The sequence below is a fragment of the Gopherus evgoodei genome, chromosome 2, assembly GCF_007399415.2.
Source record: "Gopherus evgoodei ecotype Sinaloan lineage chromosome 2, rGopEvg1_v1.p, whole genome shotgun sequence".
NCBI lineage: Eukaryota > Metazoa > Chordata > Testudines > Testudinidae > Gopherus > Gopherus evgoodei.
This window is the reverse complement of record NC_044323.1, coordinates 225,789,496-225,861,584: the sequence shown is the minus strand read 5'-3', so window position 1 is coordinate 225,861,584 and position 72,089 is coordinate 225,789,496. Positions and strand designations below refer to the sequence as shown.

General features: G+C 39.7%; 1 long non-coding RNA gene across 1 annotated transcript; it reads left to right on the top strand.

The window, feature by feature from the left end:
* Nucleotides 1–45,804: 45,804 nt before the first annotated feature.
* LOC115646783 lies at nt 45,805–71,368 on the top strand. The gene is made up of 4 exons (XR_003999124.1): nt 45,805–46,658; nt 61,885–61,970; nt 65,901–66,117; nt 70,342–71,368. It is a non-coding gene; the product is annotated as an uncharacterized LOC115646783 (long non-coding RNA).
* The last annotated feature ends 721 nt before the right edge of the window (nt 71,369–72,089 follow it).

The window sequence follows — 72,089 nt, the reverse complement described above, 5'->3', positions numbered from 1 at the left end:
TTGGGTAGAATATAAAGGTAATGTAAATGTCAGCAGACAGGAACTCTCAAAAGCTATAGACAACAGTAAAAGTACAGCCCCAGGTAAAGAAAGCATGTAAAATGCAATGCTTAAGCACCTAACAGAAGGGAGTTTGAGAGCTTTATTGAAATTATATAATATATGGAGGGGGGAAAGGAACACTAGCTGCAAACGCTAGTTATACCAATAGGGAAACCTTGCAAATTACGCACTAAACCTGATTCACATAGGAACCTATAGTTCTAGTTTTTCATTGTGTTTCTTGTGGGAGTCTCTCAACCAAAAGTCACTTGAGCCCAGCTGCCTCCATATATGTGGTGTGGGCTAGCCATCCCATATGGTGGATGTCTGATGCCTGGGTATACTTTATGGAATTATGAAAAGCAGAAAATTCTAGTCAAGTATCACAGCTGGATCAGATGTAAATTCCCCTGCCTGCCTGACAAGACTTATTGCTAAATTATACAAAAGTGTGTGTGTGTGAGGAGGAGGGAACAGAGCTATAATCATAAAATACACTAATCTGCAGCTACAGCATTAGCGAATTTCAAGTCAATTGACATTAGGGTGACCAGATGTCCCGATTTTACAGGGACAGTCCTGATTTTGTGGGCTTTTTCTTATACAGGCACCGATTATCCCCCTCTGCCCCCTATTCCTGTCCTGATTTTTTACACTTTCTATCTAGTCACCCTAATTAACATAGACATGGGAAAGTTGAAAACAAAAATATCAGAATAAACAGTTGATGATTCAGTATAGCTGTACTTGTACATGGGGAAATAGGAAAAAAAATCTAAACTCCACTCTTCATAAACACAAATCTATTTTAAGTGTTTATGAAAGTAGCTTAAAACTCAGATTTGATGCAAATACAGATCAAAATATAACTGAAAATAGCATCTTACAGATAGAGATATTGGAAATAAAATGTTCATTCCCAGTGAAAAATGGTTTCAAAACTTATTACCTTCCCCTAAATAGGAGTAACTAATATTAAAATTGTGTCTTTAGGAATAATCCCTGAGCACCTGAGGAATAATCTCTGTCATGGTGTAACAGAGTGGCTTGCTTCTGGGCTAGAGAGCCTGAGGTTAAGCTACCTTAATTACAGGATAAGCCCCACCTGAGTCAGAAAATTCCCTATAAAGGTCTGCAGATTCCTGCAATGAGTGAGAGGATGCTCAGGAAAAAGAGGCTCAAGAAGCAGTAGCAATAGTACCACCATGACCACCACTGCCAATAACAAGACTAGTTCTCACAGAGACTTTTAATAGTTCCCAGTTCTGGAAAACAGGTTTGTGAACTCCCCAACTAAGGGGAGAGATGGCCAATGTATATAGAAAGAGTGACTAATTTAGACCCCACTTGGGGAATATGTTAATTTTCTTTGAATTGTTTTGAGTTTGGTTAAGGAACCCCGAGAAAGAGACAACAGGTGCAGAGCACTGCAGGGTGACATTTAGTCACAAGGGGGTGTATAGGTGGTGGCCAACCATGTTACACCCCAATTGGGCAAAATCCCATCTGCCCTCTTCTACAAGGGGGACACAAATTACAGAAAAGATGCAGCTATCTAATTGCTTCCACAACTCTGGCCAGGAAGTATGAGTGTGGCGCATTGGCTCTGCTCATTCACAGGGCCGGCTTTAGGCCGATTCAACCGATTCCCAGGAATCGAGCCCTGCGCCTAAGAGGGCCCCGCGCCGAGAGCCGGAGCTCCGGCCGGAGCGCAGCAAGCAGCCCCACTCTCCCGGCCGGAGAGCGGCAAGCCGCCCTGCTCTCCCGGCGGGAGAGCGGCAAGCTGCCCCGCAGCCCTGCTCTCCCTGCTGGAGCTCCGGGCCCTTTAAATAGCCCCCCATAGCCCTGGAATAGCGGGGGGCTCCGGGGACTATTTAAAGGGTAGGGGCTCCAGCTGCCTCTGACACCACGTCCTTTAAATAGCTGCCGGAGCCCCCCCACCCCCATGTATTCTCTAGGGCTCTCCCCCTATTTAAAAGGTCCGGGGCAGGGTAAAAGCAGGGAGGCCCTGGGCCCTTTAAATAACCCCCAGAGCCCTGGGATAGGGGAGGCTTGGGGGCCATTTAAAGGGCCGGGGCTCCAGCTGCCTCTGCTGCACCCGCTGCCCTGCCCCCAGCCAGCTCTGCACTCAGTGCCCACAGCCAGCCTCTGCCAAACCCCCTGCCCTGTCTCCAGCCACCCCCTGCCACACACCCCTGTGGCCCTGCCCAAAGCCAGCCAGTTCTCACACACCCCTGCCCGCACCAGCCCTGCACACCCTGCCCACACCCAGCCCCAAACCCCCTGCCCTATCTCCAGCCAACCCCGCTGCACTCCCCTGTCTGAAGCCAGCCAATTCTGCACTCCTCTGTCTCCAGCCCTCTCAATCCCTGCTGCATCCCCCTGCGGCCCTTCCTGAAGCCAGCCCACCCCACACCCCCGTCTCCAGCCAGCCCTGCACCCCTTGCCCTGCCTGCAGCTAGACCCTACCTCCAATCAGCCCCTGCTCTGCCTCCAGCCAGCCCCATGTCCACTACTCCCATGCAGTTCCCAGGGCAGTAACCCTGCATACCTGCTTCAATGAGGGGGACAGGAAGCAGCTGGGACCCACACGTGCACACCTGCAGGGAGTGGCAGGGACCCACACATGTGAAATAGCGGTCATTAATAAGCAATCAACAGCATATATGATGCAATGTACATAATATATAATTGTATGATTTATATAGTTATGGAACGTAAATAATACATGGAAGAAATGAAAGGCTGTTTTTTACATTTTTTTTTTTTTTTTTTTTAGTCATCCCTGCCAGGGCCCTGACGAAAATGTTCGAATTGGGCACTGCACTTCCTAAAGCCGGCCCTGCTCATTCACCACATCACCCTGCCCCCACGCTCACAGAGGGGAGTGTTTGGTAAGATGCTCTTCCCTAAACCTGGCCCCAAGATGTGGGGACATCCTACTTGGCCAAGCAGGAGTTTGAAGGTGGGACCTTATAGCTCTGATTGACTAAGTAAAACATGGATATAATCTAGCTCTAAACAGAGGGATGTTTTGCAGAGTACTTGTCACAAAAAAAAGATGTAAAATCAAGGTCTACTGATATCAGCCAAAGCCAGTTCCTTAGTTCACATCATGCTCCCCATGCCTGCAAAATGGCATAAATGTCACCAAACACTGTAAGACATTCAATTAAATTGTAGTGGACACATACACAGGGCCGTCCGGGGGGGAAAGGGGGGCAAGTGGGGAAATTTGCCCCAGGCCCCCACGAGAGTTTTTCAGGGTCCCTGAAGCTTCTTCCGCTCCAGGTCTTCAGTGGCAATTCATCGGCGGGTTCCAGAGCAGATGGACCCCCCATGCTGAATTGTCACCGAAGCGGGGCCCCCCCACCGCCGAAGGGCCCAGACTCCCTGAATTCTCTGGGCAGCCCTGTACATACATACCTATTGTACTGACAAATTTCAAGGCTCTCCTTATAGATGAAATACTGTTTTTTCATCGGAAAAGAAACATATAGCCACTAAATGGAAAATAAGATAAATACTCATGTCCTTTGCATGAATTTAGTGTAGCCTCAAAACCTGCCCCCAAAAGAAAGAAAAACCTAACAAACCTGAAACACCCTGTAATGGATAGATAATTCAATTGCATCTTTAAAAGCCATTCAGGAACCCCATCCTATGTATGATTGAGATATATATATATATATATATATATATATATATATATATATATATATATATATATATAATTTTCCCAGCCCTGGATCAATATTTGTTACCAGAATGTATTCATTTTGTCATTGTTTGTTCTTATTGTTTGGAATAGGGATTAATAAGAGTGCTTTTCACTTCAAAATCTGATTCTCACCACACCATTTATCCACATTAAGAGCAGTCAAAATTGTAGTATCCCTTACTTTTAGTGATTTATAGTGGCATTTGTTTTGCTGTATTTCTGATCACTTTTTAATATTTTGGAATTTGATTTACTGTCAACTTTTCATTTCCTATTTTCTTTATTATCTCTTAGTAATGCATTAAGGAAAGGAGTCAGAAGTCTCTATTCAGCAAAGGAAAGTAAACAATGGGGGAGACTTCTTGGCTTAGGCGCAGGTAATAGGTTTCCAAGCATAGCACTTGTTCAGATCCCACACAGAAATTTTTATCTTCTGACAGCTGCTTTATCCAATATATCTTTATATCTCATTGCCACTTTCAAAACTGTGTCTCAAGCATTAGACTTAACAATGCAGTTATATAGAATATATAGTTACAGAGCTAAAGAATAGCAGAGATAGGAGGAGATTTGGGGGGCATGCAGCAAGGGAGAATACATATATTTTCAGATGACATTTGAGAAGAATGGACACTTGGTGAGGGAAACGTACAGAAAGTCCTTTTCAAATTATAAGTGCTACAGAGAAGTAGAGTCTCGTGTCCTATACAGGGCAAGAATGGGGAAAAAGGAGGGAGAGGAAGCTGGGGATAAATGGGAAAACAGATCAGGAGAGAGAGTGTGAAGCTATGCTGGAAAAGGATCCGATCTTCAAAGATAAGAGGGCAATTTTGAACTGGATGCTGAAATTAACAATGAGTTAGTGGAGGTACTCAAGGATAGAATGATTATTTGGTCTGTAAACTCTTTGGGGCTGGCACTGTCTTTGTTCAATGTTGTGCATCACTTAGTACAATGAAATACTGGGTTTCTAGCTGGTACAGTAATATAAATTTTGCTTACTAGTATGTGCAAGGTAGGTCATAGCTTCAGTTATTTAGCGGCTTACATTAAATGTATAGGTAACTTTAGTTCAGTTCTTTTTACATACATGTCTGCATGATGAAACCAGCAATCACAGTGATCACCTTTGTGGGCAATGTCAGCAGCAAGACCAAGGACTGAATAAATTTAGGAACTATACTACCATCTCACTATAGAGATGGTCCCTCCATCGCAAGGGTGAGGCCCATTGCCATGAAAAGGTGGGAAAGCTTTCATTGTTTCTCCCTGCTGTATCCGTTCTATAACTAATGGGATGCCATCTCGATGGCTGTCACTTCCAGGATACTACATACTCTAGCACTCCCAAAGGACTATGTAGCACTAATGAACATTTAGGAGGAATTTTTCTTCATAGTTCTTCCATTTAAAATGTTTACAGAATAACCCTACTAGATCTACAAAAAACTTGCCTTTCCCTGTGCCTTCTGTTGGCATATTTTAAGATTAAAAGAGGTTCATGAATGAGGATTTTATATTTTTAAAGATTAGCAAACTGATTATGTCAAACTCTGAACCACTTTATACATTGATAGCTGTCAATAAACAGGTGCATCTTTTTGGAAGAACAAAAATCCAGATCCATTTAGGATCTGATTCAAAGCCCATAGTAGTTTATTGTATGGTGGTGTTATTACTTATTGGATATTAATTATTATTATTATTATTTTATTATTATTATTTATTATTATTTTGAATTGCAACTGTTTGTCAGGTATTCTAACTAAGTAAATTGGCCAGGGAACACTGGGTGAAATATGTCCCTTTACAGATGTTCCGCACAAGACCTATAACTTTTTAAATCCCACTCTTGTTGTCTGCACTGGATTGAATTTCACCTTTTTTTTTTAAATAAAATTATGAATTAGTACTATTATTCACACAAAACATACTGGCATTCACTTATCACTAACATTTATTGCACTGACTAACTTTTGACAATCATTCTACTTCAATCCTCTGTTGAAAATGTTGCTAGTAGAACTGTCAATTGCTAAAAATATATTAATCTTTATTCATCAGCACACATCTAGTAATGTTCACTGTAGGCTGGGAGAAATCTTTTGCTTTTAGTGTGATTAAACATCTGGAATGTATTTGTCACTTATTATTATGCAGTCTTCCATAAAACCACCTTTCATTTTTATTTTTTTTTAAATATTGAGCTTCCCAGCTTTGGAAAGGTCTTTCATGCCATGCATGTAAATCTGAGTTGTTAAATTTCTGGATAATGTCAAGGCTAGGTTCATTTCTTAATTGAAGTGTTCTTGTTTCTTATGATATTTGAAAGTAACCCTTTCCAAAGGAATAATATTCAGTTCTGCTGGCATGACTCAGCCAACCTTGGTCTTCAGCTCTGAGAGGCCAGTTGAAATGAGGAGCAACTAGTATAAGAAAGAAATATCATTTGTTGTGTTAGTCCTCATAAAAATGTTTGGGAGTTAAGTACTGAATGAATGGAAATGAGTGATTAAGAGAAGAGCGTTCAAAATGCAATAATCCTAACACTAATTTAGGGCCTGATCCTTATTGGGGTTTGGTAGCTGCAGCTCACATTAATTTCTGTGAAAGTTACAGGAGTTCAACAGCTCAAAAATTTAGGCCCTTAGATCCAGAACCCCCTCCCACTCAAGTTAACAAAATTCCAGTTGACATAAATGGAAGCAAAAAATTGCCCTGAACAATGCATATGAAAATATAAAACAAGGAGTTTCTAAAGGAGTTAAGAAAAGGAAGAGAGTATTAAACTGGCTAGATCCTAACATGTTCTGGCAGGGTGTGTGTGCATGTGTGTGGTAGACTTTCTAGTATCTAATTGGACAAGTTTGTAGTTTAATTTTACAAGCCCTAGAGCTATGTTGATTTGTTTCGGTTGAAGGTCTGGCCCAGACATTCAAATCTGTGGATGTGGAAGCAACAGGTGTGTTCCCCAAAACCACATGCACATGTCAAAACCTATTTTAGTGCATTCAAACTAAAATACAGTAATTTCGTATTTAGCAAAAGCAGATTTGTATGGGTGCAGCAGGTGCATTTTTGCCCAAGTTGTGCCTAAGTTGAACATTTGATTTCAACCGGCTAGCACAGGGACCAGACTGTCTGATGTGGATGACTTAATACAGCATTATGATTTCTCACTCATTTCTGCATCTCTTTAATCAACTATGTTTCAATTCATATTTTGGAGCAAGGATTGCCTGGTGGTTACACAGTGGATGGGGCTCAAGAGCTATTGGTTCAGTTCCCAGATCTGACATATTCTTTCTGTGTGTGGGTTTGGACAGGCCACTTATCTCTCTCTGCTTTGGTACCCCAGCTGTTTGCCTTGATTGTGAACTGTCTGGAACAGGGAATGCACAGGACCTTGAACAGCACAACTCGAATTTCATTTGGAACCTGTAAACACTATTGTAATACAAATAATGAGTAGCAAACAAAGAGTCCAATTACTCCCTTGGTCAGCATCCTGGTTTGTACTGAGAGTTTTGCAAACCATATCAGGAATTATGTGTACCTCTTAGTAACAGGATTGTCCATCTTTACAGTAATAATAATAGTGACATTATAAAAAACTAAGCCTAGTCTAACAATGAAATAATCACCAAATGATCAACAGAATTTAAAAATACAGGGTGAAGTCCTGACTAGGGTGAACAGATAGCAAGTGTGAAAAATCAGGATGGGGTAATAGGAGTCCATATTAAAAAAAAGCCCCAAATATAGGGACTGTCCCTATAAAATCGGGACATCTGGTAACTCTAGTCATGACCCCATTATAGTCAATGATGTTATCTGTAAACCTTGAAACAGTCATTTATTGCCACACACAGAACTAACCAATAGCCAGCCAAAACTGGCTGGGCTATCCCTTAATAATCTAACTCAGTTACCATAGCAACACAAGATTCTATTACCACGATAACCAATTACACAACAAATGGGAGTTCTGCCATAGACTTTAATGGGCCAGGATTTCACTCACAGCTTCTGGAGACTGAAGGAAAGGGTGTTTTTCAAGGGGCAAATCTCTAACAGATGGGTTGAACCTTTTGCTTCAAAGCATCTTATAAAAGCAGCATGAAGGAAAAGGGCAGGTAATCATGACAACTAGCATCAGTGTTTCTGAAGTGAGAATGGAAGCTGAAAGCAGGGGATGGTAAAGTACAATAATGAGTCTTTATATTTTGCCACTTATCATGTCTTATCTTGTCTAATGGCTAGATTTTAGTAAGAGCTGGGTTATAATTGCTTCCTAAACCTACTGAGTTAAATACATCCCTGGCATGACACTGTCTTTAGTGGAGTTACACCAGGGATCAATTTGTACTTAAAAACAAATTCATATACTACTAAATGTTTTACATACAGGTGGGTAAACTCACTTTGTGTCTAATCCAGTTTTAGCCAGTGACCCAATCTTGCCATGTGCTCACACAGGTGGAGAACGGATTGTCTGTACATGGAGTTGGTCCTGATTAATTAAATGTGTGGACACTGTTTTAGGGCTTATCTACATGGCAAGTTAGTGAGTGTCACATCAAGGTGATGTGAGTTAGTGAGTGTCACACCAGCATGCCACATTACTAACTCGCCATGTTGACAAGCCCCTATTCTGGAATTAAGGGAGGATGTGAATTTAAAGAGCAATAGCACATATTCTGGAATAAGTATTTCACACATGGAGTTATTCAAAACAACTATTGCATTTTAAATTCACACCCTAGCTTAATTCACATGAGTTTTCAAGTGTAAACAAGCCCTAAGAAATATCTGTTGAATCTGCATATTTTCCTCAGGCTGTTACCACAGAGACTATTAATGGTACCAGTCTAGGGCTAAATTCTAGCTCTTCTGCTCTGCTCCTTATAATATGAAACCAAAGCTCCTAGTACCACAGCAATATAAGTATCAAGAGTACACATATATCTCTGACCTATTAAGATTATACTTATACATAGATTATATGCTTATTTTATAAAAACATACCTCTGAAAAATGTAATGCTTCTTTGAGTGAGCTCCAGGTGCCTTCCTGCCCCATGATTAGTGTTTGTGCAACAAAGGTAATCTCATAAATCACTGCAAATATTTGGCATCTGGCCAATTTAGAGGACTTCTTCCCTTTGCCCTCCTACCACACAGAGAGGGAGAATTTCTCAGTGAAATAAAACTGGAACTAAGAAACAAATTCTTAACAGTGAGAGTAATTAACCTTTGGAACATATTGCCAAGGAATCTTAAACCACAGCTGGATCACTTCGAAAGGATATGTACTAATTAAATCACAATGTATTGGTTTAATGCAGAAATTATTGGATTCTGTGTCCTGCATTGTGCAAGAATTCAGAGTAGATGAGCATAATGGTCCCTTCCAGCCTTTAAAATCCTGAGATAATATAAATTAGTGTGGCTAATTTACCCCAACTGATGATCTGGCCTTCCAAACCTATGTGAATTCCTTCTGATTAAAATATATGCTGGCCATGTATTATACTGTGCTTTATAGTAGTTATGAAAAGTGGGAACTCTCTTTTTTTTCTGTGCACTGCACCTTCAAATTTCCAAGAACTCTGCCTATGTTCAGTGACAGCAGCCATTTTGTTCTGAGTCACTGCTGCATTGCCTTGTGAATTCAGAAGATGGAGAAACACTCTGGTCTCCTAGGAGTAAGGCTTCATTAGAACTAGAACAGGTTTACAAAAGCTAACGCCAAGCCAGGAGCTGCTAGCTTAATGTCTGGTGAAGCTGCAGCTGGGCTGCTTCCAACCAGTTCTTCTTAGCATGTGCTGTGCTTTTAAAGGCACAGTACATTCTCCTAACAGCTGCTCATAAAGAGACTAGAGCTGTTTGAAAAATGTGGACTAATTTTTGCCAAAAAATGCAGTTTCAGATTAGCTGAAACTATTCACAAATTCAACACTAATTCTGCAAATAGTTTCAGAGACATTGGGGAGGCCGGGGGTGATTAGCTTTGCAAGGGGATTTAGACATAATTCACAACACCAGAGGAGGAGGAGTGTCATCACAGGCCCCCATAAACTTTATCAGGGATTAGAGTACTCATCTGGGAGTGATGACACCTGGCTTTGAATCTCAGCTCTGGAACTCAGGCCTCCCTACTCCTAGGTGAGCATCCAAACCTCCAGGCTATGGGATATCTGACAGGGTTCTCTCTCAGTCTCTCCTGTTGTAGCTGTTTCACTTTGTGTAAATACTTAAATATGTATTAGAGCAGAGGCTTGAACTCAGGTCTCCCAACGGAATGCCCTAATCAGCAGGCTACAGAAGCATTCTCTTTCTGGCCTAATGACTTCACAATTATAATCTGCTGTGGAAGCCAATAGACTGTCTAGAGCACAATAGTTTAAACTGGAGATGGGAAAACTAAAAATCAAATAATACAATGCCTGACAAAGAATGATGACTATAGTGATAAACAAGAACTGCACTGAGTATTCGACTATAGAGAAACATCAACATTAGATTAAATGTGGATGTTTGAATTTAACAAATCTGCTGTCAAGTGTAAAAGACACAGGACACTAGATAGCAAAGAATGTTGTCAGTGGCTTCAAAAGTGTGACTCTGAAGTTAATGTCAACAATGGAGTAAATAGGACCATTAGAATATGACACATATGACATATGATACAATAGCGTAGGTTGCCCCCTAACAAATGCAAGCATATTGTTAAAGCATATTGTTAATTTCACATTAGTGCAGCTCAAATCGGTTATGAAATTAAAATGAATTTTCTCAAATTCCAGAATGGAAAATTAAAAAGCAGTATAGGTATGAGTTACGGATGTAGAGACAGTAACATCAGAAGTTTAGTGTGGAATCCCCCTGTGTAGCCTTAATAAAAGGATTCTGAAAAAAGTGAAACCCTAGGCACTCAATGTCAAAACTACCTCTTCTTTTAATTCCAAAATATTTTTGAATAATTTACTCCCCTACAAATTCCAACTGCATAGAAAATTGAGTTCTCCTATGCTCTGTTTGTCCACATGCACTTTGTCTTGCCAAAACAGTACTCCTAAATCACCATGTCTTTTCCATAAACAGCCAAGGTGATGCTTGAATAGCTGGTCTAGTATCAGTGACTCATGACCAGAGGCCTTCTGCTTTCCCCTCCCTAAGGGAATCTTTGTAGTATTCCCTGCCAGGGGAATGGATTTCCAGAATACTCTTTCCTTGCATATTAATTAGGGATCTCGGTTAATGTCAGTTAACTCACGCGATTAACTCAGAAAAATTAATTGCAATTAAAAAATTAATCATGATTAATTGCATTATTAAACAATAGCATGCCAACTGAAATTTATTAAATATTTTGGATGTTTTTCTGCATTTCCAAATATATTGATTTCAATTACAACACCAAATACAAAGTGTACAGTGCTCACTTTATATCATTTTTATTACAAATATTTGCACTGTAAATGATAAAAGAAACAGTATTTTTCAATTCATCTCATACTTGTACTCTAATGCAATATCTTTATCGTGAAAGTGCAACTTAAAAATATAATTTTTTTGTTACATAACTGCACTAAAAAACAAAATAATGCAAAACTTTAGAGCCTACAAGTTCACTCAGTCCTACTTCTCATTCAGCCAATAGCTAAGATAAACAAGTTTGTTTACATTTACAGGAGATAATTCTGACCACTTCTTATTTACAATGTCACCAGAAAGTGAGAACAGGCATTTGCATGGGACTTTTGTAGCTGGTATTGCATGGTATTTACAGGCCAGATATGCTAAACATTGGTATGCCCCTTCATACTTCGGCCATCATTCCAGAGGACATGCTTCCATGCTTCCAAAAAAATGTGCTAATTAAATTTGTGACTGAACTCTTTAGGAGAGAATTGTACGTCCTCTGCTCTGTTTTACCTGCATTTTGCCATATATTTCATGTTATAGCAGTCTCAGATGATGACCCATGTTGTTCATTTTAACACTCACTGCAGATTTGATAAAACGCAAAGAAGGTACCAATGTGAGATTTTGAAAAATAGCTACAGCACTCAACCCAAAGTGTAAAAATCTGAAGTGCCTTCCAAAATCTGAGAGAGATGAGGTATGGACCATGCTTTCGAAGATCTTAAAAGAGCAACACTCCAATGAGGAAACTACAGAACCCAAACAACCAAAAAAAGAAAATCAACCTTCTGCTGGTGACATATGACTCAGATGATGAAAATGAACATGCATCGGTCTGCACTGCTTTGGATTGTTATCGAACAGAACCCATCATCTGCATGGACGTATGTCCTCTGGAATGGTGGTTGAAGCATGAAGGGACATATGAATCTTTAGCGCATCTGGCATGTAAATATCTTGCTAAGCTGGCTACAAAAGTGCCATGAGAACACCTGTTCTCACTTTTAGGTGACATTGTGAACAAGATGTGGGCAGCATTTTCTCCTGCAAATGTAAATAAACTTGTTTGTCCGAGCAATTGGCTGAACAAGAAATAGGACTGAGTTGACTTGTAGGCTCTAAAGTTTCATATTGTTTTATTTTTGAAAGCAGTTATTTTTTGTACATAATTCTACATTTGTAAGTTCAACTTTCATGATAAAGAGATTTCAGTACAGTATTTGTATTAATGAAATTAATGAATTGAAAAATACTATTTTCTTTTTTACAGTGCAAATATTTGTAATAAAAATAAAGTGAGCACTGTACACTTTGTATTGTGTTATAATTGAAATCAATATATTTGAAAATGTAGAAAACATCCAAAAATATTTAAATAAATGGTATTCTATTATTGTTCAACAGTACAATTAATCACGTGATTAATGATGATTAATTTTTTTATTCGCTTGACAGCCCTATTAACTCTTCATTTAACATTGTCCCACTTAACATTGTTTAAATGTTACATCCCTGCTCAATTAGGGAACATGCTCATTTAAAGTTGTGCAGTGCTCCCTTATAATGTCATTTGGCTGCCTGGTTGTAAAATTCTGTGGAAGAGCAGAACTTTACAAGGGACTTAGGACTTTCTGGGAGGAAGGGGGATGAGCAGGGAAGCACAGCGTCTTCACTCCTCATCCTCCCTCCCTGTTTAGCAGCCCTTAGGATTTTCTGGGAGGGAGGGGCAAGAGTGGGGAAGCTGTTTGGCCACGCTTAGGACTTTGGGGGGGAAGGGATGTGGCATGTTCCAGAGAGGAGGTGGAGTGGGGGTGGGAAGAGGTGGGCCTGGAGTGGAACGGGGACTGGAAGAGGCTGGCCTGGAGCATTCCCGGCAAAATCCAAGCCTGTTCTCCAGGGAAGCTGCCTCTGCTGCTGCAAAGATGCTTCCTAGCATCCTTGCCTGCAGTGGGCTTTGCCTGTGTGTAGTAAGCCAGGGGGACTTCCCAACCACAGTACAGTACTGTACAGTATACAGTATAATGCCTTTTGTCTTCCCCTCCCCCCACAAATTTCCTTGGAACCTGACCCCCTGCATTTACATTAAATCTTATGGGACAATTGGATTTGTTTAACATTGTTTCACTTTAAAGTTGCATTTTTCAGAAACATAACTACAATATTAAGTATCTGAAAGCATCTAAGAGTAGATGTAAAAATGGGAAACTGTGCTAGTGCAATTTTTTTTGCTTGAATATTCAGAACAGTTGAAATAACCATCGTTTGTTACGAGCATAATCTCCTTGCCATGCAGGAAATTAAGGCACCCTTACTTGCCATGCAATTTAGGTGACCAACTGCACAATATAATAACAACAAATAGAACATCATCAAAATGAACAGTTGAAAATTATTTGTGAAAACTGTTACATGGATACAAATAGTTCATGAGAAAAAGAGTAGAATTGATAATTAATAGTTTTTGCTATAAACAGTTCAACAAGCTCTGTGTCATGTACTTCTGAGACACTTTTCTATATCCACTGGCAACATGCATTTATGAAAAATTTAAATTAAATCTCTGCTCCCTGAACACATTGCACTGCTATAGGGTCTGATCAAAAGGCCTTTGAAGCCAATAGGAGTCTTTCCATTGACTTCAGTGGGCTTTGGATCATTCTATACTGCTTGTGCCTCAGTGTTCTGTAAGTTTCTTCCATGGGGAAAAACAGGTGAATAGTCAGGATAACAGTTTTTTAACATTTCCCCTTGTCTGATTTCTTTCCTTTGCTAATAAATATAATCTAAAGGCATTAAAAGAAACAGTACACAACAGCAAGGTGATTAAAGGAAGTTTACACCTCTATCAACACATTATATACACATTGACAGCATTGATCTTAAACTTGAATTGCACTAGAATCAGCTTGAGGCTACTTTATTTAAGAAGTGGTTTAATTTTACCTTCTATATTTTTTTTTAGAGGGAAGACAGAATATGGAGAATAAAGGCTCTTATAAATGTATTGGAAGACTTTCCTGACAGCCTGTTGAAAACACAAATTTATGAAAGCCTTTTATTTGGGGATGGAGTGAGTATTGGTGGGGGAAGAGAAATTAAAGGTCGCCTGAAGTGAATGAATGTTATCTCCTCCGGCCTTGAAAGCAGAATAACAAGACAAGTAACTCCTCTTCAAAACAGTGAGTTGTCAGATCTAGGCTCTTCACTGTTGAGAATAAAATGAAGTTTTGTTCTCTGATTAAGAGTTGAGAATGAACATGATTTGCCAGGAATCAATCATTGTATTATCATATCAAATGTCAGAGCTTTAGAACTATGGAAATATGAGTCTCTAGCATTCTTTTTTTAACCAAAAAGCTGCACAAAGTATTGGAGGCTCTGTTTAAGACCTCAGGAAAAGATGGGGGCAGGTCTATAGAAATAAATGCAAGTACAATTACTGCCTCAAGCTCCAAGTGGTCTCAGATTGTAGGAAAGCCACAGAAGCCTAGAACTCATAAGTATGGGAATGGTGGGGAATCTAGCTCTGGACTTCAAAGTACTATCTGTTTTACTTATGAAAGAAAGCAAGATGAGGAAGTGTCAGGAAGTTTTAAACCTGGTCGGGTAAGGAAGGGAAATTCAGGTCAGTGCTATGTGAATGATGTTTAAGCTAGTGGAGCTAAGAGTGTAGTGCAAGACTCCACCTGTATAAAACCTAGTCACTATCCCTTACTACCCTTTTCAACTTCAAATACCTTTCCTGTTCCTCAAGGTCCACAAATGATAACCATAGTAGTAAAAAGATATTATTTTGTTAAGAAAGCCCTCCAAAGTGCCACTGTCAGGTGTTTTCTGTGTATATAGCCTAAGCTTTTCAGGACAGATAGACACTGTCTTCCTATGTGCTGGATGAGTATACTGGTAGATTAATAATCATAAAAGTAACCCATATTAGCTCCCTGCTACATTTAAGTCTTGATATTTTGTCTAGCAGTTTATGATTCAGTGTTGCCAACTCTTGCGATTATATTGTTACCTACCTCAAGAAAAATGTGACTGAAATCAATAGGACTGCTAGTGAAATAAGGTACTTCTTAGAGTGAATAAGGCTATCACAATCTAGCCATTAGTAAAATACTTTTAAAAAAGTTTCCTCTCATTGAAACTTTGATACTAGTTTGGAAAAATTAGATATGCACAGATTTTTCACCTTGATTTGGTGTTTTGAGAAACCAGAAATCACATTAAATGGAAGCAAGCCCAGGTAATTTAGGGAAACAGTGAAAGTTAAAAATTCCAGTTAAAGAATGTCGTTTATTACAATAAAATCTCCACTAAACTCTCCACTAAGTAATTCTCGGTAGAACAAGAGGTATGAACAAAGGCTGCAAAAATGTCATCTTATTACTCAATGGTAGGCACCAGAGGAGCCAATTAAGTTCTTCCTCAAGGGGAGTGGTCCTCCACAATCTTTATCAATCACTAATTGACATGAGTTATAGAATGACTCATATGCCATAGGGGAGTACAGTAATTGCTGGAGAAGATGATTCATAGTGGTGGTCATTTTTCTGATGATTCAAAGGGCCCAATTTTGCTCTCATAAGTGTGCAGATCTGGAGTAACTCTATTGAAGTAAATAGTCAGAACTGAGCTCAGAATTTGAAAGTGAGAATACTTCGGGTGCTTGTTTTCATGAGGGCCCAATTTACTAAACACTACATCCAGCTTTCAGACCTTGCAGATCAATTGGGAGGATGCTTGCATGATCTTGGAGGGCTGTGATAATGTAAGCTGGGGAGTTTTTATTGAATCTACTACTCAGACACTAGAAAAATGAACATATGAAAAAATAAGAGCCTGTCTGTTGTCCTGAAAGGCATGTTAATGTGTTCCCTTTTAATGCTCTCTTCACTGAACTTATGGCTAAAAAACCAACCCTTTCTTGATATTATAGCCAATTTCTCATGAAATACGACAAAAAGTCACTGAATTGTTTTATTATTCTTAGAGGAATAAAAAAATAGACCAGTCACTTAAATATTTCATGGGGTTTAATATGTCTGCCTGTCTCTCGGATGTAGTGAATGAAGATGACTTCTGAAAATATGTATGCAAACTATATTTGACTCTAAGGATTTGCCATGCAAATACAACATATTGCCAGGAATCACAAGGTAATTTCCTAATGGGACAAATATTGGAATGGGATTCTTGCAGTGTTTGCATTTAAAACTGTGGTGACCTTAGAAATGACTATCACCAGTAGACATGTGAAAACATATTTTATTGTATTCTATATAGATCCTTATACCACATTCATCACTGTAATATTTGAGCACTTTTCAGTAGTGCATTAAGCAATATGATTATACATCTGTCATATAGTGTTTGTTCTCTCATCCTCTTCTTGGGGGGAGAAGCATGTTCCGAAGCATGTTTTGGAATGATTTTGTTGAATTTAAATATACATGTAGATTACAAGGCTTTTTTGATCATCTAGACTGACCTCCTGTATATCACAAGCCATAGGCCTTCCCTGAATTAATTCCCATTTGAGTTAGAACATATCTTTTAGAAAAACATCCAATCTTGATTTAAAAATTTTCAGTGATGGAGAATCTATGACCGTCCTTGGTAAATTGCTCCAATGATTAACTACCCTTGTGTTTTTAAAAAAAGGGTGGGGGGGCTTATTTCAGCTTTCAGCTGATGGATCTTGTTATATGTTTGTCTGCTGGATTGAAAAGCCCTCTTTTATCAGATTTCTGTTCCCCATGTAGGTAATTATAGACTGTGATCAAGTCACCCCGTAACCTTTTCTCTGATAAGCTAAATAGAGCTCCTTGAATCTTTCACTATCAGGCATGTTTTCCAGTCCTTTAATCATTCTTATGGCTCTTCTCTGAACTCTTTCCAATTTATCAACACCCTTGTGAACTGTGGACACCAGAACTGGACATGTATTCCAGGTGTGGTCACACCAGTGCCAAATACTCAGTAGTCCCTTGTTTGTTCATTCACGGATCACATTAGCCCTTTTAGCCACAGCATTGCACTGGAAGCTCCTGTTCAGTTGATAATCCACCATGAACCCCAATTCTTTTCCAGAGCCACTACAATCAACACTATTACTTTTATCTACCAAATTTGTAATCTTATCAAAAATGATATCTGGTTTGACATCAGTTTTCCATATGCCTGTGTTATGAGTGTTCTGAGCCTAATGATTCATCCCTGAACATGAGTGTTCTGAGCCTGATGAATCATCTGAGATAATTCCCTATGAGTCCTAATGGGCCAGCCATTCTACAAGCAGGGGACTAAATAGGTGACTCCAAGGCAGGCCACTAATGAAAGCAGCCACTGCAGTCTGCTCAATGTTGCTACCTTGTTAGAGATACTCCCAGCTTCCTGGAAGTTCTAACAGACTGCCCATGCGCCCTGCCTCTGTCTGTTACTCCAACTCTACCCTGTCACCTGACTATCTTGAAAGTTTATTGCTATAAATTATATTATCCTTTTAAAATTCTTTTTTAATCGAGTCCTGAATCAAGCATTCCATTATTGTGCCCAGGATAGATGCCAGGCTGACTGCCTGTATTTCTCTGGAACATCCCAATTCCTCTTTTTTAAATATTGGCACATTAGCTTTCTCCCAGTTCTCTGGAACTTCCTTGTGTTCCAAGACTTGTTGGAAATCAACATTAATGATTCAGCAAGCTCCCCAGCCAATGCTATTAAAACTGCTGGATGCAAGTTTCCAGGCATGCTGATTTTAAAATGTCTAACTGTAGTAGCAGCTGTTTAATATCCTTCTGAGTTACTACTGGAATGGAAAGTGTTTCATCATCAGTATTTGATAGGAACACATCTGGCTTTTTCCCAGATACAGAACAGAAATATTTTTGAAGACTTTCAGCCATGTCTGCATTATTATTGACAGTTCTACCATTTTGATCTAGTAATGGACCAATACCATTGTTGGGGGGAAACAATCCTAGTATATTTTTAAAAAATCCTTATTCTCTTTAACTCTGTTGGTTCTACTTCTCTCCTTTTCCTTCCCTTACAAATTTTCTACAATTCCTATCTTCTAACATATTCATTGCTAAGCATAAGCAAGGGATCCCCAGCTGCTTAGCCTGGGTTAGCCCTAAAGGACATGTAGAACTTGCACATTACATCACCTTCTATTGCCTTTTGGAACCTAAGACTGTAACTAGTGTGTGTGTATGTTTACCTCCTTTAACCTTGTAAATAGCTCTTATTTCTTTTTCTTAGTTAATAAATCTTAGTTAATTTATTATAGGATTGGCCACAAGTTTTGTCTTTGGTATAAGATCTAGGGTGCAGTTGACCTGGGGTAAGTGACTGGTCCTTTGGCACTGGGAGTAACCTAAATATTGTTGTGATTTTTGGTGTGAGGGACCATCTGTCACAAGCTTACCTGCGTGGCAAGGTAGGTTGCCAGGATACTGTCTGTGACTCCATGTTGAGGCAGTTGAAAGTATAGAACTCTAAGTATAGAACTCACAACTATTTTGGGGGTTGTGCCCTCTTTCTTAACAGTCTGTCCTGAGGTTGGTACTTGCACTTATGAGCCACTCCAGACAGATTGACAGATGCAACGCTTTTTGAGTTAGGAAATTATCATCTATAACTTTTACAAATTCTGAGGATGTTTTAATACTGGCAGCATGAGGCATACAGCATATGTTGTAAGAGCAGGATTTTATAACCGTACTATGAGAATTAATGTATGATTTAATTTCATCCTGCCAGCCACTCTTTTTGAGTAGCAGAAAGAAATGGCCCCCTGGGACATTTGTAAAAATGCATCTGACAGACTGCCAGTGTCTCTACTGATGTTAAGGCAGGGATAGACCAGAACAGTTCTTATGGCTTATTATGGTCACTTTTTTGTTTTAGGATAAGATTTCATTACCGTATTTGCTATAAGGTCTTGGCAAACTAAGTTGTGTAAGGTTCTTTTGTAAACCCTTTAGTAACCACATAATCCTTTCCAAAATGTTATCCTATCTGAAGGCCTCTGTAAAAGACTGTTTGTGTGGATGAGGAATGTGTGCATCAGGAAAAGATAAGATGTGAAGGCTATTGTTATAGCCAGATGGTCAAGGAAGAAGAAGTGAGAGAACCATCAACACACATCCATAATGAAGGAAGGGCAGATTGATGACCCTGAGGTGCAAGCTGGCACCCCTAAGGACAAAACAATTAATTAAATGGAAACCAGAATAGGATGACCCTCTTGGAGGTGTATTGAAATGTTTACATCAAAAGATAACACAAGTAACCAGTTAGAAACTGACACAGAAAAAGCCATAGACTTCTACAGAGAAAAAAGACTATACAAACAGGGTGTTTGGTCATGGGGCTTTGGGTTCATCTCGCCACACTCCAGGAATATCGGATTGCAACTGACAGAGTCCGGCTCCCCTCTGTAACCAATCTGGCCACTAGATTGATCCAGACTCTGGACTGGTAACTATAAACATCAACTGGCAGGACTCTCTGTGTGTATATGTGTATGACTAAAAAGCATATGCTAACTGCTGTATTCTCAATAAATGCGGCATTTTTTACTTTTCCCTTATAAAGATGCTTCTTATAACAATGTCACTCAGACTGAAGTCCATCAGGATAATACAGCTTTTTTTCCTCTATGTTTGAGATAGTTGCTTCAAGAGCTGGTAATCCTTTTCTCTTATGTGATTTGGTGGTTTGCTTCAGACACCAACTAGTATCCCATCTTCTACTTTATCTGTTAGGATATTGGTCCATAAGCATTCTAGATAATTTGGTTCCAAGTTGCCAGTGATTCAGAAACAGGTAATGAAATTTTTGACATAGAGTGCAACTTCCCCTCCTCTTTTCCCATTAGATCTTTTCCAGCTAGGTTATGAACATTGATTTTAACATTCCAGTTACATGAATTGTCCCACTAGATTTCAGTAATACAAATTAGATCAAATATATGGACATAATCCAATTTTTATTTATAAACCAGGTTCTAAGCATTGGTGTAGAATTTATATTCTTCACGTTCTTTGTTGCCTTGATTAATTTTGTCTCAGCATCTTGATTTTGTGCTAAGGTGCTCATTTGTTCCCTCTTTCACCCTCCTTTTGTTAGTTTAGCACCGTCACTAATCTTTGGTTGCTGTTCACTTTTTTGATGGCAGCAAGAGTCATGTATTTTCATTGATAGTTTCCCGTCCCAGACATATTCTTTTCAAATGGACTTGAAGATTTGCCCGCTTGTCTCTTCTGCCTCTGCACTAAAGGGAGCCAGATCAGATACATCGAGGACTGGGGGGAAGGGAGAACAAAACAGTAGATTCACTGCATGCTTTTTTCCCTTTCCCTGATCTGATGGAAGAGCTTCCACAAGTTAACTGTGGATTAGAAGTGAAGATGTGGATTATCAAGATTCATCTTGTCCAAGACATGGGAGAGGCCAGGAACCTTACTCACCTGCTTGGCTGAAAAGAACAAGAGAATCTTTCTCTCTCTTTCTTTCTTTCTTCATTGAAGTGTCTACTCCAAGAGGGCCTGATGTTAGAACGCAGTAAGAAGAAACCGTAAACTGTATAGCTGTCATCCCTCTTCAACAAGCAGATAAAAAAAATCTTCCCTGCCTATTAAACTTCCTTTTCTAACTGTATGGAAAACAGCAGGGAATGTGACTGATGACTTGAGAATGTGTGAAATGGTACTATTAGCTGTATTATTCAAAGTTAGACAGCCATCTGATATATTTTGATGAATTTAGAGGTTAAATTATTTATATTTAATATTGTTGAGTTTTGAAAATAACCTAATTTGGACCTATTCTCTTCACACATTCACTGAAAATATTGATATTTTCCCACAATTTACACACTCATAATTTGAGAAATAATCCACTTGTTCAAAGAAGAACAAACTCCAACCCCTGGATATTTGTGCTTGCCTTAATCTAAGTTGTCCTGAACATTGTCCTCTTCTTAGGGGTTGCCACATGTGCTGGGGGTTGACCATATTTAACTAGGATATAGTCACATACCTGAAAATCTTTTCGGAAACCTTTATAGAGGCTTTTATAACAAAAGTGAAACCTGCTTTGCGTTGCTTGTAACTGCTAGAAAAAAGCAGGGCCCCCTAAATAGAAAAGTTGAACTTCAGGTGCAGAAATGGTTTAAGTTCCTTAGTACAGTGGAACCCAAACTGTGGTCCATCAAGGAATTTGGTGTTTCATAGAAAGCTGATTGGTCACATAGTGCTGGCTCCTTGCCTTTGTTTCTGGCTACTAAATCACACTGCAAGAAGATAAAATACATCAGTTACTTTCTTAGTATAGCTTTTCAATGTAAACAGTTGCTGGAGTAGCCAGAGGGATGAATTCTTATTACCAATAGGTGGTGGCCAATGAATTTATGTTTAGGAGGCAACGTATCCACAAGGCAATTTCACCAGCCCATACAAAATGTGGAAAACTATATCCTCTTGTGTAAAGAAAAATGAACCTTTTGATTGGTGAACCCACTTACTTTTTCTGCAGCCTGAGAGCGTAATTCGCTATTAAAGATTTCTGATTTATTTATAGTCTCTTTTTGTTCATTTAATAACTAGAAAGGAAAAAAATTGTTCTTCTATTCATCCCAACATATGCTTTGTTTTGTCATAAATGCACAGTAATTCTTATTGCTGCAGTAATTGTCAGTCTTATTGCTAAATGCCTCTTCCCAACAGATTGTTACTCATCAGCACCGATGGTCTTTTTATTATTAGAGTCATCTGGCAGCCTGGAAAGTGATTTTAACACAGGAATCTGATAGTTTTAATTAATTAATTAGGCTTTAATTATGATGGAGAGAGAGCAAGAAAAAATGTTTTCAATTAACCTTTAATCCTACGCTGTCACCAAATTACTCTAAATATTCCTTAAGGATAAGGGTTTATTAAATAACTGTCCTTAATTCTTAAAGGAAGAATATGCATTGGTGTAATATCACCTGAACACTCCCTTGTAAGTACATTTGAATGAGTTTTGAAGGACTAAATAAATATGTGATCCCTGTACACATGGGAAATCAGTAGTTCAGAATAAGCATTTAATTTTAGCTTGGATGTGAAAGAAGAGACTGTGGGTCACTAAGTTTCTCTATTTACTTTTAGTACAAGATTTACTTTGTTTCCCTAACTTGATAAGTGTTTTAGAAAAATTTAATCATTTGTCTACATTGCAAAGACTCTTGTACTTTCCTAGTCCTCAGTATAGCCAGGGATATAAACAAGGCTGCTAAACCATGTACTGAATCTGTGGGATTATGCACTTGTGCTGTACTGCTTAGTGCAATTTTTTATCAGTTAGCTGTTGTGGTTGAATGTTCTAGATGTTTGTGATAAATATTTAAGCTCGTTTCCCTTTAATGGCCTGAGCAACTCTCGTTGCAGTTAATAGAAGTCTACTATTGGCCTAAGTGAGAGTGGGATCAGGGTCCATAGGACCAGGGCCTTGTGGGGGTCTTTAAAGTTGAGAGTTCAAGCTTGCTGTCTGTACAGTTAGAGAAGCTGCCTATTGCTGAAATGGCACAGCCAAGGTTTTTTGCTGTGAATAGAGACTGCTTGAGTTTACACAAGAAATTTGCGTATAAAATAGATGTACCACCAAGATCCTCGGCTCAAAATATAAAGGCTACAAGAAGCTTACATATGGATGTTATTATGCACCTTTAAATTCTTAGGGCCTAGTTTAGTCTCTGGTATAAGCAGGGGTGCAGATAATTCAGTGTAGAACTTCACTTGATTTATACAAAGGCTAAATTTGCCTCCAGAGCTACAAACGTCATTAAAATGGGGTTATTGCTAACACCAATGCTTGTTTGCTTTCCCCTCGGTTCTGTTTAAGAAGGTTAAGTGAACTAACAAGCAGAAATGACTCAGTAGCTTTTCCACAATATATTTTAAAATGCTGCTGCTCATTAGTTAACACTAACGTTGAAACCTGAATACAGTTTCTGTAGCAGGTCCCTGTACAGTGCCCTCTCTTTAGGGCAGACTGTGGTAATCTTACTTCACAGGGAGTTGCACTGAGTTCAGTGGGATTCATGACAGAATTAGGGCCCACTAAATGTGAGCAAGGGTGGAAAAGTCTTATCCTTAGAGACAGGTTTTAAATTTACTGAGGAGAAAGACAATCAACCAGATTAAGAAACGACCTCCAGGAGCTTCAGCTTTTAAGAAAAACAACAAATATATCAACAAAACACAACACTAACAAACTATGACTCCCCTTGTTCTGACTCAGCTGTGCTGGTCAGAGCATGGAGGGATGGAGTCAAGCCTTAGCCCTCTTCCTGGCCATGTATTCTTTGCACTCATGTACTCCTGCATGCCTAGACCCCAAATTGGATTTCTTACTCCCCTATGTGGGTGTGCGGTCCCACTTACAATGCAGTTATAAAATCAAGATCTTCCATACTCTGCAACAAGAGGCACTTAACTTCTGCAGCTAAATCCCTAGATTCTGGAACAATCTGGTAGAAATTCTCAAAATTCTGTTACAGCTATTTTCTTCTTTTAAGGCATCTCCGTTACTGGAGATTTGCAATAATAGTCCTCCTCTAATCTCTTCATGGATGAATAGTGTGTTTGATCCCAGTATTCCGCATCATCCAGGCAAGATATTCCTTTTTCTGCCTTGTGTTCTTCTGCCATCAACTTTCCCTTCCAATGCCCATGAACATGCATTGCTTGCTGAACCCCTTAAAATGTGCCCTCAGATTGACTTTTTCTTTTAATAGGATATCTGACTAGAGTTTGCTGAATAATAGCTTCAATGAAATTTAAATAACAGATTGATTGTATTATTCATTTTTATATTTAATTCAACTCATTGAAGTATCCCCTATGTTATTTATTTTTGTACTGCATTTGTTATGCTATCCTTGCATTTTCAGTACGTCCCAGACTGTGATCTTTACTGTTTCTGACTCTTTGCAAACTTAGGATGACAACACTGCATCAGCTCAACTTTCAGAGGCTGTCTTCGCAATGATAAGAGCTAGAGACAGAATAATAAATAAAAACTGAAAATCTGTAACAAGAGTTGAATCCCTTAGTAAATTACATGGCTATGGAATTGCAAAATGACTGGGACTCTGCGCATGAGATAGATACCTTTGGTTAGATTCTGCTCAGTTAATACTGATGTGAGCCAAAGTAAATGGAGTTACTTTATAATCTACAGCATGTAAGCAGAGTCAGGATAAGCTCTACCCTGACATCTGGTGGAAATAATTTCAGAGAATGTATTTGCATAGGCACGCCTACCCTATCCCAGACTACCGAGCTGTGGGACTGCTTGGTGACAAATGACTTACCCTCAGTTGGGTGGTACTTGCTAGACAAGGGACATGGGTTCCAAAACCCAGTGAATTGAGAGAGGCTGGGGACAGGTATCTGTGCTTGGTGGTGCAGTCTTCTTGTGGAGCCAGAAGCACCATTTCCACCCCTCCTCTCTCCACTATGGAATGTCAGAGTTGATTTTTTTATTCCCTCAAGAATCTAAATACAGATTGCTGAGCTGAACTCACTTTGGGCTAATGGTGCACTAGCACTGGGGCTCCCCTACTAAGAGCTGAGATCACTGAGAGTTGAAATCACTAAAGAGCTGAAATTACTGAGCTGAGAGCACTGAGTACTGTGCTAACTAGTAGGGGAGCCTGAAGCTATACTGTGGAACAGAGCAGCTGGCAGAGTGGAGCAGTTGTTGGGACAGCTGGAGCAGATCACGGGACAGCTGGTGGCAGCGGAGCGGCTGGCAGAGCGGAGTAGCTGTGGGACGTGTGGAGCGGCCCACAGAGAGAACGGAGCTGAGCAGTTTGCAGGGAGAACTAGAGCAGCTCATGGAGCAGAGCAGCTGGTGGAGCAGAGCAGTTTCTGAGGACGGCTGGAGGAGCAGAGTGGAGCAGCTGGTAAAGTGGAGCAGTTTGTGGAGAAGGCAGAAGCAGAACCCACGGAGAGGCAGGGCAGTTGGCCCCGGACCACGTAAGGTGCCCCTTTCTACCCAGGCTGGGGGGAGGGACCTCTACAGATAAACTCTCGAACTCTGGGGTGGCATTGACCAGAGACTTTTGGGTTGTTGGACTTCAGGGTGATTGGACTTATAAACCCTAAGGGGAAAAAGAACAGTGCCAAACGTACTTGGAGGTGGGTTTTTGTTTATGGTTTGTGTTATAACCCTGTTTGTGGTATTTCTCCAATGGGATGCCGCATTGATTCCTTCCTTTATTAAAAAGATTTTGCTACACTCAGCCTCCGTGCTTGCGAGAAGGGAAGTATTGCCTCCTAGAGGTGCCCAGGAGGGTGTGGTATGTGAGTGTCCCAGGTCACTGGGTGGGGGCTCGAGCTGGTTATGCACTGTGTTACTGAAATGGAACCCCTGGATACTGAACCCGGCCCTTGTTGCTGCCAACTCAGAGGGGCAGAAGGGTTACATTTATTTTTGTACTGCATTTGTTATGCTATCCTTGCATTTTCAGTATGTCCCAGACTGTGATCTTTACTGTTTCTGACTCTTTGCAAACTTAGGATGACAACACTGCATCAGCTCAACTTTCAGAGGCTGTCTTCGCAACGATAAGAGCTAGAGACATAATAATAAATAAAAACTGAAAATCTGTAACGAGTTGAATCCCTTAGTAAATTATATGGCTATGGAATTGCAGAATGACTGCGACTCTGCACATGAGATAGATACCTTTGGTTAGATTCTGCTCAGTTAAAACTGATGTGAGCCAAAGTAAATGGAGTTACTTTATAATCTACAGCAGCACAACTGAGAATATATTTTGGCCCTCTAGTGTCAAAGGTGCTACATAAAAACGAATTTATATTCTGTTAACTTCTGTGACTTTTAATAATAGTAATTTTTTCAAGTGGAATACTGAAATGTTCATTTAGGACTAGTGGAGTTACTAGCCATATGGGCTCGTAACAAGTTCTTCACTGCTTGCAGCAGCATAGAAAATTGTTTTACAGTCACTTTGCACTAACAAAGTTAAAATCGGTAGATGTACATAACAAACATGCTGGATATGATACTACCACAGCTTGTGATGTTTTTAATGTGAAAGATATTGAAAGAAATGGAGAGGAGAAAAATATATACAACAATAGAACAAAGAAAGATGGTGAAGGCTAGAGAATATGAAACTGATTTTCTTTATTAACAAAAATGTAACACAATCATGTTAATTAATCAATAACTGACTAGCTTGAACCTTCACACAATTTTGATTGAAACACAAAAAGGAAAAAGCTTATTCAGTTATTTGCTGTTTATGACCTTGAAAATTTGACACAACTTTTAGCAAACACTTTGTAGAGGAACTCTAAATGTCAAAGGAAAAGCTTTTCTGAACCAACACCAGTAAATTTTCATAATCTAAACCAAATATAGGAGAGCTGCAGCCTGAAAATATTTTTAAAAAGCAACTGGTCGGATCCTGAGGTCCTTACTCAGGTTTTCCTTAGACACATGCCTCAGTAAGCACTGAGAGAGCCAGGTTTTAATCCTTGCATTATAGAAGACATCCCCCTTGCCCACCTGCATGTCTTGTGAAGGGGCCAGGGCCAAACACAGTTCCTCCTTGCACCCCTGAAGACACACATTGAGTCATAGAAAGCATGGAGAGGTGTGGACAAAGCAGAACCAGTGGGCTAGCTCCCCAGAGGCAAGGCAGTTCTTCATCACTCTCAATGTGGTTTTGTGGCTCAATGCCACAATCTAGTCCTAAGTAAGGACTACATGTGTTGGCTTTACATACTTTAAAAACAAGATATTTCAAGGAAGAATTTCATCTTTTTTTAATGAATTGGCCTGCATATGACTACAGTCTTGTCTATAATTTCAGAGCAGTCACCCATCACATCAAAGCAACCCAAAGTTAGATTCTCTGCTGGGCCTCAAGAGGTGCAATGCAGGATGCACAGCCCAGAAGAGGAGGGTTGGAGTGACTTATGCTACCTTGTCACTTTTGTCTCTCCCTAATTGTGACTACTTCAGAAGCCTATGTGACCCCAGGCCTAAATCAGGGCAGCTTTGCAGTGCTACTTAGGGGCTGCTCTGCAGCCCAGAATAAAGTACTCTCTAACCACTCCCCATCCTGCATCTGATCTATCTTCTCCCAGCATCTCCTGCAGCATGCACTTACGCTGAGGGCATCTTTTGTGGTTACTGGGTTCAGTGCATCTTGACCCCTTTTCAGTTTCTCCTGAGTACACTCTTTCTAGTGACATCCCTGATTTTGAAGACAGGTGCAATCTTCTCTGGGTATCCTGCCTGTCTCCCTGTCTCAGACCAGGTACCTGGACTGCAGCATCCCAGTCTGCATCTGTATTTCCTCAGAAGGTCCAACAGGGTTTGGCCTCTGAAAGGAACTTCTCTTTGGGAGCTGTGGCCAATAGGTAAATGCCATGACATAGAACAGCTTGTTCAAAACCACATATGATTTATTTATTAATAGAAATATGGAAATCAGAGAGGAAAGGGTTAAACGACAAAAAAGGCTACTCTCTTGTCAGTTTTCCCTAATGGTTTAAGTAGGTCAAGTTTAACTCAGACACCCCTGCCTCTGAGTAGGTCTGGAAGGAAGCAGACTGCTGCCTCTACCCCTCTGTTTCAAAGTTCTTTGTTTCAGGTTTCCTACCAGAAAGCCGCCTCCCAATCCATCCTAAGCCAGGAGCAGGTGAGTGCAGCTTGGTCAGAGGCAAAACTTCAGAGGCATTGACACTTGTATTGTCAGTTAAGTACCAGTGACTGGGTTCTCTAAAGCCACTGTCTGCCTTCCCGTAGAGGTGAGGAAGGCTCCTGCAGAAGTACACCAAATATCCATAAAAATAAGACAGATATCTTACACACTCTTCAGAGTGTCACAGAAAGGCACTCTGGGTCTGCCTACCTTAACTTTATGCTGCACCCTAGGGAAATTCCCCAAGAGGCCATTACAGCCTGTTTGTGACACTGAAGATGCAAAAGGAGGCTGCAGTGTGGGGCCAGAATTTGGCCAAGGGAGTTTATAATAATCGTGCTCCTTTCTCACAGGGAGTGAAGACTGGTTTAATCAGTAACAGTTAAGGATTTTAAAGGATTGTATAATCTGCCACTGTCATGAATCCAGTTTTCAAGATATTTATTATAGCCCTGATCCTGCAAAGGCTTATGCACCTGCTTAACTTTACATACTGGAGTAGTATCATGGCCTTCAAAGGGACTAGTCATAGTGTGTAAAGTTAAACACATAAGTAAATCTTTGTAGGACCATGACCTATATTTGTAATTTAATTGATATTCAAGGTGGGTTTTTTTAGAACATTAACCTCTACACCAAAGAAACTTAAAAGGACAGTTAGTGTCTGTGGTATTATGATCAAAGTAAACAGCAGGAATATTTTAGCATTTTTGGAAACACTAAGTCAGTCTGTGTCTCGATTTCCAACATTTTCACAAGTTTTTCAAGCCCAGCAAAATTTATGAACCATTAAATACTCTGCTTGTGCAGAGTTTGATTTTTTTTTAATTAAATTGATCACCCAAGGGCCTGAATTAGCTATTATGGTTATAGTTTTCTTCCTATGCTTGATTAAGGACACTCACCTTTATCACGATCTAGACAAAAGATTTGCTTCTGTTGTCTATTAAAGCTAAACAAGTATAACTGGTCCCTGAGGATCCTGAAGGCAGATTATTGATGTTTTTTTATTATACTGGAACGAATAAAGATACTTGGAATTTATTAAAAGTGTTGAATTCTACAAAAGGGTGAACTGGCAAGTAATATAGCAAGGGCCAATGTGTATGCAATATAAAATTCTCAGAAAAACTTCAGATTGTGACTTCAGCCACAAAGGAGAACGCAGGGGCTAATTGCCTGGGGCAGGATGGAAGGCACTCTGGCAGCTGTGCAATAAGTAAGGCTCAGATTTTTGTCATGGATATTTTTAGTAAAAATCACAGACAGGTCACAGACAATAAACAAATTCACGGCAGCCCGTGACCTGTCTGTGATTTTTTACTAAAAATAACCCTGACAAATGTGGAGAGAGGAGGGTCCAGCACCTAGAGCAGCTGCGGGCTCTGGGGTCCCTCCGTTGCCCACCATGTCTGGGCACCTGCGGGGGTGGGAGAGGACCAACCATGGGGAGTGTGAGCTCTGGGGTCCCTTCACTACCTGGAGCTGTGGGGTCCACCACCACCCACCGGGGGCCCACTGCCAGAAGTAGCTGAGAGCTTTGCTGCCAGCTCCAGCCCCAGGGCAGAAAATGTCTCAGAGGTCTCTGGAAGTCATGGAATCCCTGACTTCCATGACATAATCTTAGCCTTAGCAATAAGTAACCTATATAACTACAGAATCTTAACATCAGTTCCCTCCCTGTTCCTCCCCCTTTCCTCATATTGCATATTGAACTCACTACCTCTTTTCTGTATTCAATTAGTTTGTAAGCTCTTTAGGGCATAAACCATGTCTTCCTTGTTTATACTTATCCTTGCAGCACCAATCTTATTGTGCAATAGCTCCTAAAGGTCCAAACAATAATAGCAGCAATAATGTTTGATGACTAAGAGTATGTCTACACTTGCTACAGCTGCAGTGCTGCAGCTGCACTGATGTATTACTTCAGTGTAGACGCTACCTGCACCAATGGGAGGGCTTCTACCATCAGCATAGATAATCCACCTCCCCGGGAAGTGGTAGCTACATTGACCTAGCTGCGTCTTCTGACCTAGCACAGTGTGGATTTTTCATACCCATGAAAGACATAGTTATCCTGATGTAAGTTTCTAGTGTAGACCAGCCCTGAGTGAATGTTGCACTCTAGTGTTCACAGAGTGAATTCAAGGTTACAATCCAGGGATTGAGATATTTCACTTTTGCTGAAGAAAATGTAGTAAGACACTTTAGCATATGATTAGTGCACATATTTGAGCAATTAAAATTATAGAAGTAGACAAGCCATTATGCCCAGATTAATTATAGCACAAAATTGTGTAGGAAATAGCTGGGAAACTTTAACAGAAGTCTTGGCTAATACATTAGTGTCTAGCTTGTTCATACTGTTGAGCACTCACTCAAACAGGGAGTCCCGTTGGCTTCAGTAGCACAACTTGTGTGCTTGCCAACATAAGGGTTGGACAATCCTGCCTTCATTGAAGATTAATAAATCTCTCTGTCAAAAGAGGAATCCAGAACACAGAAATCTATAAAACAAATTTTAACTGAAGTGGATACATTACACACAAAAGGTCAAATTCTGATTCGCTTCTTCATGTTGAGTATCACCTTACCTCATTTACTTCAACAGGAGCACTCATGGAGTAAGGTGCTATTTCATCCTGACAGCCAAAACCTGGACAGAATGATAAAATATTTTAAGATATATGTAGCTGTGTCCAGGTTTGACAGTATGATGAATGGAAGTGAGATTATATCGGAGGAGTTTGCATGGTCTATATTAGCAAATTGGAAGACAAAAGGGAATCGACAGATGTACTTATATTATCTGGATTTTTAAAAGAAATTGTTTGAACTATATCACAATAATATAGATCTACAAAGTGAAAAAAATATATATACCCTGGTAAAGGTAATTACTCTCATTTTCCTAACTTTAGATCAATTTGTATCAGTTAAAGGTGACAAAGTTCCAGAATGGTAACAATTTGGGGCATAGCAAGGCTTAGCACTAGACTCACTTTAATTTGCCTCATATATAGTAGATGCTTAGAGAAATGTAGGTTTAAGACATCAGTAAATCACTGGGTCAGGGGCAACTTAATTTTGGGGAGACTGGCCTTGGATTAAAGTACTTCTGAAAAAACCCACTCTTGTCATTCTTATGTATAATAAATTTACCTGCTTGTAGGTGTATGAGCCCTTGCCTTGTGGTTCTAGGGCAGGAACAATAGGAGGAAGTGGGTTCAGCTCTAAAATAGGTGCACATTTGGGTAGCAAAGCGAGCTAGGTACAATCCTTATGTTTCTACTCTGTACAAGTGCACTAGACAAGAGTAAGTGTAGAGGCTTATGCACTTTTGGAAACTGAATTGTGCCCTTCACATACTGGGCCATTCTAGGGTCAGTATGAAGTGCAAAGTGCAAAGCTGGCAAAATGTGGGAGCATTGTGCTTCCCTTCTCAAACTTCCCAGTGCATAGGAGTAATGCACGGGCTGCATCATTCATTAGGATGCTACAGCCAGCATTCATCAGGACACTACACAGACCTGGTAGGGCCACAGTCCTCTCTCTCTTCTCTTGGGTCAATGGGTACCCCAGGGTACACAGTGTGGGTAATTCATAGAGATCTATGAATTCAGAAAGTGGACCAGGATGTGTTGTGGAGGGAATCTAGCGTAAGACTGGGTCAGAAGTCATTCTTGAGCTTTGCCCAAGCCATGTTGTGTTTGTCTGCTCTCCATCTGCCAATATAAAAAAAACAAACATAATTCTGTGATGTATTAGCAGGCATGTGGTAAGCACGAGAAGTAATTCTTCTGCTCTACCCTGCACTGCTTAAATCTCAACAGGATTATTGTGCCTGGTTCTGGGTGCCAAATTTCAGGAAAGATGTGTACAAATTGGAGAAAGTCCAGAGAAGGTTAAAGATCTAGAAAACATGACTGATGAGGGAAGATTGAAAAAGTTGGGTTTGTTTAGTCTGGAGAAAAGGAAACTGAGAGGGGACATGATAACAGTTTTCAAATACATAAAAGGTTGTTACAAGGAGGAGGGAGAAAAATAGTTCTCTTTAATCTCTGAGGATAGGATAAGAAGCAACGGGCTTAAATTGCAGGAAGGACAGTTTAGGTTGGACATTTGGAAAAACTTCCTGTCAAGGTGATTAAACATTGGAATAAATTGCCTAGGGAGGTTGTAGAATTTCCATCATTGGAGATTTTTATTGGCAGGTTAGACAAATCTGTCAGGGATGGTCTAGATAATACTTAATCCTGCCTTGAGTGCAGGGGACTGGACTAAATGACATCTCAAGGTCCCTTCTGGTCCTATGATTCTGTGAATTCATTTATCCTTTGCTCACAGAAGGCTAGATTTTCTGATACTCATTGGTAATGCCAGATCCATTACAGTTTCAGGTTGGAAAATCTACTTTATTGGCAAAAATAATTATTTTGTTTATATAAATAATGTTTACAACTGGCAAAGAAATCCCTAACTTTCCCTTAATTCATCTCACATTCTTACACAGACTATCATTAAAATGAATTGATTACATACTGTGTGTGCCTCTAAATCTTTCCACTGATATTTTCTAATAGAATAATAGAGAGAATATATTCAGTATACTGTATATGAAAGTTGGAGTTATTTTAAAAATGTAGGGCTTAACTGTTCAAGATGCTGGGAGCTCTTAATGCCCATCAAAGCAAGTGATAGTTGAAGAAGCTTAGCACTAGAGATAGTAAAAGCAAATAAGAAAAGAAAAAATAACTTTATTAAAAAATTGGAAGTGTTGACGTTGGTTCTCTTTCTCCAGATTTTAAACGCAGCAAATTTTTATTTTTTTTTTCATTAAACTGTTTTTTAAAATTTTTTGACTCTTTCAAGTTTCGGTTCCAATCTGCTCTCCACTGAGTGCAACAAAACACCACCCAGCGTCTTCTTCCTTTCCCTCCCTGTCCTGCCTTTTTTCTTCCTTTTTCCATTCTAATTTTTTTAAACTTCCTCAGCTTTTTAAAGAATTTCAGAGGGCAAGTTAGTAGTTTTTCATTTTTGCCACTCTAACCTTTCCCAAAGTAGAAGTTACGAATACTGAGAGAGGAAAAGGAAAAAAGAAATAAGACCCACTGGGCAATGTTCATTTTATTGTGCTTAGTGGTGAAAAAGGAAGAGTGGTGGACAAAAATAAAACCAGCATAACCATACCCCCAAATTGGAAATGTATATAACAAAAAATATTGCCTTCAGAATGAATGGAAAGTACAATTTACAATTAAATTAGGTTTTTTAGTTTGATATTAAAATCCCTCTAGGAAAAAAAATTTAAAACATTCTAAAAAAAAAGAAAAAACTGTTTGACAAAACTTTATTTTGGTAGGAATTGTTTTTCCCCCCAGTCACAAGCTACTAATCAGCTCTGTTCAGCACTGAAAGAGATCAAGCTCAAAAGGACCCTCAGCAAGTTAAAGTGGCAGAAAAGAGTAAACATTTGTAGCAGACTGCTACAACCTTTCCTAATTCTAACGACAAGAATATAGATTCTAGGGCCAGAACGGACCACTGTGATCACCAAGTTTGACCTCCGGTATAAAACACACCATAAAACCTCCTCAAAATAATTCCTAGAACCAGGGCCGGCTCCAGGCAGCAGCATTCCAAGCTCGTGCTTGGGGCGGCAATCTTCAAGGGGCAACAGTCCCTGTTGTTTTGCCCCCAGCAGGGCGGCAGGCGTGTTTTGGCGGCAGCGGCAATTCGGCAACAGCTTCTCTGTTTAGCTGCAGCTTCAGCTAAACATAGAAGCTGCCGCCAAATTGCCACCGCCGCGGAAATGCGCCTGCCGCCCTAAGGGCATACGGACTGCCCCTGCTGTCCATGGCGGCAATTCGGTGCGCTGCTTGGGGCGGCAAAAACAGTAGAGCCCGTTGTGCCTAGAACATGTCTTTTGGCAAAACATCCAGTCTTGATTTTAAAACTGTCAATTATGGAGATTCCATAATGAACCTTGGGTCAGTTGTTCCAATTGTTAGTTACTTCCACTATTAAAAATTTAGACCATATTTCCAGTCTGAATTTGTCTAGCTTTATCGTCCAATATGTCAGCATTAACATGGGTACCTATAGCATCAAAATTGATTTTTTATTGTTGCCAACTTTACTGACAGTATTGTGTGTATGAATTATTAGCCTAAGGTACTGTATGGTATTTTGTATACTTGTATTTTGCCTCCGGTAGGAAAATACCTTCTAATATTACATGAATGTATTGGTAATGGCATCTGAAGGCAGAAACCAAACTCAGTTATTGCACAATGTTGCAATGTCACTAAACTAGATTTACCTGAGCTATTGTAATAAAAGGCTGCTTAGATATCATCCATTCAGATGATCACAGTAGGAAAGATTTTCCTTCAAGCTTAATTTTTGATTGTTTATTCTGAATTATCCTTATATAAATGCAACAATATTTGATTAGATGCAGAGGCTCCTATATTTATTATCCACATATTTCATCCACTCTTAGCTGACAAGGTGTCAGCTTCTTGTTAACTGGTGCTTTTCTACTGAGCTGTGAGTAAAGAAACTATAGTGAGCCATTGGATGTTATTAGTCACCAAACTATACAAACTTTATCCGTTCCTGTATCTTATTGCTAGGTGTAATTAGAGTGTAGCCATGTCATATATTTAGTTTTTATAGGAAAATGATCTTAAAGAATCTGCCTATTTCTACTCTTTCCTTGCCCAACACTAGATATAGTTGTTGTAGTGAATGTTTCTTAATTCTGAGTTAAAAGATATTTTTTATGCAAGTGAGGACAAAAAGAACACAAGTTGTATGCCCCGCAGCTTTGTCCACCTGAAATAAAGAAAAGCCTATGATTAAAAAAAATGCTGGGTGTCTGCCACAAATTTAAAAATAAGACACATTTCCCCTAAGCAACAATTAATTCAGTTCTGCAGAGAAAATTCACCATTTTTGCAGTACCAAAGTTGAACAAATGTATGCAATACATAGGAAACCAGCCAATTGACCACTGCTATCCATGTTAATTAGGAATCAACATAAGACTGGTTAGCTTTGTTTTTGTGTTGTAACATAGTTATCACAACTTAAGCCATACTAACTGGGATCTTTACTGAAGATGAAACAGGAAAGAAAATATGTTTCCAACTTTTACAGCCAAAGTTGTTTCATATAGGACTTTCTCCACTTGTTCTCACTTTCTGATAACCACTCTGATATATTTTCTTCAAAATTATTGCCTCCTTCCTCCCAGATAAAAAAAAAAGTTTTTAATAGCTGCTTTAAATTCAGGAAAAGCAAACATCTTCACAACTTCTAGTGTTTTTTCTGTAGTGTTTGCTGCCCCATGCTTAGATCTTTCTGGAACATTTGTGGACTAGCCACCTAGGAAAACCTGTTGATGAAAAAAAAATATAACAGTACCAGTACTAGTACCTAGCTTTATAGAAATTTTCCTTAAAATACAGATAATTCCCAATAAGTCACTTTGTAAATTATTTATAGATAGACTTGGCAGAATTCAATTCTTTTAAATAGTTTTGATTAAGTCAATGCTTATTTTGAAGCACTTTTTTCTATTTTGTCTATTTATGTTTTCACAGTTGCACAAAATGGTGTGTTTTAAGCCTTTTTAAAAATTTAATTGTTCGCAGTTGCAAGGGTTAGAACAATAATTATTTAATGAAGTTGCTGAGATTCAAGAAGTTCAAGCTTTATAAGCCTTAACACAAATTGTCAATCTCATAGGTCAAAATATATAAAGTAAATATCCTCCAATCAAACTAATAACTTCTCAAGCAGCATTTCCCTCCTTTGTGTATCTGTAATTTTTTTCATTGTTGATGGGAATATTTTTTGGTGGTTTGTGGCTGTATGGTGAAATTGACATTTATCAACATTTACTGATAAAAATCTAATTCTACCAAGCCTATGTATAGAGCTAGGAAAATCAAATTGTTTGATTTTCTGGGCATTTTGGATGGATTAAGTAAGTTCTTGTAAGTCTGAATCTATATTCAAACTTTGAGAGACTGATAAACACAATTATCTATTATGTTTGCATTTGTTATAAAAGCTTTTTGATACTAGGTAATTGACCCCTATGGAGACATTCTTCTCCAAGAGATATTCCTTTCCCGTATGTTTTACTCAGATAAATGAAGTCCAATGGGAATGATCTGTTGTCTTTTGACATTACATTTTTACTTTAATGGCCCCACTGGTTCCTCTAAAAAAAAGGGCTGATCCACTTAATCTTCAGACAACTTAATCTGTTGGATAACCATAAATGACCCATAACAAATTAGCTTGCTGAAACCATATTTCCTGTTTTTTTCTAATGTCCTTCAACAGTTTTATGCCCCTTAAAACAGAAGATGACTCTGATGGAGGTTAAAACTTCGCTTATAAGGCCTCCCTTTAATGAGTAAATACACATACAGAGTTTAAGTGTGATGTTGTTATCTAATAGCTGGCCCAAAGAGAAGATAGAGAATCTATTGTTATCAGATATGGAAGATCTCCTTTAAGTTCTTTCAAATTTAGATTTGTAAAGCTGAGGAAAGACATTGTTTTCCTAGTGAGTGCTGTACTTTTTGGTTTTAGTGCCTGAAGTCTGAAGATGTGTGTCTATGACATCAGTACACTGTGAACAAAGGATATTTATGGCTTGCATACACTATTCAAAAAGGGATTGACTGAAAGGGCAGAGGAGCAGGTGAACTGGGTATTCAGGCAAGAGTTAAATGGCTAGAATTTTTATCTTCATTCAACAGATTGTGCTGCTGCAAACCTTCTCCTGAAGGCATTTCAATTTTAGCTAAGATTTATTGTTTCATGGAATGAATCCACTAACTACACTTTCTTATTTATCCCCATGTGTCTAAAATATTAAGTTCTAACCCTCAAGGCTGAATTAAAACATATGGTAATAATAGCTGGAAGCAACAATAAAATTGTATATTAAGTTAGAATGCTAATGTGAATGCTAGAGTATCCTAGATATCAAACAAACATTTTTGCATTATTTCTGTATACATTGAAGTATTGTTGGATTAAAGAGTGATCTTTTAATAAATGCTTTACATCACCTGTCACAATACTAAATGGCCCAAACTATGTTGTTTTATAATTGGGAATCTTTGCTACATAAACATTTTTTCACATTGAAGATTAGGTGTGGGGGGGGCGCGAGGGGTTAAACAAAATATATGTATCTAAAATGCTCTGACACTATATTAACCCTGCAGCTCCTTTCTTTCTATCACATGATAGTGTAGGTGTCTCAGAGCAAGAGACACAGTGCAGGGCTACTTACAGATATTATGCAAAAACTTCTTAATCATTCAGCCTGAAAACAATGACAGTATTGCAAGCACATCAAGCAGGTCCTCCAGTAATATGCACCACACATATAGGATAATGCATCAGAACTGAAGTTTGTGTTTTTGGAATTATAATCCTCCATGAATGGCAGATAATGTTGGCAAACATGGAAGATGGGAATACATAGCAGTTAGCACATGGCAGGGATAATTGATTTTGTTTCTATATAGTACTGTGCTGTTTCCCTCTCTCCAGCTGTTTACATTCATGTATATGGTATCAGTCAAGATCCTGAAAGGTACAGAAGCGTTAACTTCCAGTAGTAAATGTGATAGCTTATACCATCAGTTTGATATAAACTCTTGACTATAGTGTAACGATCTTGGGGTTCATTAAATAACAAAGTAGTGAATGAGAAAGGAATAAAACTTTAGTAAAACAAACTGGAGAGCATCTCTGGTGAACTGCTGCACATAGCCATGTGGTGCTCCCAACCTCCTCCTCCAAGGCATATTTCCAAATTCACACACATTCTCAAAACAATGTCTTACAAGGGAGCATTTCCAAATCACAATCTTTCATAAAGATATCGATATCTCTACCTATAGATTGCAGTTTCGATTATTCCACCACATACAACCTGTACTCAGAGCTCTTTGAAACGGTAACACTAACTAGATCATTCACGTGCCAGGAATTTGTGATACCTTGTGTTTCGATTGCAGTTCATTCAGCTGCTAAAAATATTTAGTACCACCCTGCACAAAGGAAAATCAAAACTCATTTACAACAAACAACCCCACTCCCCTTTTAATCAGGGACAGCAGGATATTGAGTGAAACTGCAACCATAAAACTTTTGGAAAGAGATTGAGTGAACACATCCATTGTGATCCAGTGAAGAGGATACTGGACTGGGAGACCTGACTGCTATGTGACGTATGGGAAATCACTTCATCTCTTATGCCTCAGTCTCCCCACCTGAGTTCCTTTATAAGGCACTTTGAGTTGAATGGATGAAATACATTCTATAAGAGCTAAGCATTATTATGCCACTTTAAAGTATATTTTAAGTGAACATTTATCAGTATTTGGGCTTTTTATATGGTTTGTGGTGAATATAAAAGTCATTTGCCACAATGGTTGCAAGCTGCTTCCCAAGAGCCTGAAATGATGAAGGGAGGAATATTAAAATGTAGTTAAAACAGGATACTATAATAGCATGGAGTTTTCTCTTCTGCAGTTCTGTACTGTGGATGTTGATTAAGAGACCACTACCAGGGAAGTTTTGATAGGAACTAGATGACCACCATAACAGATATACCAAAAGAGCAAACTTTCAAGAGTTCTGGTGCTCAATCCTATTCCCTTCACCAAGGGCTGCCAAACTGACTAGAGAGGTTGTCTCATGGACCTCTTTCCCAATCACAGTTGTATAGGGCACTTTGCATATTGTTTGCAATCAAACAACCCAGTGACAACAGCAGCAATTAAAAACACACAAACAGAAAGTATAACTAGCGACCACTTTAGCAAGTGGAAACAAGGAGGAAAGCCAGCACCATGTGATCCACCATTTTCCCAAAGACCATGAACAAGAATTCCATAGACAAGAGCTTGAGAGTCACTGTCCTGCATGATACAGTGGAGCTCAGGAAAGAGAGAACAAGAAAAGTGATCTGACCTGTATGTGGTGCAATACCACTGATTAGGGGAAGCAGGCCCAATTTCCTCCTGCCTCCCTCCCTAAGTTGGTCATTTCTGGGCTAGGGGGAAGCTTAATGGACAGTTTGGAGACTGAGGTGTTTACCAACAGTAGAAAAGAGTTAGACATGTAATTGTTCTATAAATATATTGTTTTCTTCAAGTGACATCTGTTATGGAGGATGTTGAACACTACCTTCCGTCTTTCACTGTCATGACAGTTGTAAAACTTCCATTTTCCTTTGGAAACCAGTAGACTGGGTGATGTTTGCAACATAGCTGGCTCATTCTGTTTCTCTTGGTTTGCCTGCAGTCTTGCCTGATAGTATGAGTGCTTGAATCAAGTTCCTCTGTAATCAGTGAGTGATGTTCCTACTGAGAGGTGCTATTCTTGAGTAAATCTACTCTTAAAATTCATCCTTCTCATCACCTCATTGTTTATAGTTTTGGGTATTCAGTTAATTTTTAATGTTCTTCTGTAAAACATCAAAACGTGAATGTTCTGAGTCACTCACAGCCCTTTTAAAGTGTCCAGCTCTCATTTCCATACAGAAGGCTTGACCATATGTAACACTTAAGCATTCTAGTGCTGATGTGTAGTTTTAACTTTTAACAACTTTGGGGACTTTGGAAGTTGCCAAATGCAATGAAGAAATCAAAAGAAGGATATTAAAAAAATGCATCTTCCATCTGATGTTGTTAGACTCCCTAAATAGGGGAGACTATTCACTCATTTCAGCACTTGACCATCAAGAAATAAGTGTTGCCTACCTTAAGCATTTCTGTGTTTACCTACTATATTTTTGTCTTCCTAACATTAACCATTTCTTATTTCTTGCTGGCATTATTCATAACAGTACGCATGTTCTGAAGTTCTTACTTAGTCAAAGCAATGCAAACTAGGTTATAAGCATCTTATGTTGTTGATATCAACATCTTTTCAAAATCCACAAAGAACATAAGTTTGCTGTTGTACTTCTATTTCACACTCACATAAGATCCTCAACACAAAAATAACCTCCTTCATGCCTATTCATGGGCAGAAACCCAACCGACTTCTGCTAATACTTGACGTGATGTTGCTGTACTGACAATTTTTAACATGTATACAAGTCTTTGAGTGCATTGTTTAATCAGGCTTAGTCTGATGTTGTTCATTCTCTATCATTAGAAACCTTTGGTTGATGAAAGAAAATTGACCTCTTGAAGTTCTCCTTGTGTATATATCTGATTGAAGATTTTTAGCAGGAAATGTTTGCCTCTTCATTCAGGGATTGTAGCATTTATTCCACATCTAGTCATCCTCCCAGTAGCTTTTCACTTTTTAGTACTCCTTCTAGCTCCCACATTGTAATATGTAAAACATGAAAAATTGTTTACTTAAAACTACAAAGAAGCTTCACAATCCAATATGCAATCAATGCTACCTTGTACCCAATGTTAAATGGACTATTAGGTGCAATCATCCTATATAAAAATCTACTGCTGGAAAATTGAAAAAAACCAACAACTTGGGAGTGATTAAAGTAGCAACATGAATGTAAGAATACTATTCAAACATATTAGAAGAAGCTAAGTGTTTGAAATTTTATGTCCTCAGAATTATTGAAGTGAGGTGGGTAGGTATTGGCCATATGCAGTTACAGGATGGGTATGACCTGATTTATTCAGGTGGCAAGAGGTACAAAAAGGGTTGCAAAAATATTAAAGAAAAACCTAGCCAATAGTACAAATTTGGCTGTTATCTATGGTGGGTGAGAATGCCTCACCAATCAATATTTTCATGCTAACGTTTACACCCCCACGACAAGTGGTAGAGAAGATATGTTGGACACTTTTAATGATGAATTGAAAAAAAATTTTTTTTTAAAGCAGAGATATGTTGATAGTGATGGGTGACTTCAACACAAAGATAGGAAAAGGTTGAGTAGCTGACATAGCTGGAGACCATGAATTAGGATGTAGGAATGAAAGAGGAGACAGATGGATTGAATTTGCAAACAGGAATTATCTAGTCATCTGAAATATGTGGTTTCAGCATCGCCTGAAAAGGTTATATACAAATGTGAAGGGATGTACAAACCCCCCATCGTGGAGATGAATGGGTTAAAGAGCTACTTTGGTCCACGTAGCACCACCCCACCACACTTGCAAGTCATACATGATTTGAGGAGACGCCTAGACAGGAGTAGAGGTGGTCAGAAGCAGGCATCCAGTGAAGTGAACAGATGTAGGCTTTTAGCTCTTTAGGAGGATGCATTACTGGAGGTCCAGCTACCTGGGGCACCTACCTGACTTCCAAAGGGAAGACTGATTCTAGACACTTATGAGGTCTGGGATTCATTATTTTTTATTTTGTTTATTATATCTTGCTTTGCTTTGAGTAAGGAGACTTGTAGGAAGCAATCCAGGGGAGCAGGTACAGAGCACAGGACCCTGAATTAGAACCAGGGGAGAGCTCTGGATTGGAACCAAAGGAGAGGGTGGGCCTGAGTTCCCCGACCATTCCCTGGTGGGAGCAGAAAGTGAAGAGACTACCCCAGATACAAGGGAATATGGACTAGGAAGACCCTATAACTCAGGCCACGTCCAGACTACCCGCCGTATCAGCGGGTTAAAATCAATTGCTCGGGGATCGATATATCGCGTCTAATCCCCGAGCGTGCTTATATCGATTCCGGAATTTCATCAACCCCAACGGAGTTCCGGAATCGACAGGGAGAGCCACGAACATCGATCCCGCGTGGTGAGGATGGGTGAGTAATCCGATCTTAGATATTCGACTTCAGCTACGTTATTCACATAGCTGAAGTTGCGTATCTAAGATCAATTTCCCCCCCGTAGTGTGGACCAGCTCTCAGAGTCATGAGTCTGGGACCTTGGTCTAGTGAGGTCTGGAATCCCTTGCCTGACAATGAAGATATCCCTTGTGGGAATCTTTCTATGTCCTAAGAAAGGAGAACACAATTAATAGCCTGGCCGCAGGATCAAGTCACACAAGGGGCAGACCACTACAGTATCAGAACTACCAGGGTTCATCAGACAGAGAGATTTGCTATGTCAGCCCTAAACACAAGGAGGGCCTCTTGTGGCATGTGAACCCCTTCACAAAATGGTGAAGCCCTGGAAACAAATTGGGACACTAAGGAATCAGATTATATTTTAATTTTAAATTGATTTCATGAAGCCATTTTTGATGCTAGAATGTTCCCAGCAATAGACTGTAATAGTGGTAAACTGTTTGCCATACAGCTGAGTCTGCAGTTTAAAAAGAACTACTTACACTACCTAAAAAAGACGACAGACTGATGTGGACAAACTATGCATGAAATATACTTCCAACGTCTTAATATCTCCCATGAGTACAACAATGGAGACATCTTAGAGGAAAACTGGAGTTTAAGACAACAATACATATAGCCACTATGTCGATATGAAGAGAGAGAGGATGTGATCACAAGCAGCCCATGGATGACTGATGACATTGTAAGCTAAATGCAACATGAGAATGTAAAGAGAGAAGCGATAATGAAAGTAACACAAATTCAAAAAGCATGCAAAGAGGTTAAAAAAGGCTAGAACAAACACAGGGCCGGCTCTGGTTTTTTTGCCGCCCCAAGCAAAAAAACAAAAAAAATTGGGGGGGGGGCTGGAGTGGCGAAGCAAAAAAAAAAAAAAACACAACAGCCACCACCTGCTGGGTGGCCGGACTAGCAAAGTGCACGCGCGCGCACAGACACAGACACAGACACACACACACACACAAACCAACCCTGCAGCGTGGCTGGAGCAGCAAAGCAGAAAAAAAAAATCAACCTGCAGGGCGGTTGGAGCCAGGGTGCAGAGGGACTCCCTGTGCTGCAGACGTGCAGCTGAGTGCACGCCCGGTATAGTTGGGGGAAGAGGAGGGGAAGGGAGCGGGGGGAGAGAGGAAGGGGGTGGCCAGAGCTTCAGCGGGGCACTCGCCACGTGGCCCCTCCTGCTGCGCCGCCTGCTCGGAAGGCTCTGCGCTGCTCCAGTCGGCTGGGAGGGAAGGACGTGGGCTGCCCTGCCAAGTTTGCTGCATGGGGCTCCCCTCCTCCGCACCACTGCCCTTTACAGGGCGGCCAGAGTGGCCAACCAAAAAGAAAAAGGAAAAAAAAGGGGGGGGCCAGAATGCCACCCCTTGGAATCTGGCACCCCAAGCACAGAGCTTGCTCGGCTGATGCCTGGAGCCAGCCCTGAACAAACAGTAACTGGGTGGTGGAAGCCATGACATGACCTGCATGCTTGTCTGCTGGCTGTCCCTGTCCAGGCTGTGAGCCACAGCAGCATAGCATTTAAGTCACGCAGAGTTGCAGGTCAGTAGCAGCCATGATCCAGCCCTTACTGGTTTGTGCTGAAGCCCAAAACATCACATGGGAAACTTGCAGAAAGACATGAGGAAAGATGAAGCATCTATATTGTGCATAACTAGCACAGAGACATGGCAAAACTACAGTATTATTTTAACTTGTGCAGCTGTCCAGATGGACATACATATACTTTTAAAAACAGCAGATATTTACCTTTAAGTTCTAATACTGTAATTCCAACCAGCAGGGCAACCTTCCTGTTTGCTAAGTGATTCCAAGCCTTCGGCAATAAAAGTTACTTCTAGCTTAATAGGTACAATGCAGTGTATGTGTGTTATGAAGCTGTTGTCTCCCTCAGTTCAACCAGGCCCACTTTCAATAAACCACAAGTTAAATGAACAAGTCATGTCATTGCAGCATCAACAGGATGCTTGGAGCTCTGCTTTGGAGCTGCTCCCAGGAGCTTCCTGCTTGCTGGGGGAGGAGCAGAGAGTGGTGCTGATATCAGCATGTCCTCCTGCTCCTGCCCCTTCCCCTCCCACTCTGTACCCCCTCTCCACAAAGCGGAGGAGAGGGACAGAAAGGAGGGAGCTTGCTGGAAGCTGTTGCTTCCTGTCTGAACTAGGGTGACCAGACAGCAAGTGTGAAAAATCGAGATGGGGATGGAGAAGCCTGTATAAGAAAAAGACTCAAAAATCGGGACTGTCCCTATAAAATCGGGAATCTGGTTGCCCTATGTCTGAACTGGCTGATCTGCTTAAAAGGGCAACATACGCAAAGTGAAGTCAGCATACTTAAAGGGGCAATGCACATCTCTCTCTCACACTCATGAATGCACTTTAGAAAGCCACATCTGTGTATCCGTGCATGTGCTGTCAGAAGGAGGAAGTGGTGCGCTCCAGCTGGAAAATGTGAACTCATCATCATGTTCAATTTTTTACAGGGAAGTGTTTGCAGCTACTGCCCTGCATCTATGCAGGGGTTAGCAATCTCTGGCACGCGGCTCGCCAGGGTAAGCACCCTGGTGGGCTAGACCAGTTTGTTTACCTGCTGCGGCTCCCACTGGCCATGGTTTGCCGTCCCAGGCCAATGGGGGCGGCGAGAAGCTGCAGCCAGCACATCCCTCACCCATGCTGCTTCCCACTGCCCCCATTGGCCTGGGACAGCGAACCGTGGCCAGTGGGAGCCATGATCGGCCAAACCTGCTGACGCGGCAGGTAAACAAACTGGCCTGGCCCGCCAAGGTGCTTACCCTGGTGAGCTGCATGCCAGAGGTTGCTGACCCCTGGTCTATTGTGTTTCCTCCCTCCTGCCTCAGTCCATGCTGCCTTGTAGAGTGTGAGGCTACATTAACAACAGTGTATTAACCCTTGAGGGCTCAGTTGAGTGCTAGTTCATCATTTAGCAGCAAGGCATTCCCTGGGAAATATCCCACCCTCTGATTACACCACCTCAACCAAGCTTCACAATCATTCATTGCTGAGTACAATATTAAAATGTTTAAAATTGTTTAAAACTTATACTGTATATGCATATAATGTCTTTTGTCTGGCAAAAAAAATTTCACTGGATCTTAACCCCCCTATTTACATTAATTCTTATGGGAAAATTGTATTAGCTTAACATGGTTTCGCATAAAGTCGCATTTTTCAGGAACATCGTTAAGAGAGGAGTTACCATATAATTACACACAACATGAGGTGAGAGAGGAATGGATATGCCTCTACTCTAGGAAACAAATTGCTGCAAAGTTTATCTCAATTTCATTTTATCAAGTTGTTTATTGACACCACCACTCTTCCTCGGAGGGACCTGTGGACCCCTCCTCCCAACCTGATTTTAGGGTACAATTGAAAAATGATATATCGTGTTCTAAAACATATTAAAATAAATGAAGATAGTAAAGCAATTAGACCTGTAGGTCTAGCAATATGCTGAAGTCTAGCAGCCATGTTAATAATTTTGATAGTTAACATGACTGCTTAACTTAAGGTTGTAAGATTTTGGTAAGGATGCAATATGTAGCATGTAACAAATACATCACAGAAGCTTGAAATAAATTTCTAGGCTATTTTGGAGGGTACATGCAACTATGGAGAAAAAACATATATGCATTGCAATTATTGGGAAATGCAGTGATACACTTAGCTTATGCTTGCAAGCAGAACTTTATTTATGGTCCCCTGGAATGACAAACATGGGCTGAGTCATAAATTAAATCTGGTCCGGATGTGTGTAGGACATAAGGAAAAAGGGTATAAGAGGATGGTCAGACCAGTCCCTACTGGGGATACCAGGAATGATTGAATGGTGGAAGCCTGAAAACAAACAAGCCCTCTTGTGGTGATCTCCACTTACTTTTTCTTGTATCTTTGCTGCTACCTATCTCTATGAGGATGTAAGTATACACGACCCAGGGGGATATTTTGCTATACTTTTTTACCATCTTATTTTCTATGTCAATTATACTAAATTGTCTGTACTTGCCCTTCTCCCAGCACGCCTAGATCTTGCTCCCTGAACTTCAGAAATCTTTTAAGCAGAAGATGGGCTATCCTGATGCCATTCAGTGGGAGCAAAGCATCCTGCAGCCTCAGGATTTGTGGTCAGAGGGAGAATGGGTTCCCCTTCGTGGTGGACTGGCTGGTCAGATGGGGTTTGGGTCGGCGTTAATTCTCGAAGTGGGACAGTCTCTTCCAATTACTAATAGGCTCTCCTAGTTCATGTATGGATGAGGTAACAGGCTGGTGTTTCCAGCCAATTACATCCAGGTTACAGGATTTTATTATGCACCAGAGGAACCATTTTCTTTCAATAATGCATAAACCTATTTGACTGTAATATCAGAAGGCGTGATCCCTAGTACTCACTGCACAAGGCCTGGGCATAAGTGCTATCTTTGTATTCTCCCAGGTCAAGGACTGCTCCTTTCTGGTGTCCTTTAGTTCTTTCTGGTAGAAGCCTCTCCAAAGGGGGTGGGGCCATGATTATGCCCTCCCCCCTACACCAGTCTGCAGGTGCCCACTCCACCTTCTTAAGGGATGATACTGTGAGTGCACTTCCCCTGCAGATCTAGGAGCTGTGACATGCAATCCCTCCTAGTACTTAGCATAGGTCAGGGCAGCTTTGCAGAACCTCTCTGCAGAACAGTTAGCAACTGCCAAAATTGAGCACTTAAGTTCTCTGTGTTGCTATCAAACCATCTTTTAAATGGGAATAATAATGTCCTTACCTCACAGGAATACCGAGAGGCAAAGTCACTTAAAAGTTGAAAAGACATTGAAATCTCGGCTGTAACATCCTATAAAAGTGCAACAAAAATACTTACTATTGCAACACTTCTTCACTGAAATGGTAATGTTGTATTATGGTAGAACCTAAACACTCCATCCAAGTCTGGGGCCCCATAGTGCTAGATGCTGTACAGATGTACCATCTAAATGGACAAGACAGACAAAGGATGGTAGAGGAAAGGGGGGGCACTGAAGTGAAATCGCTTGCTGCACTGTGTTTCAGTCCCAGGAACAGAATGCAGGCCCTAGAAGTCCCCGTCCAGTGCCCTACACATTGGACCCTACTGCCTCTCCGTTGGGCTATTCTTTGGGCATTTTTTGTAATTTGCACATAGTATGTTGGTACTGCAGTTTCCAGTGCTGTCTGCTTAAAACATCTTGGACCCCTGATATGCATAGAGCCAGGAAGGTATGGAAGTTGTGAAAAGACTTTGGCAATGTCTGTAGAACTTACGTATACTGTAACAACAAAGAAATAAGAGTTGTTGTTGCTGAACTACTTTGAAGATGAGACACCGTGAAACCTCTATTGTTCATGTTACCAATTTGCCAACTTTTAACTGTATCTTTAACATTTTTCTCTGTACTGGACATATTGTCAACATGAATCACAGATATTAGAGCTAGCACAGATCCATTAGATAATCTGCATGCCATCTTCCGCTACTGTAGACTTGTTCCCAATGGTACATTTCTAATTGATTTGTCCAGCCTACTTTAAATAGATCAGATGAGGAAGCTTTCATTACTCTTCTTGGTGATCAGTTCCAAAGACTTCTAGCTTTTGCTATTAAGTAATTTGTTCTGATATTCACCCTAAATTGCTTTTTGTTTAATTTCATCCCGTCACTCCTAGTTATACTCCCTTTTACCAATATAACCATTTCTCTCCCTCATCTGTATTTATAGCCTTCATATACTTGCACACAATCAGAGTATCCTCTCTGTCAACAATCTGCCAGGCTAAGCTTACTGGGTCAAATTCATTCCTGCTTAAACACAATTCAGTTCATTTCCCCTTATGTAATCCAGTGTAATGGAGTCAAGCCAAAGATGAATTTGCTCAAACTCAGATGAACTAATTTGGAATAAGGTATTACACAGCATAACTAGAATCAATCTGTAATTATTGGAATGCTGTAGATATCAATGAGGGAAAGAAACTGTTGGTAAAAAGGAATACAGTTAGGAGTGATGAGATGAAACTAACCAAAGGGCAATTCAGGCTGAATAATGGAATAAACTATTTTATGGTAAGGTCTATCAGCCTTTGGAATTGCTCACAAAAAGAAGTACTGAAAGCACCACCATATGAATCATTTAAATAGGCTGGATAAGTTATTAGAAAATGTACTGTAGGGAACAATTCTACAATGATGCATAGGATGGTGCCATTTTGGGTTACATTGGCAAAATCCATCTTTTTGAGCAGTCTTGTTCAGTAGGTTGTACATGTAGGTTTATGTATTTGGTACAAAGCATGAAGACTTTGTGTTGTGAAATGTAGGTGAGAGAAGCATGCAGTCACAATAAGTAAATTAAAAAACCTAATGTTGTGTGTGCAAAATAACTGAATCTTTATCGTTCACATTTCAGGAAGGATAATAAACAGGGGAGGGGAAAGAATTTTCTGAAGGACGCTTGAGAATGTTAGGACCTGGCCTAATATTTGCAGGATGAGGTTTTGCTGTTAAAACAAGATTATACACAGAGGGGAAAATGCAGAAGTCCAAAGTATGAGAATGTGATTAGAAAATAACTATAACATAGGGAAGCACCAAGAGAAAAAGCGGGGAAGGAAACTAGGGCATGATCTCATTGTGCCACTTTCAGGGAGCCCAACAGGAGGAGAGAACAATACACTCAGATATATTAATAGGTATATTAGAACATGGAAGAAGAGAATGTAATATGGCCTCCTATTAATAACCACATTGGCCTCAGACTGATTTTGACTGTTACAACAGCTCCTAGGGTGTATCTACACTGCAACTGGGACCCTGCACACCAGCATGGGAAGACAGATCTGCACTAGCAGGGCTCAGGCTAGTATGCTAAAAATAGCAACATGAACTTTCTAGTTCAGGCTGGAGCTTGGACTTTGAACCAAGGGGATAAGCCAAACTTTTGCTCCAACCAGAACATCCACATTGTTATTTTTAGCATGCTAGCTTGAGCCCTGCTAGTGTGAGTCTGTCTATCCATGCTGGGAGACTTGCTCCCAGCACAGTGTAGACACACACACAGAGATCCTGATCAAGGTCCCATGGTGCTAGGTGCTGTGCAAATACATCTAAAACAATAGTCCTTGCCCTGTAGAGCTCAGAGTTTACAATAACAGTGCCATGCAACAGTGGCAAACAGCAGGGGAAAGGGTAAGGTGGAATGATGGGAGGATGAAGTAACAGTAAAATGAATGTTTATGCATAATAGACAACTATCCCAGGTTACCACCAGCCTACAACACCATATGTTATGGAGACAATACTATGTCCATGGCCACATATTGCACTGTGGAAAAATATGTGACATAAAATAAGAAGGTAAGTTGTCAGAACTACAATAGTCACTTCCAATTATCTTAAATAAAATTACCTCAGTATTTGCACTATTCCCTGGAATGCAACAAATGCTGAAGTAACCTTGTCTTGTTACCTAAGGCAAAGTTGACATGATTATTAAGAACCTACAGTATATAAGCAAAGATGCTCAAGGCCTGCACTTTGCACAAAGGGCTGTAAAGCTCTTCTCACCAAATCTATCTAACGTTCTCCTCAGCATAGAAGGTAAACCAGAGGGACAGGGTTCAGCATGGAATGAGAAGCTTCTACACCCATTGTTTCACTTTTCCAAGAGTTTTTTTTTAAATTCAAACTCTGTTCTCTTTTGTTTGGATGCCAAACTCCACATGATGCTTCAGCAGCAGGAAAGGGAAATTTGAAACACCTGTTGAGTAGGACTCAGTTGTGGGTTGTTGCTTAGCAACCCTCAACAGGAAAATACTTGGCTAATATGTTCAGAACTTAGGGGAAGATGGAGTTTTGCCTAGAAGCGTTGTTTACATTAGAAAGTGAGGACAAAAGTGCTTTCTGAAAATTATTTTTGTTATACAGTGATTAGAGAGTAACGTTTGATTCATGCTAATGTGAACATTCCTGGATATGCTGTGTGTATGTGCTTCCAAGGATGGTACAGACCCTTTAGGACAAGTGGTCCTAAATCCCCTTTCCTCAGTTTCTCTGGTAAAGTTAAGCTATGTTCATGTGGAAGTGGGGAGCTTGGAAATGGAGAAAGCCTTTAAATAGGTCAGTAGGAAGAAGGCTGCATCCAGTCAACAGAGGCTTGGGTGGCTAGTGCAGTGAAAAGTGTCAACTTTGCTCCCCTGGGGTAAGATTAACTGTTCATTCCTGTGAAAGACTTCCTTCAGCATCGACATCTTTTGTTTCACTCCTTTTTGGAGTGAGACTTTTCTTCACCAAACAGCTAAAAGCTGAGAATCTTGTTTTGAAGTTTGTTATGCTGCTTGTCTAAATATAAGTCAGCGGATTTCTTTAGTATGAAAAGCTAGGTTTTGGAGTCTTGAGCTGTGTTTGCTTGTTTTGGGAGAATACAAGAAAACGTAGACAATACAGACAGAAACAAAAAAGGGTACAAGGTTAGAAGGTGAAACTTATGAAAGATGACTGAAAAGGTTAAATGGAAGTCGGCTGAGTTCACACAGATGGGGGGTAAAAAGAGGAATGATGTTTTAAAGCTTAATAATAACCCCCAAAACTATTTGATGTGCATTACAAAAAATAAATTAACAATAAGAGGAATCTGTCAGTGGAAGAGACTTCCAAATGAAGGTACCATCAATGCAGATATTTGGGAACAGATCAGAAAAGCCATTTATGAGTGGTATTGCATCAATGTAGGGGCATCAGCTTAGACTTTTTTGAGTATGGGGTGAGGGATTATGCTCCTACTTTCTGTCTCTATCTTTGATCAAAAGAGAAATAGTGTCAGAAATATAAAATGAGGGATTCACTTCTATGGCATAAAAAACTTTGCCTATAAACTCTATATTCAGATCCAACATTTCTAATAAAAATCTACAATAGCGGTGATTAGAGATTTATGAGGGACAGAGGTATTTTTCATTATTAATGTGAGACAGCCATGGGCATCCAAAATATTAAAGGATAATTTAGATCTCCGGGGCTCTAAATGTAGTTTGCATCACTGAGTTGAGGACTTGATGTTGCCAAACAGATTGCTAGATGCCTTTCTAATTTATGAAGCCTAGAGGACTGAACAATGAATAATACAGCCATATGGTTTTTAGGCCAGTTTTGCAAGGCCATTTGTTTATATGCAAATTGTATTGGCATCTGTTGAGTAAAACTTTATGAATCAACTAGAATCTGAATACTATAGGAACGTTATTGATTTTGACTACCATGTTTCGTGGGTCATTTGTAAAGCAGCAAAGCTACAAAATGAGGAGGATAATCAGGTAGTGAGTGATATTTCTTGTGCCTCGCATTTGGAGTGGCAACTGGGATAGTAAAGAATTCTCTTTTTGAGATGGGTCACTACCAATCACTTTACATATAAATTAGTGCAGTCTGTCTCATTTTGAGATATCCTCAATGTCAGCTACCATATTTAGTGTGTTATTTGAATTCTACAAGCATTTTCAAAAGAATGAGGAATATTCTTCTCCCTTATGAATGACTTGTGCTTTGCATCAGAAAAAGTCGACAAAAAAAATCCAAAATATCCCAACTACATGTATAAGCCCCTAAATATAGCAAAAATTAGGTAAGATGGCACATTGTCCACACTCAGCTTGGATAGGCAATGTCAGCCAGGAAAGAAACCTTCCTTCTGTAGCAGCTGATAATTTAACAGAGGGATGGTATAAATCCTATTGCCCTAATAATGTCCAGATTCTAGAGAAGAACTGTGAGAAATGAAGATATTTAGGCCCAAATCATATGGACACAGATATTCTGTGATCCTCCTGTGAGGAGCTATGCATCAAGCTGACTCCTGCTCCAGACAGTTGGAGACTATAAGATTGTGCTGTGGAGTAGCTGCTTAGTAGTCATGTAGTTTGGGCCCACGGTGACTCAGTGAAGGGCTCAGACAGAACTTTTTCCAAACAATATTAGGTGGCTGGAGGAGTTGGAGTAGGACGACTGAGTGGCCATGAGCTCTCTCCTTAGACCCTGAATGCTCAGTGGGATAGCTCTTTGGTCCGATGAGACCAATTGCTGCGTTAAAGTTCCTACTACTACTACAAGAAGGCCACTCAGGTCTCTGACTGTGTTCCCAATTCTTATTCAAGTGGGGAGATCTCATCAGCTATGTGGCCATGTTGAAGGAGGCATCACTCCCCAGATATTTCATTGCTATATATGGCTAACTGGCTGCAAAAACTCTGTGGCCATTCCCTGAGGTTGAGGCAGCCTCAAGATTCCATTTCTACTTCCCTGAGCAGTGGGATGGTGGCTGGGATTCATGCTCATGAAGTCAGAGAGTCAGAAATTGACCCCTCTTTTGAACCTCACAAAAGGAGGAAGTATTGAAATCCACTAGAGTGAAAGGAGGCTGTGGGACCTATTGTGGTAACTGGGCCTACAAATTTACCCTAATTGTGACCACAGCTATAAAAAAGTATGTGAAAATTCATAGGATATTAGAATAATCTATAACAACAAATGTTGGTGAGGAAAAGTACAAAGGGGAGACAGACTGAATTAGTCCAAACAAAAAAGGCCAACTGGTATAACTCAAGGATTATGGTAAGATAAAACTTGGTAAACAAGGAAATGTGGGACTGGAAATTTAAGAACCAAAATTGATATTAGGTCAGATATTAGGCCTAACTGAAAGATAAAATAATGAGGGCATAATAATAATTAATAATGGGTTCCACCCATCACTCCCTTTCATCTTTAAAGAAAGAGACTTAGAGTGGGGAGGGGGGTGGGAAATGGCTATAAGAATGAGCTTCACCATACAAGAATGAGCTTCACCATCATGGCAGCCACCCCCAGCATCTCCTGGGATCTCCTGCCATCTTCATCTTAATCCTGAGAGATATACTGCCCAGACTGGGCCAGAGTGGGGGACCAAGATGATATCACCACCTTTATTAGCTGCAGATGAATCCCAAACAACAGCTGAGTTATGAGACTGTCTTTCTCTCCCCTCCCACCATGTGTCCTTTCTTACCCCATCCTTATTTCTTTTCTTTTCTCTCTCTCTCTCTCTCTCTCCTTTTTACCCTCTGTCTGATAAGAGCTGGTTAACTGGCCAAGACTGCATATTTTGCAACGTTGCTGTAAGACTGTGAACAGAAAGAGGCAACTAAAACCAACACCCTGAACAGCCCAGTGCTGGCATGAATTTGCCTGGTCTGACAGTGGCTGATTGGACAATGTGTTGGGCCTGTGTTTCTCCAGAAGTAAGTTTGTGGGTAAGAGTGAACATCAGAGATATACGCAGCATCTTGTGTCTTTGCTGTTTTTTTCCTCTCTCTTTTTGTGTTGCCTTGTTTTGTCACCTTAGGAAATGGGATCAGATCTTAACAGCAACAAAAACAGCTCCAGCCCATCTCAACAAACTTCTCTTTCCCACAAAAGGACTGCTATTACTATCTTTAAGAGCATCTAAGAGACTGTCAAACAAGGGACTTTTGCTTTTAAAAATTATCTCCAGCTAAAGGGAAAAGGAACAAGGAGTGTTGTTAAAATGAATGACTTATGTAATATGTTGCACTTTAACTATTATTCTTCTTTTCTGACTCTTTAATAAAAAGTCAAAAAAGGGATTTTAATGGTGTGTTTGCCATGGCACAAAGCAGGCTGAGGTCTCTGTGCACCAGACCCCAAACCTCATTGAACACTGTTTAATGTTGGACGGAGACTGGGTTATGTTAACAGCTTTTGCCCATATAGTCTATTTAAATTAATACAACAGATCCTAAAAGACTCAATCAAGATTCAACAGATTACAATTCTTCCAAAAAAGAAGTATACAAGAAAAAGATCACGTGGCTTAATGAAAGACTGTTTAAAGATTTTGATTTAAAAACAAATAAAAAAGCCCCAAAATCCTAAGCCACAAAGAGAAAAGGAAGGAAGCAACCGAAAAAGAATAAAGAGTTAGTTAAGAAAAAGACAATCACAGTAAGCAGGGAGAAATGAGCAGGTTGTTAATGCTAGCCAAAGGGCTTAAAGAAAATAGCAAGAGCTCTTATATCAGTGGAAATAAGTCCTAGAGAGAATGGACTGTAGATCTGTTAGGTTCACTCTCTCTGGGGAACCTGGCATTGGCCACTGTTGGTAGACAGGATACTGGGCTGGATGGACCTTTGGTCTGACCTAGTTCTTATGTTCCTATAAGTAAGATAAATTGAATTAAATCAAGGACTCAAAAATAGTTGAGGTAAATAGCTCTTAATAATCTTTCCTTAAAAAAAAGTCTGAGCAATTATCTTTTTTATTATATCATCCTCACTTTCTCTTGATTAAAAAGCAAGTGTGAGAATACTTGGAAAAACTAAATATGTTCATAACAATTTCAGAAAATATAGACCCTAGGGCATGGATGTACCACTGATATTATTTTTGAAAAGTCATTGACCAGAAGAAAAGCCAGATGATCGAGTTTTAGAATTGTAGGATCATTTAGAGATACTGTGGAAATTTTTCAGCTTGTGTTTTCTTATATCGGAGGTGCAGTTTTCCCAGTAACTGTGATGTCATGCCCAGAAGTTACTCTGTGCACTGCAATCAGGTGATGTGGGCCATGGCTATTATAAAACTAAAACTACCTGTACTGATAAAAACTACTTCTAATTCAGAGAAGATTTAAGTAAAAATGCAGCTAGAAATGACGTATTTTCCTGTCTTCTCTCTCCCTAAGATGGGGTTTGATTTATATATGGCAAGGTGTACTATATACATATTACTGTAAAGGCTGAGATATAAAAGCACTCTAAAAATCAAGAAAGATAAAGTTAAGGCAAAAGCTGCATCATATTCACTCCATTCCCTTGTGCTTATACCAAGGTCCTTTCAGATGGAAAAACTATTTACACAACTCTTCTAAAAAAAAAAAAAGTCCTCAAACCAATCAACACTATTTGGATAGCAGTGTAAACAAGCAGTAGTTAAGAGGAAAACTCAGAATACTTTTGTTTGGTTTAAATAAGCATGCAAAATTTTATCTCCACTTACCTGAAGCATATCCAGACCTCTTCACTTGAACTCATGAGAACATGGGCTCTTGAAATTTACAGTATTTCCTGCATCTAGTTAGATTACAAATACCATGAGATCTCCCTTTCTCAGTGTATTTTTACACTTCCAATCCTTGCTAGAAATGGGAGTTGCAGAGGATGTGTAACAATGAAAAATTATTTAATATTTTTAAAGTTCCACCTCAAAGGAACAATTGTTTGGGTAGTGTTGGATTTGGCTATAGGCAAGCATTTCAAACATAAAGATTGCAGGCTAGATCTCGCCCACCTGATGTATTTATGTGTCCCTTGTGACTTATTCAGGTTATGCAGAATCTCATCATTCATTTAAAACTATAGAAGTAAGTTTCTAGTCTTGTGGGTGAAAAGAAAACCTTCCAAATGTGAACCTAGAGTAAACCAATACAGTGTTGTCTTTCTGAGTCTGTAGACAGCCTAAAACAAAGGCTCGGGGAGGCATGAACTGCTTTGTCTGCTATTCAGCTCATTGGAATCTCTGCTAAAATGACACTTTATTGTCCATATGAACTATTGCATTGCTGGTCATATTAGCAGAGGGAATGGAGAAGATGGTGGGAATGAAGCCTGGAGGGATGAGCATTGCTACAGGGAAGGAAATGCAGAGAGAGACACAAACACAAAGACAAAGAAGAAGTTGAGAAACCAAGAAATAAGGGTGCAGAAAGGAAGAGAAACAAAAAGTGAAAACAGGAGTGGCCTAAAACAGGGTGGAATGCACATTTTCCAACTCAGTGATACTGATTGTGCCAATAAAGTACTAAGAACAGTGACTAAAACTTTAGTTTCTATATAAAGGCCTGATTCTACCCTTGATTTCTGTGCAAACCTCCCATTGACATCAGTGGACATTCTGCTGTGGATGGTGGGAGATTATGTAGTTCTAAATTTCTGCCTGGGACCACAAAGCATAACTGAAAATGGAATTCAGCTCTTTTTACCGAATGAGTTTGACACCTCCACTTAAGGCCCACTTAGGTGTTCTATATAGTCCCACACTTAAAGGGACACCACTCTGTGGTTTGGGGCTCTTTTGTTTTGCTTTTAAATTTACTCGCTTTTGTTCAAACAAGAGTAGGGGGGGTGAAGTGGCTAGCGATGGAGCCAAACAGTTGAAGACATTGGGAGTAGGCCCAGTCTCAAGTCGTGTTCTCTGACTAGTAGAAGAGCTGTGCCATATCACTTATTCCTGTCCAGTCAGGGCCTCCACTACTGCCTGATATCAAACAAGCTGTCCTGTTCACAGTGGTTACAGACAGATATAATTAAAGGATCCGTGGGCTGGCCAGTGGTGCTGAAGATCCCTTACTTTGGAGAGCAAAGGAGAGCACAGCAGCAGGAGGAGGAAGATCCATCCCTAGACTTCCTTCCTCTCAGGAAGTTGCAGAGTGATAGTCAGGTGGGTTAGGGGTTTGTGGGGCCCTGGGCCAGAGCAAGTGTGGGCCCCTTCCACCTATAGTCTCCCCAGTCCCCCTGGTGCTCCTGCCAAGGGAAATGGGGTTGGGACACAGGGGCTTGTCTTGCTTCACCTGCCTGGCGCTCCTGCCGGGGACCAGGGTCAGGGCACGGGGGCTTCCCCTGCTCCCCCAGCAGGAGTGCCGGGTGGACGGGCAGAGCAGGGAAAGCTCCTGCATTCAAGCCCATTTCCCCTGCAAGAGTGTCAGACATTTTTCCAGGGGACCCCCCCCCAGTTGGCTGAGGGCCCCTGGGCATGGACCCCGTTGGCCCAGTGACTAATCCGCTACTGGGATAGCTCCAGGAGAGGTGTGAGGGCTGGATGGAACAAAATCACCAGCTCAAATATTCATAGTCCCAGCTTGAGCCCTCGCTATACTTGAAGCTTCCTACATTCTGTGAGAGATGAAGCTGTGTGTATATGCATGCGGCATGAATTCAGGGTGAGCATGTGCATAAATGCAGGGAGAGTGTGAATTAAGGAGACATGGGTAAAGGAGCAAGAAATGGTGGTCAAGGAGAGAAGGAGACAAAATATGGGAGACTTGGAAAGAGAAAAGAAAGGAGTAAAAGGGGGAATGAAGTGGAAGCAAAAGTACAATACCTAACTGGGAAAGAAGAAAAATGGGTTAAATAAAAGGGAAGGGTGGAGATGTTAGTAAAGACACAAGGACATTCAGGTGCCAACTCTGCTCTTTATTTTAGTTAGACTCCAGGCTGTATTTGTTAGGGAGTGGTTCTTAAGGATGTGATATAGACTGAAATTATATTTCCTTTTTCCATATCAATCTGGGATGGGAGAAAGTCAACAAAAATCTTCTTCCCATAAGGAAGATGGCTGTTTGTGTCATGTTTTGCGGGGTTGCGGGGAATTGGCAGGTGTGACTGAATACATCCTTGTATTCAGACCCCTGTATTCACAGTATTGTAATAATATTTATACAGACTGTGCCTTTTGAGGGATTGTTTGAAAACTAATAACTCACTGGTCAATAATATCATGGTGAAATGTATGTAGCAACATTATATGTAAAGTTATAAACATAAGATGAAATTATGACTGAAATGTGGTTATCAGACAAATCTGGGGAGTAGATAAGTGTGTAAGACAGGATGAGCTGACACCTCAAACCAGGTGTCATCAACTTTGATGGGCAATCACCTGTGTTAAGAAATTTATCTTGAAACAACTCTAGTTTAAGTTTTAGCACTAGAAAGCATTTTTCTTGTAACCTTTTCTGACTTTAATGCCTTGTATTTGTACTCACTCAAAATCTCTCTCTTTGTAGGTAAATAAACTTGTTTTATTGTTTAACCAAACTAATCCATATTGCATTCAAACTAAATTGTTTTTTGGGTAACTCTATTTAAAGTAGAAAGTTGTTGGACATTGTTCCCTTTCTAGCTGGGGTGGTTGATTTTTTTTTCCTGAAGCAATTCTACCTATTCTAATTAGCATGTCAAAGAGCTCAGGACATTGTGCATGAAGAACATGCATTTATACTTCCTATGCAAAGATTCTAATTAAATTGATGACATACAACATTGGAGGGGGGAAATATCTGCATCACCTTAATTGGCATGTTTGTGAATGGAGGTTGATGAGTGTAAACCATATGAACATATGATATTATGCTTGTCTGATAGAATACTGAGTACTGTTCCAGGGCAAAGTGGAAGCAGGAATATATCATCATCAGTTCACATAAAGACCCAGGCTTTTAATCAGCGGCGAAGTGACTGACTAACACAAAGACTTGTGCATAGCAAACAGACCCAAACAATTAGATACATTCTTGGAGGATAGGCCAATCAATGGCTATTAGCCAAGATGATCAGGGATGAAAATCCATGCTCTGGCTATCCCTAAACCTCTGACTGCCAGAAGCTGGGACTGGATGACAGAAGATAGATCACTCAATAATTGCCCTGTTCTGTTCAACCCCACTGAAGCATCTAGCACTGGCATCTGTTAGAAGACACGATACTGGACTAGATGGACCATTGGTCTATCCAAGTATGGCCATTTGTGTGTTCTTATGACATAATTTAGCACCTGAATTGCTTTTGCATTTAAATCTTGTATTAATCAGTCTTCCTCTTGATAAAAGCAAACAAGCCTGATAGAAAATTAATATGCTGCTGGATGGATAGGTAGGTGGAAAGAGTATAGACAGACAAATACAGTTATTAGACAAAAGAAAAATGTTTTTATACAACCAAAACTGAACTGATTAAAGACACACATCCTGCCATGAAACAGGAGGCAATTTTTGATTAACTGTAACATTAGTCTTGAACAATTACCAGTTTCAGTAACAGCTGAGTATACTTATAAACTGCACAGTATTTTTTCCTTAAAGACCCGCTGATGACAAGTCCAACATTTTCTTTCCAGTTTTCTTGTTAGTTAGGGAAATTTGCAGGACTTCTGGAACTTTATTTCTTAAAGAGTTTATCTGCCCCTGCTGCTTATTCCTACTCTATTTATTAGAGTTTTAGATTTAGTCACAAATATTTTGTCCAGTAGCTGTCTGTCCTCTAAAATGCAATCTTGCCTGCTCTGTTGTCAGACTGAAAAATTTTGAAAGCAAATAGAGAGTGATTTTTTAAAAAATTTCGGCATAGTGTTCTTCCAGCTGTAGTCCTGACTCTTCCTTGTCTCCCTTTTTCTGCTGGCTCCAGTTATGAGCCTGAGAGCCTCTTGAAATGATACAATTTAAAAGCCCATTTAAAAGCCAAAGGTAAACATGTTTTATTTCTAGATTCAGCAGGAACTTTACTATCTCCCAGCTATTTGAACTGTTTTGTATCCCTGACACTTTTATCTGTGATTATATTTAATCAACTGATTTATAATTTACATAAAACTAAATTTTGATCTAATATAAAACAAATGGCATTTTTTTTCAGTTTGCTCTCTGGATGTCACATTACCTATTCATTACTTCAGCTTAAAGATCTTGTATTTTCTTTGCCCTTCCACTGGGGATAGACAGGCTTCTCAACGACCCTCTTCTGTCAGACATCACATCTATTTTCCACTGGAATGGAACACTCCATACTTTTGTTATGTTCATTATGGTAGCATCTAGAGGCTCTAATTGGAGCTCCATTGTGTTAGGCACTATACATGCACAGAGTCCTGAGACTCCTCTAATTCATTAATTTGGTACCCTGGAGGTTGCAAATAGGTATCAAGGAGTAACTCATAACTACCCTGCCTTTAACATATTGCTAAGTGGGAGAGGAGTCTTAGCTAGATACCAGCTATGCAGGAGAAGGATCCTAGCTTGATCTTAGCACAAAATGTTTGAGAGTCACCGATCTAATTTTCGGTGTATTATTTTAGCTTTGTGTTGTGTGCACTGTGCTTCAGATTCAGAAAACTAGAAGTGATTCCAAAGGAGCATCACTGCAGTATCAAGGCTGAAAGTGGGATTAGGACCTGCACCAGTTGTGCTGGGGTGGAAAAATGTGCTGAGTAGAGCTGTCCATAAAATAAAAAAAAAAAATCAAAAGGGACATATTTTTCTGCTGAGTTTTTTCCAAGAGGAATGTCAGCATTAGCAGGTGTGCAAGAGGAGCAGCATGTTACTGCAACAGTCTGCCTTCTGCTCTTGGGGACTACTCTACACTGAGAAGGAAAGGTATTGACAGCATTAACCCGTAATCAGAAGTAAAAGTATCTGTGTGGAACCCTTCACTTTGGCAACTTACACTTGAAAGCTGATTTTTCTGCAGCTCCAGCTGTCATGATTCCATAGGCATGGGGGTTTATTTAGCCTGAAGCTGTATGCACAGCTTTTGGCTAATCCTGAGGGGAGCTGAGCATTTGCAGCACATGTGGTGGAGATGGTTGCAGATTTTCATTACCTCTTCGAATTTGTTCCAAAACGTATATACCTCCTGAAAAATGCAGATCTTAGTTTTGCAAAACACATTACAAGAAAGCAGAGTACGTTCAATGCCAGGTTTTCAATTGTATTTCCTCTGGTTTCTTGGCTGATTTGAGCAATATAATGTTTGGTAAGTTTTTATAAAAAAATAAATAAAAGTCTGTGAATAATAACCTACATACAAGTAGCACACAAACAGTGCATTGTTTCCATTTTCCTTAACTGGGGCAATGATTAACCATCTACTGAAGACAGGTTACAACCCACAAGAAGCTGAAATGAAGCTAACTATTCATCCAATCCAAAGAACATATTCTAATATTCACAGACCATGAACAGAATAGCCTGACAAAGAGGCATGACACAGAAAATAATACATGCATTTTATGATGCTGAACTCTCTTGAACTGAGCATTTTAATATGAGCAGATCAAATGCTGAGGAAAACATTAGTTGAATAAATTATTGAACAAATAATGGCAGTATCTGCTAAACATGTTCAATGAATGATATTCAAACATCTCCGCATTATCATTTATGAAATTATACTTACATTTTGAAAACTAATTTATTAAATTTAATAACACCTAGATCTTATATAGTGTACTTCATCCACAGATCTCAAAACATTTATAATGAATTATTTAATTACATTCTATACTGCCTGCTACCACAGAGCTATTTTTAATCCCCATTTTTTAAAAAGTAAAAAATGTATTTCGGTCAATGTTCAAATATTCACTTTGAAATATGACATTTTAAAAAAATTAGGAAACCTTTCCAAAAACTAAACCCTCCAATTATCCAGACTCCTATCTAAAGAACTCCTTGTCCAATTAATACCAGACTTCCAGGTAAAAATATTTCCCTGACTATACACAAAACATTTTTGGTGGAGTGACTCGGGGGGAAAGTAGAGATGAAATCTGAAAATCAGAGAACTAGTCACAACTTTAATATGAAGTCAAATCACTGTAAGTTGATCAAATATGGGAGTAAGCATTGATTCAAAAATCAGTTTTCATCTGTTTCACTTTGTTGATGTTGAAACAAAGCTAATTTTTATTTCTTTCCCTCCATCCACCTTACTCTACACCAATTAATTTACTGGCTCTCTAAAAAAGCTTCTCACTTCAAGTTTGTTTGCAAAAATGGGACTATTATATCAAATAAAAGGAATATGCCATTATTACAACTGACTAAATGGAGGACAAGCAGGGTATAATTTATCTCAAACTGATTTAATTTTACATCCCTTGAAGTATCCTTTTATATTCAGATAATTAAAATCAATTTCCTGGATATCATTTGAGGGAGTTTAACTTCATTCCATTAAATAAGTCAAGATCAGTCATTTTTCTAAATAGCTTTAGATGACATTTTATTATACTCTGGTGTCTTGGTGGAACAGCTCTTTGATAGTGTTTGTAACAAGTTTCTAGTTTTCACTCATTCAATTTAATTTAGACAATTCATTTGCACTGTCTTTAAATGAATACTTTATCTAAATGTAGCCCATCAAATTATTCTGTTCCCAAATCTCTATTTTGATTGTGCTGCAAATTTAATTCAATCCTCCTCTCTGGAAAGAATCTACTCTTTTCTGAAATTGACAGAGGAAATATTAACACTAGTTCTCATTTTAATGTTTTTGGCAGATTCTTCCCAAAATTGCAAGGTCTTCTTCCCCTTTTTCCTTCTTAAAGGATGCATACTAAGAACCTATCAAGACTAGGAAAATGAGGTGTGTTTCTCAAACATGTTAGAAAATGTGTTGTTTAAAATGATTTTAAGCAGCCCTCTGCACCAAATGTAGGCAGAAAATGGTACTTCTATTTAAAAAAGAAAGTTACGTGGTTATGAGCAACGCTAGGGAGAGTCTATATTTGGCCACAACTAGCTAACATATTAAATATGGGTTTAAATACCATCTACACTGGGTGTTAACACATTTTTAACACAACTCAATTAAAATGTGATAGTTAGCAGGGTATAAGTGGCTCTTTTGGTTTATCTTAAGCCTCTTCCCAAGCAAAATATGCTAAACTGTAAAAAGGCACTTGTATACTGGAATAGGAGTGTCCACACATGGTTATACCAGTATAATTTAAACCAATATAGTTAACACTGTAATGAAAAACTTTCCTGTGTAGACAAAGCCTTAGGCCAGGTCTACACTATGTATAACTACATGGCTCAGGGTGCATAAAATCCAGACCCTTGAGTCATGCAGTTATACCAACCAGACCTCTGATGTAGACAGAGCTATGTTGACAGGAGAGCTTCTCCCACTTCTCACGGAGGTGTATTAGCTATGCTGATGCGAGAAGCTCTCCTTTCAGCCTTATAGTGTCTTTACAATGATTCTGCAGTATTTTAAGTGTAGACCTGCCCTTAGTCTAGACAGGATCTACAGATGGTGTGTGTATTACTATTGCCAAAAGAATGGTAGTAAAGAGAGCAAAGGTTGAAAGAGACTTTTGTTTTAAAGATTCACTTGCAAGCAGTTCAAAGACTGGTAGAGGAAGTCAGTTGTGTGCTCCACACCTTCTAAGAAGGTTTTTTGGGGGGGAAGTTAGAAAAATGTTAGTGATATGCTATGCCATCGCCACTACTTAAATCCCTTGAATAGTCTCAGTGATTGAGCGTATTTTTATTTACAAAACATCATTTGGATTTTCAAACGCATTTAAGACATTTAGAAAATTTGTGCTCCTAAATCAATTAAATGCTTTTGAAAATACCATCCTTATTTCCTTTTGGCTGAATACATGTAACTCCCATTCATGGGTACAGAATATACATACTTCAAGGGGAGAGATCAGATCTTATAATGGGTATGTAAAAAGACAGGAGTACAGCACATCACTTTAGAAATATGCAGCTGCGTGGGTACATAATAAATGGAGTGAATACATTCTATGCTTTCCAAATTGTGGATTAATGATACTAGTACCTAATGTCAATAGTGTTCCCTCTTATTAGCCATTGGATAAAATTACAATATTTTAAAATATTTTGCAGACTTCCACATGAGGTTGTGATTTTTGTTAGATCTCAAACTGGGCAAGGCCATGCTTGGTCAATACTTGCCGTTTCAGGGAATTGTGTTGGTGATGCATTAGTTGGCACTATTCCCTCTGAGCCAGTGGTAATCCCTTGACACAGCATGGGGTTGGAGGTTTTCTGTTGCTAGAAGTGCTGGATAACCAAGGTCCTTTTCAAGGTCACTAAAAATTCTATGGAACATTTCTGATAAGTAGCGCTGTTAACTCTGGTATCAGTCAAATATTCCCATTTGGGTAATTATATCTTCATGCCATGAAGTTTCAGTTGTGACAAATCAGCATTTTTCAAGGAAAAAAGTTTCATTGCAAAATTCCCAATCAGAAATGACTTATAGTGAAAATTGAAGACCATGATCCTATCTGATGTTTATGCAAATTCCACTGTTTGTCAGTTTGTTGGGCTTTAGTAAATACACTGTTTCAGAACACAGCAGGATTTGTGTGAGATAGGAAGCTTATGCATTTGATTTACAAAGGCTCTCATTAGAAAAAATTCAATAAATTAGACTGTGTGTCATGTGCTGTTGGTTCTTATAGAAATACTAGAATAAAACAGCAGGTTTCCTTGAAGGAAAAGCCATGGAAACGCAACATCAAAAATCTCACCAGGAAACTTTAAAACCTCAGAACGATAGGAACAGATTAACCATAATTGCTAGCCTATGGAGGAGAATACCACTGCAACAACAAAGTAGGTCTTGAATGCTATCTGCATTTTTGCAAGAAAAGCACTTTTTCTGGGTTGAGCTCCGTTGAACTAGCTCCCTATGTCTCATAGGTGGTGACTCCAGCACTGAATATTTGACTTTCTAATACATCAAGACTTACTGTAACCACTTCACTGTCACCTGCCCCTGTGTTTTAGATATCTAATATCCAGGGGCCAAGCCATGACAACCTGTTTTTACAGCAACAGTTGTCAAAATTGAAGAAATTTGTTTTCAGGAAAACGTTACCAAAAATGTTATTTTTATTTATGGATGAGCTCTCATGTCAAACATGTTATCTCATTAGGATGTAACCCCATGCTCTGGGTGTCCCTAAGCCTGAAGGATGCTGGGAGTGGACAACAGGGAATGGATTGCTTTTATAATTGCCATGTTCTGTTCATTTCCTTTGAAGCATCTGGCATTGGAAGACAGGATACTGGGCTAGATGGACCCAGTATGGCCATTCTTATATTCATAATTACAATGTATTACAGGTTTCAGAGTAGCAGCCGTGTTAGTCTGTATCCGCAAAAAGAACAGGAGCACTAGTGGCACCTTAGAGACTAACAATTTTATTTGAGTGTAAGCTTTCGTGGGCTAAACCCCATTTCATCAGATGCAGAGAATGAGATTAGGTCACATCACATTAGCCACGCCATCAGGGGCTCATTCACCTGCACATCTATCAATATGCCATCATGTGCCAGCAATGCCCCTCTGCCACGTACATTGGCCAAACAGGACAGTCTCTATGTAAAGAATATAATGGACACAAATCTGACATCAGGAATCATAACATTCAAAAACCAGTAGGAGAACACTTCAGCCCTCTGGTCACTCAGTAACAGACCTAAAAGTGGCAATTTTTGCAACAGAAAAGCTTCAAAAACAGACTCCAATGAGAAACTGCTGAACTGGAATTAATTTGCAAACTAGATACAATTTACTTGGGCTTGAATAGAGACTGAGAGTGACTGGGGTCATTACACAATTGAATCTATTTCACCATGTTAAGTATCCTCACATCATTCTTGACAACTGTCTGAAATGGGCCATCTTGATTATCACTACAAAGGTTTTTTTTCTCCTGCTGATAATACTCATCTTAATTAATTAGCCTCTTAGAGTTGGTATGGCAACTTCCACCTTTTCATGTTCTCTGTATGTATATATATCTCCTTACTGTATGTTCCATTCTATTCACCTGATGAAGTGGACTGTAGCACATGAAAGCTTATGCTCAAATAAATGTGTTAGTCTCTAAGGTGCCACAAGTACTCTCCTGTTCTTTTAGTGTAATTACATAAATATTACCATCTTGTCTCGAGCTCTCCATTATGTCCCGAGAGTGAAGATATGTGTAGCTTCCCACTCCTCAGCTCCTTTGCTATCTCGCATAAAGACATATGCATGCGCCTGGTTCCATTTGTATACTATCATGCCAGCTGCCAAATGTCTTTGATGAATGACTTAGGAACAGTCTGGCGGATCTCATTATGAATTTCAGTCTGAAACCTCCAGCGTTTATTAGCCATGAACATCTTCCGAATATTTACGAATGTATTACATTAACCAGAAGGAGACAACTGGCTTGTAGATGTCTTTCCATACAGACAAAAAAGCCAGCCAGAAGTTTCTATTAACTTTTCTCTTTATTTGTGATGCATTACAATTATACTGTTATATCATGTTCACTTTAAAAAAAAAGAAAAGAACAAACAAGTTTAGATGTAGGACATTGGGAAGAGGGAACTGTAGCACTGAAGAACCCTTAAATGGAAATGCTACATTTGTGTCATGGTAATGTTGTTGTTTTTTCCCCTAGAGATGAGGATTATTGCAATAGGGAAATAAAACATTAAATCTTTCTTATATTCTCTTATCCTTTTCCCTTAGGTATGCCATTTGCTGATGTGATGCACTTTTAGTTCTTCAGCTGTGGGTTATATTGCAGATAAAATACAGTTTCATAGTCCTAACCTGATCTCCATTTCTACTTAAGATCTTTCAGAGTCTGTTAGAAGTTGTCTAGATTTTTTGAAACTGTGGCAGGACTCCTCTGAGCCTTCAAGAAAAACCCCCTGCAATGCCGCTGAAATTCTGTTGACTCATGGTAAGTGTGCTTAGGATGCACTCAGGATATGAGGCAGGTGTGTGTCTCTCTCTCTGCAGAGACACAATGTGTAAAGAGCAGAGACTGAGGGAGTCAGCTGAATACAGAATTGTGTCCTAAGGGAAATGACATTTCAACATTTCCCTATGTCCCAAAGCAGAATGGACAGTTGACATTTTAAATTTTACTGAGGAACAGAAATTCCAAATATTTTGATGTGGAAATATTGAAATGACTTTATCAAAACATTTTGATAAGTTGAAACTTTATAATATATACTTTATAATTTTATAAAATTAAAAGTTGGAATGAAATGAAGAAAAAAATCAAACCACAATACTCCATTTTGATTCAAATTGTTTCAATAATTGTTTATCATGGAAACACTTGGATTTTGATGATGTGGCATTTTCAATAGAAAATTGTTTCTCTGAAAATTTTATGACCAGCCTCTGTGTTTCTGATGTAGTCTATATGGTGTTTTTTATATTTGCTTTGCCCACTCTTTGATTCTAGGACTCTGATTTTACCTTGCTTACCACAAGTTGTTACATCTCTCCCTACGTGTTGTTTAATCTTCTTCTTTGGGATATACAGATTTACAGCCCATACTATAACTAAACAATTTTCTAAAATAAGATATTCTTGTTACAAGTCTGAAAATAATTAAAATGCATATTCAGTAGAGCATTTTATGACAAGAACAACAAATCATCAGGAGTACTTCACTGTAGAACAACCGATAATCACAATATTTGTTTAATTGCTCTCCCTTTCAATTTAACTGACAAAGCAATTTGTTTGGGCCAAATCCAGGTTTTGACTAGAAATTCCATCCTGGACCTGAGAAACTATCCTGATGAAATTTTAACTGAAACCAATACATTCCAGGGAAACATTTAGGTTTTGACCAAAACAGCATTTTTCTATAGCAAAAAGTTTTGCTTTCTTTTGACCAGATCTACTCTAATACCTGTGTAAAGTATTAAAAGGTAATATTACCCTTAAAGTCAAGGTAAAAAAAGTGCAGAGTAGAAACCAGATGATCAGACTCCCTAGACCATACGACATGCATGTAATTCCCTTCTAAAGCACAGGCCTAAATAAGGTGAGGATAACTTTTTCAGGACTGAGCATATAGAGGTCTAAAGCTTACTCTTCGCTAATGGAGTTATGAAGGGATGCCTAATGCCAAATTATTATTTATTACAGTAGGTGGCCAGCAGCCCCAATCAGACTGGGCTCCACTGTGGTCAGTGCAGTGCCAAACATATAATAGTCTCTGCCTTAAGAAACATAACCAAACTGAAGATTCCTAACAGTTGGTTGCTGCACATAGCCAAAGAAAATACTAAGGCAGCAAGAACAAGATCACATGGCTATGTAGACTTGCTATGTGCATAGACTGCAGTTTTCAAAATCTTTTTTGTGATAGGGAGGAAAAAGTTGGTGGAATACATGAAAATCAGTAAACCTGACGGTCTTCAGTAATATTACTTGTTCGGCTGTTGCTGTAGCGTTTTCTCTGACATCTTGGTGGAGATGGTTATGAGATGATAACTTAGTCCTGAGAGATTTGATGGAGAATAGGTTTTGTGAATTGATTTGGGAGCTCATACAATGCATGGAGGCAACATGGAAGAAGATAGAAAGGCAGCAATGGGAAATGGATGGTGGAGAGTATGGTGTTGGCTGAACTGAGAGCAAGTTACAATTCAATAAGAAACAAGAGGGTAAGTAGGGTGGAGTCAAATTGTGAGTGACCTTAAAACAAAAGTTTTGGTCTGATGCATTGTGAAAGGGGGAGCCAGATTAGGGATTTGGAGATTGGAGAGATATGTTCAAAATGAGGACCCTGAAAACTGGCCTTAGAAAAGTATTTTGGATGGAACTGAGTGGGGCAAGTTAAGTGACAGGAAGCAAGTCAGGAGAGGAACAAGTTACAGTAGAGCAGACTGTAAGTGCTTGGGGAAGGGTTCTGATAGTGTGGATGGAGAGAGAAGGCAAGATTTGGGTAATGTTGTGAAGACATGGTAAAATATGGATGCAGCCTGGATTGGCAGGTCTAAAAAGAAATTGGAGTCAAAGATGATGTCCAGGTAACTCCTGGAATACTGGGAGGAAAAAGGTAGCATTTGTGATAGAATGGCTTTTTGATGGATGGTAAGCCAGATATAGCCAGTGCTGCCTAGGTTCGGTCTGTTAGGTAACCTTCTGCCCCTCTAGTTGGCAGCAACAAGGGCCGGGTTCAGTATCCAAGGGGTTCCGTTTCCGTAACACAATGCAATAACCGGCTCGAGCCCCCACCCAGTGACCTGGGACACTCACATACCACACCCCCCTGGGCGCCTCTAGGAGGCAATACTTCCCCTCTCGCAAGCACGGAGTCTGAGTGTAGCAAAATCTTTTTTAATAAAGGAAGGAATCAATGTGGCATCCCATTGGAGAAACACACAAACAGGGTTATAACACAAACCATAAACAAAACCCACCTCCAAGTACGTTTGCCACTGTCCTTTTTCCGCTTAGGGTTTTAAGTCCAATCACCCCAAAGTCCAACAACCCAAAAGTCTCTGGTCAATGCCACCCCAGAGTTCGAGAGTCTATCTGTAGAGGCCCCTCCCCCCCAGCCTGGGTAGAAAGGGGCACCTTACGTGGTCCAGGGCCAACTGCCCTGCCTCTCCGTGGGTTCTGCTTCCGCCTTCTCCACGAACTGCTCCGCTTTACCAGCTGCTCCACTCTGCTCCTCCAGCCATCCTCAGGAACTGCTCCGCTCCACCAGCTGCTCTGCTCCATGAGCTGCTCTGCAAAACTGCTCGGCTCTGCTCACTCTGTGGGCCGCGCCACCCGTCCACAGCTACTCCCTCTGCTGCCACCAGCTGTCCCGTGATCCGCTCCAGCCGTCCCCGCAACTGCTCCACTCCACCAGCTGCTCTGTCCACAGCATATCTTCAGGCTCCCCCACTAGTTAGCACAATGCTCAGTGCTCTCAGCTCAGTCATTTCAGCTTTTTTTGTGATTTCAACTCTTAGTGATCTCAGCTCTTAGTGGGGGAGCCCCAGTGCTAGTGCACCATTAGCCCAAAGGGCGTTCAGCTCAGTAACCTGTATTTAGATTCTTGAGAGAATAAAAAAAACCAACTCTGACATTCCACGTGGAGGAGGAGGGGGTGCAACTGGTGCTTCTAGCTCCACAAGGAGACTGCACCACCAGGCACAGATACCTGTCCCCAGCCTCTCTCAATTCTCTGGGTTTTGGAACCCATGTCCCATGTCTAGCCAGTACTACTCAACTGAGGGTGAGCAATTTGTCACCAAGCAATCCCACAGCTTGGGAGTCTGGGATAGGGTGGGCGTACCTATGCAAATACACTCTCTGAACTTCTTTCCACCAGATGTCAGGGTAGAGCTTATCCTGACTCTGCTTACATTAGTATGAGGTAATCCATAGCATTTCCCAAAAATAAGGTGGATAGAACAATTAAAAGAAAAGTGCTCTTTAAAATACAAAATACTTGTAAAAATTGTATTAAGGCTGCACTGGATTCTAGATCATTCAATTTTGCTGTATTTGAGTTTCTTTTTCTCAGTATGTAAACTGGTTCAGACAGAACAAATCCCAAAAATGAAATTGAAAAGCTTCTTGAACTGGACATAAAATCATATTGGATGTAAAGTACCTGTTAGGCAAAACAATTGTTTAAATTTCTTGCAGATAATTAGCTGTCAAGCTTACTAGCGTGAAGAGGATATTTCTGAAAGGGATTTGTGAATTCTGCTATCTTGAAGCTGGCACATCACTGACTAATAGAGAAGAGAAGGCAGGCTGATTTACCAAATGGCTTTCAGTGATATTAGAGTTGATAAAAAGGCCAGGGTAGAAAGCAAAAAAACAACAAAAGCTTGGCTTATTGTTCATTCTAAGTAATGCAAGTTACTCTGCAATCTTTATTTTCTCCCAATAGGGCTGCAGGATTCACATTGTCTGATCATTGTTCGTAACAAATAAAGGAATAGCATCATCTTGCTTGACTTTGTGTTATATGTGGCTATGCCAAGCTGATAAATAAGCATAAAATAATTTGCATTAATTTCTAATGTTTTCTCTTATTGAGTAACAACGCTTAAGAGCTGTCACAGCAAGTGATCGGTGAACCTCAAAAGCTATGGTTCAAGCAAGCATCAAAAATTGCCAGACACTTATGACTTTACTTTTGTCTTTTAGAAACCAGACACTGCATGAGGAGGAGGAGCATAACCCTGGCTGATCCCAATTTAAAAATAAGGAAGAATGAGTATAACTTAAAACTTGGAAATATGACTTTATTTGCCTTCTCTAAAAGATTAAGAGTCTTTTTGGTAAAGTTGGCATTAGAGTGAAGAATGAACAGAAAAGTTATAAATACATGAAATAACTCAATCTAGTCTTAATTAACACCATGAAAGTAATTATTCTTGTGGTCTGAGTGATGTTTTGTGATTGAGGAGCTGGGATGGAAAGGCGGCAAAGCACTTTCCTAGGAACACAGATATTGCCATACGGAATCAGCCCAATGATCTGTGTAATCCAGATCCTGTCTCCACAAGTGGCCAGTACTAGCAGTCTACACCAGTCAGAATAACCTGGAATAATATGGAATAGCCACAGGGGAAGTTCTTCATATCCCCCTAATAATTAAAGGTTGACTTATGCCTGAAGCATTAGGATTATGTCCCACTCTAAACTTCTTAGTGTCTTTTTTTTTTAAATAAATATAGCCTTACTATTGCAGCTCTGGATGGTCTTATTAGCCATAAGAATCTCCAGCTGTTTCTGGAACCCTTCTAAGCTTTTGACCTCAATTATACCTTATGACAGTGAGTCCACAAGCTAATTGTTCACTGCGAGAAGTATTTCCTCCTATCAGTTTTAAATTTGCTACTTTTCAGTTTCACTAAATGTCCCCAACTCAGTCTGACTCTGCTTAGGCTTCTGGAAAGATCTCGTTCAAACTGGGTATGCTCAAAGTCTTACCACAGAGTCACTCCCATGCTCAAATTTCATAACTTTATTTGCACGGCCACTTTGTCTAATCCTAGCAACTTGATATATATCCTTACAGTCTGCCTGCTCCGTATTTCAACATCACATAGTCTTTGCAAAGAGTGTTATTGGTTTGAAAGAAAAGTTCCAACCCTGCAACTTTACATGAACTGAAATGAATTTCATATGTGATTATGTCAATAAAGGAAGCAGATATAACAGTTCTAAACCTTGGACTTTGTGTGAGAATAACTTCACACATGTGAGGAGTCTAGCCTTCTAGGGGACTACTTAGGCGCACAGAGTTAAGCACAGAATCATGCTAGTCCAGTCTCCCTTCTTTTCTCTCATGGATGTGAGATGATTCTTGTTGTTCACTGGTTCCTGGCACTCCACAGTCTTCAGTGTTGGCCTGGAATTGCCTCATCCTGATGCTCAGGCTGACATCACTGCCTGCACTTGCAGGCTCACTAGCCAACTACCACACAAAAGACACACACACAGAGAAGAACAGACCTCTTAAGCCTCTCCTCTCCTCTCTTCCTCTTACTCACTCCCTTGGTTCATGCTCCAATTTCATGTAGATCAGGGAAAATCAAAGTCATTCATAAAAGTCTTTCTGCCTTTAGGCAGAATGAAATACTGTGAAGGAATTTGCTCTTTATTGGAACCATTCATTGGGGAAAAGGTTATCGAGAAACGACTGAAACTTTCTGTCATTCAGTTTCCATTCAGGAATATGTTAAAATCAGCCTTCTATGTGGCATGAAATTTATTCCAGTTAATTACATGAAGCAACATGAAAATATTAGCTTGATTTTTTTCCACACACATCTTATTTTAAATGTAGCATTTAAACTAGCTTTGGCCCATCCCAGGAATCTGACAGAATTCCAGGAACTAAAATGTACATTTTCTTTTCATTTTGCTTATACTGCATTAAAATAAAA